Source organism: Pinus tabuliformis, chromosome 4_2, assembly GCF_031772625.1.
Source record: "Pinus tabuliformis cultivar Carrire ecotype Pingquan chromosome 4_2, CPIR1, whole genome shotgun sequence".
Lineage (NCBI taxonomy): Eukaryota > Viridiplantae > Streptophyta > Pinopsida > Pinales > Pinaceae > Pinus > Pinus tabuliformis.
This window is the reverse complement of record NC_142304.1, coordinates 668405156-668477244: the sequence shown is the minus strand read 5'-3', so window position 1 is coordinate 668477244 and position 72089 is coordinate 668405156. Positions and strand designations below refer to the sequence as shown.

At 41.5% G+C, this 72089-nt stretch overlaps 1 pseudogene; it reads right to left on the bottom strand.

Moving 5' to 3' along the window:
- Nucleotides 1-13354: 13354 nt before the first annotated feature.
- LOC149171192 (uncharacterized) lies at nucleotides 13355-55126 on the bottom strand (annotated as a pseudogene).
- Between the last annotated feature and the right edge of the window lie 16963 nt (nucleotides 55127-72089).

Here is a 72089-nt window from a genome sequence, read left to right as displayed (position 1 = left end):
GAGTGACCCTTGGTTTCATATTCCAAGTGGTCCCTTGGACTCCTTTTGGCTATTCAGCTTCCACACCAACCCTTAAAGGATTAGGTGTCCAACATTCCCCCCCTTAATCCGAAGGGCTATGTATGAGTCCAAGAAGAGAGTTGTAATACAAAATGTGCAAAAAATGCATGGCAGCACTAGGCTAATTGTGCTCTATGAAATGTTGGTATAAGGGAGGCGGTTTAAGGATGACCACCAACACTGGAACGCTTAGTGCAGTTCGCAGAACTCCTCCAAGTCTGGCATGAAGCTCAGGTCTTCTGCTAGAGGAAGTGCTCCTGATGTTTTGAAGAGGGAAATCTTCAACCAATAAAGGGAGGTCTCACCCCGCATAAAAGGTAGAACCTCAACCTAAAAAGGGAGGTCTCAACTTGTGATGGTTTAAGGATGACCAACAACTCTGGAATGCTTAATGCAATTCCTGGAACTCTTTCGAAACTGGCAAGAAGATGAAGTCTTCTGCTAGAGGAAGTGTCCCCGATTCTTTGAAGAGGTATCACCGACTAAAGGCATGCTCAGGGGCATCTTTGTCTCTGGCTACAACTCTGAATCTGGTATGGCAAGTTGTGGCTTAGGCTCGCTTGATGTGGCTTTGAAGCTTGTAGATGACCATCATTTCCCCCCCTGTCAGATACAAGGTGAGATGATGGAGAAAACTCAACTGCAAGACTATTCAATACTCTAGATCTAGTTTTGACATATGACTGGAATATCTTCTTGGCTGTTGATGCCCATTGCCAAGAAGCGATCCATCCAAGATGAATCTCTGTTCTTGCAGGAGGCTTGTTTTTGAAGCATCTGTTTGAAGAATAACTAGTTTTATGACAGTGCTTACATGTGTGAAGATCAAAACAGTGATCTTTCATATGGCCAACTCGATCACAATGTTGGCATTTCACAATCTATTGTTGTTGCTGTGGAAGAGGAGAAGAATCTAGAACAGCTAAAGGTGAACTATCATGAAGAAATCCAGCACTTTGAAATTGGATTGGCTTGGAGTAGTCTGGAATATGAAAGGACACCTCCTTGTCATATCCAAGACCTGTTCTATGCTTGTTATGGACAAGCTCTTCCCAAGGTCTAATGATGGGCTTGGAAAGTGCAAACTGAACTTCTCCATCCTCATGTGACTTTGCTGCTTCATTGGGCACTAGATCAACTTGCTACTAATGGGAGTTTGTTTCAATGTTTTGAACAGAGACAAGTTCAGAATGATGACTATACTTTTGTAACTCCTCTTGCTATAACTGTGATTCAAGCTGCAAAAATTCAATGGTTTCTCCTGCAAGTTGTAAAGATGTTTGAATATCTCTAAGAGTGGCTTTTCTGACTTTAACTATACTTCCATCGGTAGATAAGATTAGAGTGTTTAATAACTCTAATAGTCCATGAATTTTCTCCATTATTCAAACAATCAAATCAACAAATGACCAAAAATGCACTTGTAGAAACAATAATGGTTTTATAAAATTAATTTGCCAAATTTTCCACAGGAATCAAGGAATTTTTTTTTTTTAAGGAGTATTTGATTGCTTACAAGGATATTTTTACAACACCTTATCTCTTCCCTTTATCTCTTTCCTTAAGGACAAAACCTCTGAAGTCCTATTTTAGTCTGAGTTTTGAAATGACAAATCTGACCCACATTCAGCTTTCCTCAGACACAATTTTTTTTTTTGACCTCTGTTTGCTCCTTTTACACCAGAAATTAGTCCACTGGACAGTCACTTAACTGAATGTACACAGCCAAAAAACAAGTGTTTCATCCCTAAACAGTGAGATGGTAACTGAATGTACACACCCAAAATACAAGTGTTTCATCCCTAAACAGTGAGATGATACACGCTCAAGAACAAGGTTTTTCTTGCAGGTAGATTGCTCTTTTATGGGCTTACTCACCCAGAAACTTTTGCCTGCTCCTACTACAACCTCAACCTGTACCTAAGCGTCAAGAAACGTGCTAAAAAAGGCTCGAACTTCACACTGAAAAACCCAGAAATCTGAGCAGTGACAAACCTCGGCTCAGTCACCGAAAGTTTTCACTAAATCTGATATGAAAATTTACAAATGAACAGTGAAAGATATATGGAAAATGGTTCATATCATTCAGAACAAGAATTTAGCACTAAAGATATTTCTAGTTTGTGGTACAACATTACACGATATTTTCCAAGGCATCTATACTAATGTTAATCCAAATGTAATGGAGAAATATCTATATATAGGACTGTTAAAGAGCTCAACCAATACAACATAAGAGTATTTCTTCTCTTGGATGATCCGAGATTGAATTGTGTTTTGAGGAAGCTCTGTAGTACTTAACTTCGATCACTCACAAGGTGGGAGTTCCTCGGTATACATTCAAAAATGAAGGCCCGAATGGTTGTTGTTACACTTCTGCTCTTGCTTCTTGTTGACGCCTTTTCATGGATTGACGCAAGGTTTGTCCAGTCATACAATGTTGTAGTGAGAAATAACCACAGGCTCCTTGCGGGAGATCATGGTAGCGGTGGTTATGAAATTATTAAGAAGGTAAAGAACCATTCTCCTCATTATAACTACGAGAATAATATGATAACGAATAAGGATGGAACTGTGGTTTTTCCAGCAGTGGTCTTTGATGCCATTGTGTCAGATCTCCCAACTCACAAGGAAACATTTGTAAATGTTGACATCATATTTGCAACAGACGCATCGATAGATGCTTGGATTGAGAAAGAGGGTGCATACCAATGTTACCAGACTCGGAATCGGCAATAAATCGGCGAGGCAAAAGAGCGAAGAGTTTTAATCGGATCGGGAAAAAATCGGCAAAAAATCGAGAATACTTATGAAAAATAGTTCCAGCAATTTTTCTGAGATCTTATGAAAAATACTTATGATAGTATTGGCCTATAGTATTGTAACAAAATATATTTACACATTAAAAATCTCTATAATAAAGTAAAACTGAAACTCCATGATTAAAAATTTTGTTGTAATTTTTTAATTTTAACCCATATAGATATATAATAAAATAAGTTAGAGTTATCCTAGATTAATGGTTATCTTTACTAACTATTTCATTTGATTTGTATGATTGACGCTAGTGATTTGACCTTAAAAACAATAAATTAAATAAAGTAAAAGCTAGTATCCTCTATGTGGAGGCGAGCGAAATGGGATGTAAGTCGGAATCTGTGTGGTCGAGGTTCAAAGGGCGTTTAAAACAGAAAAACGAAAACCAGTCTTCCAAGCCAGTCGCTTTTTCAAATTACGCTGTCCAGATTTCTCCTGTTTGCCTTATCAGCGGGAAATCGAATGCTTTGGTGAATATTGTGTCGATTTCTCGAGACGGAGAATTCGTTCCTGTAATTCTGTCACCAGTTGGGAAAGCAATGTCCAATGAGAGGCAGCCCACCAAGCAGAAGACTCAATTGAGATTCGATGTAGCAGAGATTGAGGCCAAGTCACGGGATCCCAATATTTCAGTGAAGTCAAGCAATGGACCGAAGGTTTCACAAGACCCTCTCCAAAGAAGTCATACAAAAGATACCAAAATGCCAGTAATCGAGCAGACGAAAGCACAAGATCGGATCCTGCAGAAAAAGGAAGTAGCAGACTCGATTCCGGAATCTCGCGGCTTCTACGATGGGTTTCCAATTTCGTTACAGTTATACAGATGATGAGCAATGGTAAAGAGCAGCCGCTAACTCAATCTGCTCCTGCTGCTTTCCACGACCATTGCAACCTGGAGAAAAAAGAAAACGCGGAATCGGCAAAATCAAAATAATCGCCGTACTCGCGAGTACGCGGATTTGACTCGCCGAGATTCGACTCGGATCTTTTCACCGCCGACCCGAGTATGACTCGCGATTAATCGCCAAAATCGGCGATTCCTGTTTCACTGGTGCATACATATGGAGCTGCAAGGCACTAAGGATTAAAAAATGGAGTGTGAACAATTGCTTCTAGAACAAAGGTCATATTTGAAGCAAGGCAAATTGATATAGCACAATCTGAATCCAGAGATCGTTGATGCTCTTCGAGATCTCAAAAGAAAGTTGAAAGCATCTGAAGAAGGCTAAAGAAGGAATAAAACCATGGAAGGTTCTTATTTGGATTAGTTCCCTGTATCGCCACCACTGATATGGACCTCTTTCTACTGCATGTCCTTCATTCCATTCTATTTCAGAATGTACGAATGCGCAGATGATAACTTCAAGTTAGCACCAAATTCTCTGTCGATTGTTTGGAACTGTTTAGAGCACAAACAGTGAGTAACACCACTGAAACAAATTTTACAGGGAGACAAAGAGAAAACTGTGAAGCTTAATTAAAATGAATGCAATTAAAATTTCTGATGGTGAGTAATAGAACGTGCCAGCGATTTGACTGTTGGTGAGGAGTGCCTCCTTTTGGCATTTCGAAGAATCCCAAGTAGATTGAATGCAGGGAAAAAAATGTTGTTAAGAGATTGGGTGTACACCAGTGGAACGTTAGGTATTAGGATCAATGAGACTGTCGCGTCACGTCAGGAGAGAAATGTTAGTGTCAGAAGGAGGGCAGAGGGTGAGATTACTGAAATTGGAGACCTCGCTGATGGACAAAGATGGTAGGGAGTTTTTTTCATTTGATTTTCAGAACTGTATGCAACACCTGCCAACGTTATTCAAGAAGAAGCTTAAACTAGGGACCTGAAAACCTAACGCTATTCTTGGCGCTCCTGAGAGCAGCGTCAATAGGCACATAGGAGTTACTACTGAGCAGAAATATTTGATATGAGAAGACTGGCACAAAAACACTGGCAGATGGAGAATGTATGGAGTGCAGGTCTGTTAGAATGGTTTATTTTCTAAACAAAGGGATGACCAAATTAAGCAAAGAAAACGCTTCTATTGTGGGATAACAACACTAGCTGAAGAAGGATTAGAAATCTCTAGTTATTTCATTCAACAAAGCAATAGAAGGAGGAGCGTTTTGTATGCCAGTTGAGAATGGCAGCAAAATAATAGATGGCAGAACTGCCTTCCACACCAACCCTTAGAGGATTAGTTGTCCAACACTCCAATTTTTCTCCAAGATTCTAGAACTCACATTATTATTATTTTATTGATGAACCAATTTCTCCTCTAAGTGATTATATTTTTCCCCTTATAATAATAATTTGACCCTTGTTATTAATAATATCTAAGATATTTGGGAAAAACTCCTTAATAATTTCTCCTCTTGCTAGCCTAAGGGAGATAGTTAGGCAAGAAGGAAGGATATCTCCGCACTCACAAAATCGGGGACATTACAGTCCTCCCCACCTAAGATTGCTTGTCCCAAGAAATCTATCATTGTGTTCCTCAGTACCAAACATGCCTAAAGAATCTCCGCTGTAAATGATTCAAAATCCACAGATCAATGCTAGGTTCCATGTACGCATATAGAATGTTGTAGCAATATTGTTACACTTTACCATTCTATGAGACAACCCACCATACCATACTATATCATTTCTCAAAGAATGGTGTATCTTTGTATCTTTGTACAACATTTCATGAATCAAAGACATGCAATATAAGTTTTTTTTGTATCTTGTACAATATTTCGTGAATCAAAGACATGCAACATAAGCTTTTTCCGCAATTCCATTAGTGGGTGTGCATTCAAATTAAGTTGCAATGTGCATAATAACATATTTTCTATCCCAAGTAACCCCTTATCAAGTTGTATATGTCCTATCAATGTAGCCGTGAGGAGAAGTCCCTGGCCTTTGTCTTGGTATTCATCAACATGTAGGAGAGAAAAATATTTCGAAGGAGTCTTTTTCAGAGTTTCAGATGAGCACTGTTGCAATAGTTACTTCAGAATATGAGGGTAAAATGGATTTTCAAGAGACCCATTCTTAGTCTCCAATTTCCTAAAGTATTCATTTTGGGGAAGCTAATAATTGTCATTATTAAGTATTTGAAAAGTCTTTTCATGATAATGCTGATATGTGGACTCTTTTACCTCTAAATCTCTATAAATTGATTTCCTTTGTTCACAGGCATCCAATAATCCATATCCTAGACCTGTCATATATTGTTGGTATACACTTGGCTTGGATTTCTTATGAGAGCTCATCTTCTCTACATTGATAGGGATATCTTCTCTTGTGAAAGCTAGAAGACAAGTATTTGTATAGGCTCATTTTCTTTTGCTCATCTCATTGATGACCAACGTTTCCATCGGGATATTTATCTGTCTTCTCTTGATATACTCACTAACCATAGTTTGCATGGAAGTGACCTTTAGATCATAAGCAACATTTACAAACCCAACTATGGAATATTTTCACAACTCTGTCCACTTAGGTAAAGTGATCCTTCTATGAGGATTATATTCATTGACTATAGATTCCAAATTCTTGTTTTGGATGAGAAAATCATTCCATCTTGCCAAACCATACAATATGCCTTATGCTTCTCCCTTACTATATGTACTCAAGTTGAGGCTTGAAAAATGTGTATTTTGTTGGTTCTTCTTGGAAAATATAACTATGTTCAGTCTTCAATAATGTACTTGAGTCATCTTGTAATGTACTTGTCAAAAGAATAAAGAAAATCATTTTTATTATTAATATTGTGACTTGTTAAAGCATGGGTTTCATGCTTGGGTCACCATGTTTTAGGTCAAAGTCCCCATTGAGGAATTCTAGGATTTATTTTGAGTCTATAGAGTCATTATACATTTAAAGAGACCCTTATTGGGCTTTTGAATCATGTAAAAATGTTAAGTACTGAGTCAAACATGAATTAAGTAACCTCCACACCATGTCGGCCTAGAAGAAGATCAAGTCGGCCTAAGGACCCTATTCGACTTCAGAAGAAGCCTATAAAAGGAATCTCATCAAATTCATTTGGAGCATCAATCTCACACGAGGGAGTCCGGATAAAGAGATGCTTTCTGGTTGAGAGGGAGGGCATAGTTTGATGTTAAGTGAAGAACGAATTTCGGAGGACATATGGGAAGTAGGAAGGAAAACATATGATTGAGGAATCTTCTGTCAAAGATTCGGTTGATAGTCCTTCTATGGAAAGTTGAGAAGCAACATCAAGTTGTCTAAAAGACCCTGGAGGTTTGTATTTGATTTTGTACACATGAAAGTATATTATTGATTGGGGTTGTATTTGAAAAGGTGAATCTCTCGAAGGTTCTAATAGCATGTTGGTTACCAATCAGTTTGAGGGGGAGAGATTGGTCATTCTTTATTTGCTGGATCAAGGGGTGTTGCGGCTTTGTGAGTGAAGCATTGCCTGGGAATACATCTATATGGCATTTTGTGCTGATGTCTGGGTCCCGAAGTTGGAAAGGTCACTGAGCTTTGTTTTGGATACACACCCGAATTTTTCGGTTGATGGTTAGCAAGTAAGCCTGAGGGTACCTAAAGGGGCTGAAAGATTGAGTCCATCTTAGTCCCACCTAGATAGATTGCCTTGGTCAAGAATCTAGTCCATGGCATTGCGGTGCCTAAACTGTTGACTGATTGTTTGGATAGATTGCCCTGGTCAAGAATCTAGTCCATGGCATTGCGTGCCTAAAGTTCTTGATGGTTCATATAGTTTGAGATCTTCCATTGTATTTGTACATTATGAATACCTCCCTAGTTAAGAGGGAGTGTTGGAAAATGTAACTATGTTCGGTATTCAATAATGTACTTGAGTCATCATGTAATGTACTTGTCAAAAGAATAAAGAAAAGAATTATTATTATTATTATTGTGACTTATTAAAGCGTGGGTTTCATGCTTGGGTCACCATGTTTTAGGTCAAAGTCACCATTGAGGAGTTCTAGGATTTACTCTGTCTATAGATTCATTGTACATTTAAAGAGACCCTTATTGGGCTTTTGAATCATGTAAAAAGGTTAAGTATTGAGTCAAACATGAATTATGTAACCTCCACACCATGTCAGCCTAGAAGAATATCAAGTCGGCCTAAGGACCCTCTTCGACCTCACAAGAAGCCTATAAAAGGAATCTCATCGGATTCATTTGGAGCATCAATCTCACACACAAGTTTGAATTCTATGTAGTTGGGAAGAAGTGCGAAAATATCTTGTAGCTGGGAAGAAGTGCAAAGTTGTCTTGTAGCTGGGAAAAAGGTGTGAAGGCTTCTGCCGGAGAGCCAAACTGAATGCAAGTTTGGGGAAGTCTAAGGAGAGAAAGAAAATCGAAATTTTTGTGTTTCTCTTTCTCTGTTTCGTGTCTTCGATTGGGAGATCAAAGTCTTCCAAGTTTTATTGTTGCCAGAAGCTGCCAATTTCTGTAAGTTGCTACCTAGTCGGAGTTACTGGAAAGAGGTCGAAATTTTGGGAGGCTGACTTGGTGTGGAGGGAAGGTCTGGTCTTGGTCTAGGTTGAAGAGTCTCAAAGAATACTATTGAAAGGAAGAATTATCTTGACTGGCTTTTCCCCTCGAGGGTGGTTTTGACCTAGCATGTGCCTACATCTGGTGTCTATTATTTTCTGTGATGTTGCTTTTGGTAATTTCTCGATGAACTAAAGAAAGAATATATAAATAATCATAATAATAAGAAACATCACAAGTAATTATCCAGAACAAGAAAATCTTTTTCCCTTTCTGATTTTCCAACATGGTATCAGAGCTTTGGTGAAGAAGGAAGTAAAAGGGCAGTCTCAAGCACTTGATCAAGGAACCATTCAAAGGGAATATTCAAGAAATATGTATAACTCAATCAAGGGAGAGAAAAAACTTGAAGGAGCCTCTAACTTCAAGTTCTGGAAGAAGAGGTTTGACCTAATCCTTGAAAAGAACAAGGTACTAGACTTGGTAAGAGGAAATGTAAAGAAACCTACAGAGGAATCTAGTGATGCCAACAAAGTGAAATACAGGGAATGAGAATTGGTGGCCATGACTCTGATGGTAGAAGGGATAAAGTACAATCTTGTCCCATTCATAGCTAACATCGATCATGCTCAAAAAATGTATGAAGCCTTGTCGAAGCTATTTACTATTAAGAACATTGGACAAGTAGCAAGTTTGAAGAATGAGCTAAGAACTACCAAGGTGACTAAAGAATATATTGTGGAAACCTTCTTTGTGAAGATAGCTAGACTCAGGTTTGATATCTTGGCCATCGATAAGATTGTTTTGGACAAAGAACTTGTGATCACTTCTCTATTTGGATTGCCACCCACTTGGGGTGCATTTGTTGCAGGTCTCAATAGTTGGAAGGTAGCTCCCACCTTTGAAGAATTATGGACCGCTTGCAATCAAGAAGAACTAAGGATCTCTATGGTTACCAATCTTGAAGGAGTATCAAATGCATACATTGCTCATCATAAAGGAAAGAGATCAAAGGGACCAAGGAAGAAATTTGACATGCCTAAGATAGAGTGCTATCAATGTCATAAGAAGGGTCACTACAAGAGTGACTATCCCGAGAATCCAAAGAATAAGAAGAGAGGAAGGGATCAAGCCAACTTTGCTAAAGAAGGAGACTCAAAGAAAGTCAAGCCCAAAGAACCCGACATTAGGGACTTACACTACTAAGTCCTTTGCTTGTAGCTTTAGATATTTTGTTTTATATGTTTTAGAATTTATAGGTTTTTAACTTATTTTGGAAAAGACATTTTTGTATTGTTTTTATAAGTTTGTAGGTATCCCTCAAGCTTTGGAGGGAGCCCCCAACAACTACCTAAGATAAGTATCTCATGTCTTTTTAGTTTTTGTTTTCATGTACTCATTTAGTTTTGATTATATTAAATACTAATCACCATTCTCCCTCTATTGTCTTGATTAGGAAAAACATCTGCAAGAAGCATAAAAGAGGATCTCTCAAGACAAGGTTGGTCAAGGAACAAAGGTATGCTTTAAATACAGTGATTGAAAGGATTATTCATTTGATGATCTATTACTAACATTGTTATGTCTAAGCTATATTGAATCATAGTGATTCTTGCTTTGGGTGATTCATCACTTGATAAATCTACCCACCCCACTCATAATCTTAACTGATTGTGCAGAACCCTAGTCAAGTTCTAGAAGACCCTAATTGAAGAGTATGCTTATGTGAATGTTTGAAACCCTAAGTTGAGTAGGGATATTTTGAAATGATGTTTGAAGTTTTTATTGATGATGTCATGTTTAGGATTTTGGTATGATTAGGAAATCCTAACTTGTTAGGGTTGAATGATAAGGTATAAAATCCCAAACCTTTGAAATCTTGGTGATTGTTGACGTTTCTACATTGAAACCCTAGTTCATTAGGGTTTGAACTAGGGTTTGGTGGAATGTGTAAGCAAGATCCTTATATTGTCTTAGAAATGAATTCCTTGGTATGTGTGTGTTTTTCTGACCAAACCCTAGTGTAATCAAGATGGTTATGTGTCTAACTCTTATTGATCATTGTGAAGTTGGGTTTGACTAATACATGATATGAAAAGTCTTTGCACGATGATGAAATATAGGCATGTATGGATATGTCTTTTTGGTCGAAACCCTAGCTTGGTCTAGGTCAGATGTATTAATGTTGTTGGACATATGATATGCTTATGAATGGTTATGAATTCCTAGATATATGTGTTGAGCTAGTATGAGATTCTAGGATGATGATATTTGGAAATCTAGGGTTTTTATAGTTAAACCATAGTGAAGTTAAATTGTCTAGTATATGTAATATAACAATCTAAAATCTATTAAATGATTGTTGAAAATGAAAATCTAGGGTTTTGCAGTTAAATCCTAATAGTAACATTGTCCAGTGTGAAATTTAACAATCTGAGATCTATGTATTTAATGATTGTTGAAATTGAAAATGGAATTCTAGGGTTTTGAAGTTGAGCCTTAGTCAAAGTAAAATCTCTAAAACATGATGATTTGAGATTTGTGTAAGATTGTTGAAATTGTGAAAATGGAATTCTAGGGTTTTGGAGTTGAACCTTAGTCGAAGTAAAAATATCTGATGAATGTTGATAATATGATAATTTGAGATTTGTGAAAGATTGTTGAAATTTGAGTTTTGGATGGATTTGATGATTGATTGGAAATCTAGGGTTTGCAACTAACCCTAGTGGAAGCTGGTCAGGTTAATGACTAAGTTGTGATTGACTTTGATTGATTCTTTTGTATGAAATCTAGGATTTGTATGAATCCCTAGTGAGAAGTCTAACATATGAATTTTGAAAGGTTGTTAGATGCCTTGTAGATCTATATTTGTGTGAACTATTTCTAGGGTTTTCTATATGTTGAAGTAAGGTATGTCATACCTTTGGAAGAAACATTGAAACCCTAGATGGAATGAAAAGTGTTATGAAGTAGTCTAGGGTTTATGATAAAGTCCCTAGCAAGATGTTGAAGAGTATATGTCTCTTGTTTGTAATTAAGTTTGGGTATCTGATATGTATAAAGATGAAATGCTTCTGTAATTCTGATATGGCTAACATCATGCTTTTGTAGATTTGGTTGTACTTGCTATTTAAGTTGTGCAGGTACACAATCTTCAATATGGTGAAGATGCTCATTGATGTGATAAGCATGATGGGGATGATGATAACTCTGATATGGTTGGAAGCCACGAAAGATTCTCCGATGACAAAAAGAAGAAGCTGATCTCCCTAAGAAAGCATGAATAGAAGAGAACTTCCTAAGATTAAGAGGGAGTCCGGATAAAGAGATGCTTTCTGGTTGAGAGGGAGGGCATAGCTTGATGTTAAATGAAGAACGAATTTCGGAGGATATATGGGAAGTAGGAAGGAAAACATATGATTGAGGAATCTTCTGTCAAAGATTCGGTTGATAGTCCTTCTATGGAAAGTTGAGAAGCAACATCAAGTTGTCTAAAAGACCCTAGAGATTTGTATCTGATTTCTTACATATGAAAGTATATTATTGATTGGGGTTGTATTTGAAAAGGTGAATCTCTCGAAGGTTCTGATATCATGTTGGTTACCAATCAGTTTGATGGGGAGAGATTGGTCATTCTTGATTTGCTGGATCAAGGGGTGTTGAGGCTTTGTGAGTGAAGCATTGCCTGGGAATACATCTAGATGGCATTTTGTGCTGATGTATGGGTCCTGAAGTTGGAAAAGTCACTGAGCTCTGTTTTGGATACACACCCGGATTTTTGGGTTGATGGTTAGCAAGTAAGCCTGAGGGTACCTAAAGGGGCTGAAAGATTGAGTCCATCTTAGTCCCACCTAGATAGATTGCCTTGGTCAATAATCTAATCCATGGCATTGTGGTGCCTAAATTGTTGACTGATTGTTTGGATAGATTGCCTTGGTCAAGAATCTAGTCCATGGCATTGCGTGCCTAAAGTTCTTGATGGTTCATATAGTTTGATATCTTCCAATACCTCCCTAGTTAAGAGGGAGTGTTGGAAAATGTAACTATGTTCGGTCTTCAATAATGTACTTGAGTCATCATGTAATGTACTTGTCAAAAGAATAAAGAAAATAATTTTTATTATTATTATTGTGACTTATTAAAGTGTGGGTTTCATGCTTGGGTCACCATGTTTTAGGTCAAAGTCACCATTGAGGAGTTCTAGGATTTATTCTGTCTATATATTCATTGTACATTTAAAGAGACCCTTATTGGGCTTTTGAATCATGTAAAAAGGTTAAGTATTGGGTCAAAAATGAATCATGTAACCTCCACACCATGTCGGCGTAGAAGAAGATCAAGTCGGCCTAAGGACCCTATTCGATCTAACAAGAAACCTATAAAAGGAAGTTCATCGAATTCATTTTGAGCATCAATCTCACACACAAGTTCGAATTCCCATGTAGCTGGAAAGAAGTGCGAAAATCTCTTATAGTTGGGAAGAAGTGCGAAGTTGTCTTATAGCTAGGAAAAAGGTGCAAAGTCTACTGCTAGAGAGCCAAAGTGAATGCAAGTTTGGGGAAGTCTAAGAAGAGAAAGAAAATCGAAATTTTGGTGTTTCTCTTTCTCTGTTTCGTGTCCTGGATTGGGAGATCGAAGTCTTCCAAGTTTTACTGTTGCCAGAAGCTGTCAGTTGTCGTAAGTTGTTGCCTAGTCAAAATTGCTGGAAAGAGGTCAAAATTTTGGGAGGCTGATTTAGTGTGGAGATAAGGTCTAGTTGGTCTAGGGCGAAGAGTCTCAAAGAATACCATTTAAAGGAAGAATTATCTTGACTGGGTTTTCCCCTTGAGGGGGGTTTTTCCCTAGCATGTGCCTACATCTGGTGTCTATTATTTTATGTGCTACTACTTTTGGTAATTGGTTGATGAACTAAAGAAAGAAGATATAAGTAATCGTAATAATAAGAAACATCACAAGTAATTATCAAGAACAAGAAAATCTTTCTGCCTTTCTGATTTTCTAACAGTTCTCACCATCTTGCGTAAAACAAAGTTCAGGATCTAGTTGTTGTAGTTCAAGGAATGGATATTGCCCAAAGTTAGTCTCATGTAGATCGAGCGCACCACAACTGGCTTGATTTTCCACTAGTAGGTATGTAAATTCTTTTCGAGTCTCTTCTATCTCTTCATATTTAGTATTTTGATGATAATTTTCAAACAAACCTTCCAAATATTTTAGAAATGGCTGGAACTGGAGAATCATCCTTTGATGAAACTTAAGTTCCCATGTGATCACACCGAGTAGAATGAAAGCAAACACATATCTGAATGGTAATATTATCAACACTATCGCCATTCCTAAAATTTAAAATACAACTTCATTAGTAACCTGGGTTTCACCAAATGTAAAAATTGTCTGAAGCTTCAAAAGTGCAACATTTAACTTTTGAAGGTGATCTTCCATATCATTCATTGTCTCCTTTAATGCAATAATATTTTGAATTTTGTTTGCAGGTGTTTTTTATCGTATTTTTACTTTACCAAAGTTCCTTCCTAATCATCCCTGTGCTTTAAGTGTTTCCAATACAAGCATTCTCATTGCCACAACAATCAAAAGGAAAGGAAATATATATTGAAGCCAATTCTTGTAAATGAGTGTATATGGAACTCCAAGGAATTAAATTGTTAACAACAGGTTCTTCCAACATATAAGCTTTCTGAAATTGATATAAATGATTGAAAATGGTAGAATAAGCTACTTGAAAAGGTAAGTATTGCTTTGAATTCCCTTTAACAATGCAACATTGATTGTGGATTGTGTCTTTTCAAACATCTGGCTTTTCTGTTTGCAATTCAGTGTAACCCTTTCCATTAGATTCACATCTCCCACAACAAGGTTTCTTGTAATGACTAGTGCTTGTCTCCCTAAATTTTGCTTCAAAAATGCAATAGATTCTCTGATGCCCCATGATGTAGAAATCATCCACGGGAGGTATATGCTTCAATCTGAACCAACTGCATGAGGACCAACTCTAAAGTCATTTTGTGTTGAAAATCCATTTCTCTCAAAATCCTCAATAATATTTTTAGATTTGTTATCTAGAAATCCATCCCAAAATTCAACTGCAAGGGCTGGTATACTAGATCCCCACTTGGAGCATTATTCAAATAAGAAAATTGTGCATTCTTAATTGGATCTTCAAGGGCTATTCCTTGCATGGAGTGGAGAGGCTGGAGTCTCACAATGCTATGCACAACACCAGTTCCTGCTTTACTACCACTATTTTCTCCATTCACATAAGTCATTGAAGGGTCATTGGTCGTAGGGCCATACTCTCTAATGAATGCATAAACAAAAATTATTTCTTTAATAGAAGCATGTCAAACATCACGCTGCATTTCTCCATGAAACTCAAAAAATTCCAAAGTCCATACTTCAATCTTAGAATTAGATGACACTGATATAGCAAAATCAAAAAGTGAGACTCCAAAAGGGCCAACTTTTGTCTTTCCCCACATGCATCGCAATTTGTAAGGTTAAGTATTATAGCCTTCTAATGTTTGGTTAAGTCATTTGCCTCGAAATATAGTGCACGATCTGTTAAAGTCAACCTCCCTGGCTAAGCAATGTTTCTATTCCATTCCAAAATTGGTCGCTTACTACTAACACTAATGCAACAAGGGTTGTTTCAGAGGCAAAGGAAAAGATACTGAATGGTTTGGTATAACCAGGGCTGGCCAAGGTTGGAGCTTTAGAGATAGCCTTCTTGATTTGGTCAAATGCATACCTGGAAGAGATAGTCCATTTAACTTCATGATCCTTTCGGAGCATATCAGTTATGTTTTTCACAATTTTAGCATAATTTGTGATGAACCTCCTTAAAAAATTAATCTTGCCTAGAAAAGCTTGGATCTCCTTCTTTTTTATAGGTAATGACAATGTTTTTATTGCAGAAACACGTTTTGGATCAATCACCACTCCTTCTTTTGAGATGATATGGCCTAGCAGTTTTCCTTCTTTGATAGCAAAAAAAGACTTTTTAGGATTGAGGGATATTCCAAATTTCCTACACCTATCAAAGACCTTCATCAAGTGCTTTAGATGTTTCTGATTAGAATTAGAAAAAACAGTTATGTCATCAAGATAAATGACTACAAATTTGTTTCCCTGACCCACAAAAGCTATACCCATAGCCCTTTGAAACGTTGCTCCAGCATTGGATAAGCCAAAAGGCATTCTAGAATACATAAATGTACCCCAAGGTGTAGTAAAAGTTGTCTTCTCTCTGTCCACTGGATCAACATTTATCTGATTGTAACCTGAAAAACCATCAAGCATACAAAGTCTTTGTGCTCCTGAAACCATTTGAAGTAACTGATCCATTTTGGGTAAAGGGTAATTATCCTTTAATGATGCTTTGTTCAAATTTCTAAAGTCCACACAAAGTCTAATTTCTCCATTCTTCTTTCTAACAGGAACTAAATTAGCAACCCAATTAGAATATCTAAGAGGGAGGATAATTTGGGCATCTAGCATTTTCTTAATTTCCTTTTCTACAGTTGGTAGAAGTGCTGGATTAATCCTCCTAAGTTTCTGTTGACAAGGTTTTGCTTCTGGTTTTAAAGGAATCTTATGTTGTATTAATGATGTATCATAAGTTTTTAGATCAGCATAGTTCCATGCAAAAACATCCTTGTATTTTTCAAATAACTTAAGGTATTGAGCTTTAATTTCGGGATCTAAGGATGCACATATTTTAATGCTCCTAATGTCATCATTTGTTCCAATATTTACTTCCTCTATGTCATCTTGTGGAGAAATTGACTGTGGGTTTCTGTGGACATCATTTTGATCAAACAATTTTTCTAAAGGAATAAGTCCTTTGGGAATGAAATTGTTAGACAACTGAATGATATCATGATTGGAAATTTTTGAGTTGAAATCTGAATTATCATTTTCATTTGAATTCTCAATTGTTTCTGTTGTATTTTCATCAATTTGTAGAACTGAAAATTCATCTATAACCTGCAGAAAAGATTTTAATTGTTCATCATCTTCAAAAATCTACCAGTATTTTAGGTTATATGGGATGCGTTGACCACTACGTGTCAACTTCCCATAGCAGTACACCCCCTTTTCTTCGCAAAAGGGATAGCGCTTGATTGATGTGTCTGTGCCATTCGACAATCATCGTCGACTTGATCAATTTATGCTGTAAACCCAGTCTGCATGTGTGAATTGTAAATAATCTTAGCAGAGTTGAGTCATGTATGTAAATTGCCTAGGTGGACCTAATTTTCTAGTGATAATCTACGTTCCGGAAGGTTTTTTGTCTCACTGATCCATGATCGGCAGAGTTTTCCTTCAGCCTAACCCCAAATCCAGAATGGATTTTGTCATTAGAATCTTAGGAGAATCCTAGTATGTTAATCTGCTAGATTATAGTTGTGTCGCAGAACTGTGTGGTTTATGAGGGTCTATGTCAAATGGGTTCTCCCCCTTGAGATGTAAAGTTGTAAAAGTCATGATGTAAAGTGTCTTGAGGGTTAGAAAATGTTTTAATCCCCTCATAAGTCCTAAGTCCTAGGTCCTAGGTGATTTTTCCAAAGGCTAAGTTCGAAGATCCATTTATAAAATAAATTAAAAATTAAAAAATTGAAAAATTAAAAAATAATAATAATAATAAATAAAAATAAAAAAATAAAGTAAAAACCTAAAAATAATAAAATAATAATATTTTTGAGTAAATAAATGCAGAATTTCAATTTTTTAATGCATTAAAAATTCGACGGATGAGATTAAGAGATATCTTGATCCTCATCAATGGTCAAGATCATTTTAACATGGATCACTCGAACTAGCTATTGGGAATTTTTCCTTTAAATAGGGTGCTAGGGGTCATTTGAGATGAGATTTTGATCTGAGAGTCTGGTGCTAAAGAAAGCTCTCTTGTAGTCATTTTTTGTGCAATAAAGAAAGACTTTGGGGTTAAAAATCTTGCTGGTGTTATTCTTCTGGGAATGTTGTAAGATCTTTTATTCTTTCTACATAATTTTATTTTCAGCTATTGATTTTAGCTTGATGAAGATTGATTTAGGCACAGGTATCTTGTCTGATCTCTAGGGTTTGAATGATAGTTTAGATTCTGAAATATAATGGCAGGTACCTCCATTTGATCTGGATTTCACTAGCATTTTTTCCCGCTATGTTAATGGTTGATTGTAAGCTGTGCAGGAAATCTTAGTTTTGAGTTTACCGAGCATTAGGGGAAGTTCTCGGCTGAACCAGCCAACTCCTGGGTTATGTTTCTGAAAGAGCCCAGCCAGTTCTTGATCCCAGACTTATCATTCGAAATATTTTTCATGAATGCATGCAGGGTTTTCTGAAGTGCCTCATATTAAAATTAAATTCTGATAATATTACTGTGATTATTGACAAATCTGGGTGCTTAAGACCCTTCAATTTCTAAAAATTGTAATTATTTAGCTGGTTCTTAGGGTTTTTTTTTAGGGTTGCATCTATTTTTTGCAGTTTCAGGTTCTGGTTGTTTGCTTTCATTGTCTTCAGGTTGCAGGTACAAATTTTGAAAAGTCTGCAGGGACAATCTTCAGCAGGTTTTCAATTTTTCTGAAGAAGGGGTTTTCTAGGGCAGTTTGTTTGCTGCTGCCTGGGGTTTGATTTTTTTTTTTTTTTTTTTAATTCTAGGCAAACCGTGGAAAAAACCCTTGATACTTTGCTCCAGATCTGTTACCGTCTGCATCAATCCATTTGTTGGCTGGCTCCAAGCTTATTACACTGCCCAGCTGCTCGTTTCCCCTCAACCATCATTTCATCAAAGCTGCCAGCAGATACACACAGCTCTACGTTGTCTTCTTCCTCATCCATCAGCTCTCCCTCCATCGATTTGCTGCTCTCCCATTCCTCGCCATCTAACCTGCAAGCAGATCCTCATTCTCAGGCAGCCCCTTCACCCTTCACGCTGCCACTTCCAGCCCTGCGCTACCCACGCCTTCACCCACAAATCTGCAAACGCAGCACCTCAGCCTGTCTCTCTGCATTCATTTCTTTCTTGCAAATTTACCATTTCTTACCTGCGTGCTGCCATCTCGCACCATACCTTTGCCCCACGAATTCATTGCCTCCACGCTGAAAACCTGCTCCTCTTACCCATCAAAACTCTCTCACACGGTCATCTGCAGCTGTCAAACATCATCATACTTGCAAACAACAGGCAAAGCAAACGTCGATTTTATTTTTTTTGAAGGTGTCCATTCGCTGCTCCAGACTCCTGTGTGTTTAACATTCTCACTCTAAGCCATGCATCACCTGCACCAAAACTCCGTGGGCCTGCACCTGATCAATGCATAGATCGTTGAAGCTTCACGACAGGATGAGGATCAGGCGTTTCTCGTGGGCGTCAGGTAAATTTTTTTTTAGGTTTCGATACAGACGTGTGCATTAGAGTTTAAAAACAAAAGTTTAGAATAGATCAAATTTTTTCTTTTTATGTTTTGTCTAAATCTTTTAATCTGGAATATTGTCATGCACTAAAAAAAAAAGGAAAAGGATTCACGTCATTTTATTTTAGTTAGGGTAGCATTTAATTTTTTTATGTATTTCATTTTTCCATTTAGTTTTTGGGTTTAATTTTAGTTCAGCGTAAAAAAAAAAAAAAAAAAAAAAAAAAAAAAAATCTTTTTCTTTTAAGACTTTAGATTTGATTTTTTATAGTTTTAGTGTTAGATTAGATTAGATTTTATTTTTCCTTTTTTTCTAGGTTTTAAGTTTAAAGTTTTTAAAAAAACATAAAAATTTTAATTAAAATCATAAATATTATAAAAAATATAAAATATAAAAAGTCCCTTTAGTTAGGGTTTTAGTTTTATATTTTTAGACTTCAGTTTTAGTTTGAATTTTAATTTTAAGTTTTATTTTAAAATATAATCATAAAAATTCATAAAAATTATAAAGCCTTTAAAATCATAAAAAGGGTTCTAGATTTTAATTTTATAGTTAGTTCATTTTTTTTGGATTTAAAGTTTCATTTTCATTTGAAAAGCATAAAAAATTATTTTGGAAATATTTTGCCAGATTCAGTCTTGGCTCAGGGATTTATCACGTTTTATCTTTTCTGCTGAGGCTAAAATTTTGACGTGGAATTAATGTTTATCATTTTTATGTGATTTAGCATTCTTGAATGATCATGAATGTGATATCTGGTTAGCGTTTAAAATTACGTGGTTGTGTATCGAACTTTATCTTTTGAATTTTTAACTGCTGGAGTATCATTAAGCCATTAAGCATTTTAATTAATCTTGTTTGAGTTATTTGATGATAAATGATTGCTCTACATGGTTTACATTTCTGCAACATTTAGTAAGTAATCATTTAAACATTAACTCCATAAGGCACTGGTATATTAACTTGATAATATCAATTTAGTGCTTGTTCTTTCGTGTCTCCCAACCCAACTGGTTCACAGTTGGTCATCCATTTTCCTATGGGGTCTACCCCCCTTAGCCGCAAGAGACAGGCTTAAACGGAGAGATCGGGGATCAGGGTGATAGCCCCCGGTCTGAGCGTTGTCGCGACAATCTGTGCGACAACAGGATGGATGGCCTGTATTTGACTTATATTTGATAGAGCACATTAGTTTGATCAGGGATTTTAAATGAACTAGCAGAAACAACTAGGGAATCTGCATGAATATTCTGATCACTTAGGATGTAAGTCAAATTAAAATCGTTGAAGAAAATTTTCAACTGAATCCCAAACCTCATTTCGGTAAGATCTAAGCCTAGGATGTTTTGTCTGGCAAAGATTTCTTATTTTTTAACAATGAGCTTTGAGTCAGTGAAAACACTCAAATTTTGAACCTTTAAGCTCTTGGCTAATTACAGTCCTAAAAGGAAAGCTTCATATTCATCCACGTTATTTGTAACTTCAAAATCAAGTTTGCATGATTGTGTAATATTTTCTTTTTTTCCGGTGAGATTAATACTACCCCAGCTTCTACTCCATATTTTGTACAAGAACATTCAAAGAATAGCTTCCAGACATCGGTCTGATTTGTACAGGTCTTTCAATTACATCAAGTTTTTCTCGAGTTTCATGGGTTTGGTTTGAAGAAAGTTGGAAACAACCAAAATCTTGGTCAATTGCATATATGGGATGGTTTCTTGGTTGATCTCTTTTACAAACAGTGTGCACAAATCTGACCTCTCTATACAGCTTTAGTTGCTCTCCCCCATAAACTAGAATAGCGGCATAAGATATGTCCATCTAAAGAGTTCCCCCTAATTTGGCATAACAAGACCTTGAAAGGAGCATTCCAAATTTGGGAGGGATATCTGTGACAACTATATCTAAGAATACACTCTTTACTAGGATTTGGGCGAGAGTGGCTACTAAATCCTTAATCAATCCTAGACAAGGAACCCTTTTGGAATCAAAGGTGTACAAATCATGATAGGATCTAGTTATGTCAAGATTTAAATTATCCATGATAGTTTTTGGCATAAGATTATGTGATGCTCTAGAATCAAGCATACAATTGTATAACATAGAATCATTTGTTTTAAGAGTCACATAGAAAGGGGGTACTATTTCATCTACCATACCTGAGCTAGGACCAAAAAGAACTGCTGGTTTTTCATCTTGAAGACTAATGATATCACTTTAAGCATCAACTGAGGTGTTTTGTATCCATTTGGATACTTGATTTTTATATCCAGGGTTTTTGGAAAGTTCTGGAAGTGGTATTGGTATTTTAACTCTTTCTAACTCCTTTTCAACATTAAATGCAATTAAAACAATTTTTTCAATTTGAGTGGTATCAGTTGACTGATTTAATGGTCGAATAATAGTTGTTTGAGTTTCAGCAGCTTTGGTACGAGGTTCAATTGTTGGAGGTTCCTTAGGGGGTCTTCCAGGACCAGGTCTGGGCCTAAGATCATATCTTTTGTTTAGTTTTGCAATTAGGAATTCAGAAAAGGCATGGTATTTGGAAGCCTATGAGGAGTCTTGATCTTGTTGAACCTGATTTTTTTGTGAGAGAAGAATTATAGCAGTCTAACCAAAAGAGGTATCCATATTATTAATATCTTCAGTTATAGTCATAGTGTTGTCATCAGGCTGTTGATCATCTATCAATAAAGGAGTTGGAACCTGTTGATCATTACTAGGCCTTTGAAGAATTTGTAATGGTGGATTTCTTTTGTATTGACCTTGATTTTGATTTTGGGGTTGAGTGACCGTTTGTTGAACTGTTCTAGGTTGAGTTTCAATCATGGAAATTCTATTGGACAAATTTCTTAGAAGCGAAGTTATTTCTTCTATTTTAGAGTCTTCAGTTTTAGTCTTAGAGGAAGTTGAGGCCTCTTGACTTGATTTAAGTTTTCTTTGGGATTTTTCCTCTTTAGATTTTAAAGTGGCTGAGGCAGACCTATTTGCTTCCACCTCTATAGCATTAGTTTGCATGTCTTCAAGAGTCCTTGAAGTCCTTTCTCTTAACATCACAACAAAATCATCATCAAAAGCTTTTGGAAACCTAGATTTAGCTGCTGCTACAGGTGGTTTGCAATCAAGGGGAATCTTATGATAAATTTTGTTGAACCTTTTGATAAAATCAGAGATAGGTTCACCAAATTTTCTTTTAAGTTCTTCAAACTCAGTTAAAAAGTAAAGAGCATCTTTCTTCACTCCCCATTGATTTTTGAATATATTTGTTAATTCTTCCCAATTTCTAATGGAATTTGCAGGTAACTGCCTAAACCAAGTCCTCACATTTCCCTCAAGAGACTGAACAAACAACCTCATGTAAACATTTTCTTGTTCTATGTTCATGTTATCTGCAAAGTCTAGAAAGGCTTGAAGGTGATCCTCAGCTGAGGGACCTGTTTCTCCATTATATCTAGGAAGGTGCTTTAAATATCCATTTGGGAAAGCATCAAGGACTGGAGGTAAAACTAAAGTTTCATATCTTGCCTGTACAATGGGTTGGAATGCCATAGTAGAGGATGATGAGTGAGATGTTTGTGAAGATGATGATAAGGAAGAGGGAGACAGTGAAAGAGGGGGAGACTTAGTATGTGGGGGTGAAGAAGGAGGAGATAAAGAAGGTGGAGACTTCTGGAATGATTTTAAAGGAGTTTTAATCACCAACTTGTCGACCTGAGAATGAATATCCTCTTCATTTTCAAAGAGTGGATTTGAATATATAGCAAAGGACTCTTTAGGCTGTTTAGAAGTAGAAGATTCTGGTGGTTCAGAAGTGGAATGAAATGAATAAGTGGTGGGGGATATAAAGTCTGTAGGTTTGTATTCAGGTAGATGAACACCTAGGTCAGACTCAAATTTAGGTGATCCCAATGGAAGTGGGGGTTTTGGATGAGATTCAAGTGAATGAATAAGGAAAGTTGATTTGAAATCAACTCCCCTGTCTAGGAGTTCAGCAACCCTAGGTGATAGGTGAGTGTACTCTGGATTGGATGGAATATTACTATAGGGATCAAATTGTAATATATCTTCAGACTGCAAGGCTGAAGTAGAAGAAGATGGTTTGTGTCTTCTTCTAGAACTGGCCTTTCTCACAAGTTTTTCTGGATCTGACAGAGGACTAACTATGTCAGATTCAGAATGGGATCTAGTGTGCTTAGAAGGTGCCAGTTTGATATAGTGGAGTTTCCAGGTGAAATATTTTGACCTATCTAGACCTTTAATCACCTTAAAGGAATAGGAATAATATCATTGAACTAGGAAAACTTAATGAAATTCGAATCCCCGGCAACGGCGCCAGATTGATGTAGTATCTCTGAGATGATAATCGTCAGCTATTATGCCAGAGTATCTAAGATAATTGTTTTGGGGGTTTTGTTTTTATTTGGAGGACCAATGTAGGAAACAGATTTAAAACAGTGAGGCCTAACCCTTTGAATAATATTAATATCAAAACAGAGGGCTGCTATCGAAATTCACACAATGGTATAGCTTGCATAGTGGTGAGAAGAAACACAGAGGTGGTATGACTATCACGGTCTTCAAATTGAAGATTAAATAATCATAAGTAAGAAAACCTTTAAACTATGTTTAGAAGGTTTAACAAAATATGCTTAAGCTTACAACAGATGCTGATGATATTATGATTTAGAGGGAATTAATAAAACAAATAGTTTATGTAATTCATTCTCTTTATAAATGATCACTTTAGAAGCTTATAAGAATAATTGAAACACAATTACTCCTACCTGGTTATCTTTGTAAAACATAAGAACATGAAGAAAACACTATGAAATAAAACTGGAAAAACTTATAGAAAAATGAAACTGTATGAATCAGAATTCAGAATCCATTTGCTTTTGTATTAATGATTCAGAAAATTCAAGTACATTCAATGCTTAGAAATGCTTCTTCAAGGGTGCAACCCCTTAATAACTCGTGAAAGAGAGTTATTTATACAATCTGAGAACTGAGAAAATATCTTAAACTATTTTACAAAAATAGATAATTACAAAATCAGGAATATAAACTGCTAGCTGATCTGGCACTATTTTGGTGCTGAGTTGTTTGATGATTGTTGCTGAGAAATTCGAAAACTGTTGAACTTGTGATGACTGTTCCTGTAAAGGCTGAATGTTGTTTGATCACCCTCTAGTCTAGTAAATCAGTTAATACTTCACAACGCTTCTTATCTAGGATAGATATTTTGGTTACCCTTCTGTAAATTTCATCCATCTCTGTATACTTCGTGAAAGTGGGTTTTACTGGAAATATATGCCTAATCTCATCTAAAATGAGGGAGGTGTCCCTGAGTGCATTTAGCACAACTCTTGGTGTTGTTGCATCTCTTATGTTTGAAACTGAAGCTACGTTGGTGCCTACCTCTGTAAGCTTTCTAACATAATCCTTAATAGGCATTAATTTGTCATTAAATACAAGCATAGAGGGCAAACCCTTGCTGGTCAAGGGTTCAATCCTACTGAAAAAACGCTGAATTATTGTATTCACACTGTTGCACTTTTCTTCCAACTAAAGGATGAGGTTCTTCTTGGTGATGATCTTCTTTACTTCCAGAATAGTTGATGTTCTGTCATTTATCCCTAATTCTTCAAGCTCATAGCTATCTTTAGAGTTGAGGAACTTGATTATATCAGAATCAATTTCTCACATATCCTCAAGTTGTTTAGAAATAGTTTCAACAGCTTCTTGAGCTTTCTCTAAGAGGTCTTTTTGATCAAACACTATCTTGATATAGGGCCAGATATCCTTAATTGCTTCAGTAATTTCTTCCCACAAAATTTCTCTTGCCAAACCCAATTTGTTTCCAATGTAAGATTCTTAAGTTCCCTCTGAAATGTTTCAATCTGAGATTTTGTTTTAATTAAGGAGGCAAACTGTGAGTGATCAATTTGGTCACAGGAATGTACTTTGTTACCGTTTTCATGGAGGAATGGGGCTTTTAATGGAAAAATTGGAGCGGAGCTACTGAATGAACGATTAAAACTACATTAATTATCAAACTTGATTAATTAACGAGTCTTTGGGACATAAATTCGTGGGAGATGGTGAATTGAATGAACAACGGATAAGTGACAGTTGATTGGATGGAGAAATGACGTGGAGTGGATGTGGATGGCAACATGGAGCGGCGGTAAACGGTTGCATGTAAACCGCGTTCAGGAGTAGCTTGAGGTGGTAAGTTGTTTCGGGATTTTTAGTCCCGAAAGACTAAAATGAGGCTAAGGTGGTTTAAGGTGGCGGTTTCGGAAATTGCTCACTTCGGACCCCCCGGTCGATAAAGTTTGGACGACAAATGAGGGCCGAGGATGGATGTGGGCCATCGGATGTCGGGGGAGCATGTGGGATGAAAGGTAGGGTGAAAGGGATTTAACATGTGAGACGGAAGTGATGGTGGGATCATGATTTCGACGAATGTGACTGTTTGATGTTATGGAAAATGAATGTTTGAAGTTAGGATATTGCAAAATACATTGGTACTAAGAATCCATAATTAAATCAAAATGCAACATCGCATGTAAGAATTATCCAATGTTACAACTTAGGATAAAATCCTTGCATGCTCCAATAATTTCTCATATGTCTACCTACCCTTTATACTCCTAATATTTTCATTTATTCATCCGAGTGAATTTAGGCTAGAAACTCAATATTTCCTTTTAATGACTAATCTACCTCTATCCCTTATTTCCTCCATTGGTTCAGATTAAGCTGTTGAGCCAATTTTATTTGCTACCTATTGACAAAAATTTAAATCAAATCCAATCATGCTTAAACTGTACAATTGGATTAGATGAACTAGGTGTGGCATTTAAACAATCTGCACACAACCTTTATTTGCAAAAATAAAATTGACTAAGAGTAGTGGCATTTGGATTTGCAACACTTTCAGAGTTTATTGTTTTTTGCTTTTCTTTCTAACCTAACATTTTATTTTTTCCTTCATTTTTTAGGGCATCTATTCTAACATTTTATTTGATATGGACTTATTCATAAAATATCCCTAACATTTTTTATCTAATATTCTTCTTGTCCATATCCTAACTTAGCATTTTTTTGAAATATATTCTCATTTTTTGACTAATTGATACTAACTTACCAAAACCAAAAAATGCTACAACAGAGGTATCTCAAATGTCATGTCAAACTCCTCCTCTTCGATCTTCGTGGGCGTAGCCTTCAGATCATGTTTCTTATCCTTGTCCTTCTTCTTGAGAAGACTCTGTGTAGTGTAGTGACCCATTTCCCCACCCCTGAAACACTTTATCTTCGAGACGCCCTTCTTACGTCTCCGCTGCTCCTATTGTCCCTTCGATGCAAGGGCTACATTATCTTCCTCCTCCTTGGGCTTCGACCCACTGCTGCTACTGCTTTCATCAAGTTTGACCTTGACTAAGTCTCTCCTAAGCTCCTCTTGTTTTAGAGCTGCCCACATCTCATCCCAATTTGGAAATGCTGCTCTTCCCAAGATACTCTAGACAAAGACTTGCCACTCATCTGAGATAGAATTGAGGGCCAGTCTAACCAACTCTGAATCCTGAGGTGTATGCCCCGCAGCAGACAACTCATCACAGGTTTCCTTCAGCTTTGTGAGGAATGGATCCACACACTCCCCCTTCTGCATTTGAGTAGATCTCAGCTTCTGCTCCAAGTACATCTTCCATTGGAGGGAATATCCCTGAAGTAATGTGGCCAAGGCATCCCACATCTCCTTAGCAGTCCCTTTGATAGCAACGTGACACACCACGTGATCCTTGACTCCATCCAGGATCATCCTCTTGGCCTTCGCCATCTCAGCTCAGTATTTCTACAGCGGATCTGGATCTGCAGGGACAACCACCACGCTGTCGACATATGTCTTGAGGGCATGCTCATCTAGAAGGAATGACATACTTGCCTTCCAGATGGCATAGTTGGATGCTCCGTCCAACCTATCCTGATGCCTCAAGCCACTGGTTGCCATTTCTGCCAAAAAATAGAAAGTCGAATAACCTCCTCTGTCCTCTGTGCTGTCGCTGGGATAGCGTATGCACTCCTTGTTGGAGCTAGTAAAATTGTTGCCCTTTGCTGCTGCCTATCTCTAGAGAATTCAAATTCAAATTCTCCTCTTTCTTCTAACAATCTTTTTCCCAACAAACTGCTTGCAGAAAAATCTACATCCGACCAGCTCTCCTCATGTTGAGGCTTCATTGCTGCTCCCTCTGCCCCGACAAAAATTCAATTTGGAAGCCCTTCTCTCCGTCGACTCTCAAGGAGAGACTGCCTCAAAATTTTAGCCCTCCAGCTAAGAACTGTGCAAACCCTCTGGGGTTTCGAATTGTTGTCTCCTGCAGCTTTTTCGAACTCCCTCTTCTGCTCAGCGCTAGATCTACCGGCTCTACTCGTCTTGTTCCACCTATAGCTCTGATACCATGTGAAAATTCGAGAATCCTCACCCGAATCTACTTACTGCAGCAATTGATTAAACTTGTCCTGTTTGTTAATCATTGAAACAAATTATCTACTGCTTCCTATAGCAAATATCAAAGATAATACAACTGCAACCTTCACTTAATTAATTTATTTGCCTAAAACAAGAGCATAACAATAGAGAAAAATCCACACAAGTGACAATATTTTTTGGACAAATGTCCCTGGAAAAACCCAATGCGGGAAAACCGGTGCAGCAGCTCTAAGGCTTTTATATTATTAAGCAATAGTTTCTGAATACAACTCTGGATGCCCTTCTGGCAATCCAGTTACAGAGAAAATAAATTGGCAGAAAAAATTAGTGAGATTACCTCACTCTACTTGGAAATTCCTGACTGTTCCAACAGTTGAATCAACTATCCCCAACTATCTCTATGATGGCCCTGTGTTAGCTCAACTAGGAAACGTCTTGCCTTCTAGAGCAGTTTCTAGCTCTCCCGGCTCAGAAATGTCATCTCCTCTGCAAAACTCAAACTTCTACTCTGGATGACTGTGTTGTCTCTGCATGAGCCATTTTGGCTCAGTGTCAATCTCTGCGTGGGCCCTTCTGGCCCAACGTCAACCCTTATGGTGTCTCTCTACCTCTCTCTGCTATGTATTCTGGGTCCTGGAGAAGATACTCTGACCCAACTATCCCCGCCCCTCACTGCAATAGCTCACTATCGAAATTCTCCCGGCAGCTCCTCTGCTCTACTTTAGAAAATCAATTCTCTTAACTCTCTGTGTGTCTTTCCAAGTGACTCTCAAGCCTCCTTAAATAATCTCCCCGTTGACATTCAACGGCCCAGATTAGAAGCTACGATAGATCTCCTCCTTCTGACACTGATCTTTAAATGAATTCAGCCTCCTTCAAATCAAGGATTCAACCCAAAGAAAATATTATTTCTCCTTGGCTTCTCATAGAGGGAAACTCAACTCTCAAACACAACAATTTTCCGGCAACTAATCCTTTGCCTCCTTGAGAGTTCAGCCTCCATTTTTATGTGATTCAGCCCTCTCCAAAATGAATGAACTCAACCTAGCTATTATGAGCAGATTTGACTTCCTTTATGATGGGATTCAACCCTCTCCAATTCAAGGTACTTGGCTTGGGTATTGTGAGCATGTTTTGGCCTTGAGGGAGTATGTTTAATTGCTACAGGATTACCCTTTATTCCTCTGCCAATAAAAATGCAAACACAACTATTATGGAAAGCTGTGCGATCTGCAAAGGAAGATATTTTGGTCTCTCCTTATATCCTGCCAATTCGTCCTCAAACCTTGATGATTCGATCTGCCAATGAAGTGACTTGTCCCCTTGATGACAAGGTAGGGAAATCTCAATTTAATGCCTCTGCAATTCGACCCTTTGCTATCACTTGGAATTAGCCTTAGATTTAGAAGGAACTCGATCCTCCTATAGGGAAAATTCAGCCTCTTGAACTTATTCTCCTACAAATAATGAATATGTTCCTTGATACTGAAGTTTTCCTGCAACAAAAATTGATTAGATATTTAAATAATTTCTTGAGACAACCCACCTAGGGTGGCAATATTGTCCACCGAAACTGGATGGCACTAGCTAGGGAGGCGATGAAATCCACCAAAACTAGTGTGAGGATCTCACTTGAAACCCTTGATTTAGGAACTCACCTGAGCTCAAACCAAAACACAATGAGAAATCACCCATAATAAAATGCTTGAGGAATGGCCATCCTCCTCTATTTATAAGTTTCCCTTGAGTTTTTTGTTGAAGTTTCTAAGTCTACTTAGTTAGAAACCCACCATGCACTTTATCTGATTTATTCCTACCTACTTGTTATGTTACTTAACAAGTTATTTACAATGTAAATACTGAAAATAAACACTAGTGCTTGCTCAACATATTATAGATCAACAATTGAAGGAAACATAAACAATCACACCATATGACACCATTATTTTTGGACCATTGTCCATGTGAAAACCCAAAGTGGGAAAACCGGTGGCTATCTACAGGTTTTCTTATTATGAAATATCAGAGTACAATCTGGGTGGTGAAACTGGCCTACCCAACAGAGAATTTCCTTGGCAGTAATACCTCTCAGTTTGAGACAAATCTCCTAGCTGAAACCCTGGCTAATCCTTTCAGCAGCTCCTCAGCACCAATTTTCCCTAGAAACCCCAGCATCAACCTTTTCTGGATTGCGTCAGCCCCTCTTTGCCCAGCGCTAGCCCTGCATCACCCAGATGGGTCTGCGTCAACAGCGCTGGCCTCTCGCCGGCTCTGTGCAGCTCCCAGCTGCCTCTGCGTGCCCCTGCGTGAGCCTTGGCTAGCTCTGCGTCACTCTCCCTAGCTACTGCGCTGCTCTCCCAGCACTATCTCTACCTCTCTGTCCCTCTGTACTCAATGCCCCTCAGCTGCAACTCCCGATCACTAATTCTATCTCTCTTAGCAAACCCCACTCTAGAGAATAGAATGACTAATCATTCTGGTGTTTTCTCCAAGTGACCCTCAAGCCTCTTCTTATACTTTTCCTGTTGACATATCAACGACTGAGATTAAGTCCCTAATCAATGGCTAAAATTAGATCTGGCTTGATCCATGTCTTTTGGACCATTCTAGCATAGTTTCATATTAATCCACATTAATATTTTATTTTCCCTAAGTTTAGACTTAGGGACTCCATTAAAAATATTAATTATTTTAATATCTCCTGAATTGTTTAGAATTTGCCCAAACCCTTTCTGGGTATTGGAGATCTCATGTGCCTCAGCCTCTCCATCGAATTTCATAGCTAGAGCACATTCGATGCTACCCCAAATCAACACTCCCTCTTAGCGAGGATTGTGCTCTAGCAATACGCCTCACTGAGTATTACTCTGATCATTTGGCATCAGTCCCTGTGTTGATGTTAGGCCTGCTGCCCACCATCCTCTGCATTGTTGTATCCTGTACTACTACCCATGGTTCTACTGCATCTGTATGACAACTCCCTCTGCATCCCTACTGTTGTTGGTCCTTTCTCCCAACACTGCATCCGCACTGCACCTCTTCTCATCATGTTGCATCGTGCTACCCACTACTGCACTGCAACTCAGTTACTGAGAAGTAAGTAACTGATCTCCCAACCTGACCTCCCTGTTGGGCTAGAGACCCTCCTGATGCCGAAGCTCCCTTTGCTGCTGAAAAGTGCTCCCTCTCTGACCTCAGCGCTGCTGCAACAACTCCCTGCATCTCGCACTGTTGCGTACCTCTCTATGCCATCCTGCACTGATGCAACACTCCCGTGCCTCTCGCACTATTGTAGCCTGCTAGCCTCGCGCTGTCTTGGGACTCCTACACTGTAGCTCTCTCTACTGCTTCATTCGCATCCATCTCTACTCGACTCAACTAGTCCTGCTACTCCTCTTTGGGGCTCCCATGGCAAGGTATAATCCAAGAGGCTGGGTACCTCGAGGATCCAGCCCCTCATCACCTGTAGTCCGCCTAACTACAGCTCGATGTCTCCCCACTTCCGCTCAAGTGGTGCATGTGCACTCATGGCACAACCATCGTCTATCAAAACTTTCTTCTCTGCCCTTGCTAGCGCTGCCTTAGTCTCGGAAGACTCTCCCTTACTCTTCTTCCTTGGACATTGGGTCGCATAATGACCCAACTCCCCACAGTGGAAGCACTTGATCTTGGAGAGGTCCTTTTTCTTCCTCTTTTCCTACTTTCCCTCAGATGCTAGGGTAGCATCTTCCTCCTCCTGCTTGACTTTGATTCCTTTGCTGCTGCTACCCATCTTCGACTGTCGTCTGATCTCTTCCTGGCGAAGAGCCGCCCACATCTCATCCCAAGGTGGGAGTGTCCCTTTGCCCAGTATACTCTGGACAAATACCTCCCAGTCTTCTAAGACAGCATTCAGGGCTGTCCTCACCATCAACTCCTGATCCGGCATGGCTTCTATAGCAGTCAATTGATCTCAGATCTCATTCAGTCCTCCGAGGAAGGTGTCAATCGGTTCTCCCTTCTTCATCTAATACGACCTCAACTGATTCTCAAGTAACATTCTTCTCTGCACAAAAGTATGCTGGTACAATTTCTTGAGGGCCTCCCACATCTCATATGTCATTTCCTTCTTGGCAATGTGTGGTACTACATGGTCCTTGACCCCGTTAAGGATGATGCTCTTGGCCCTCACCATTGCCTCCTCGTACTTGTCGTTATCATTGGGGTCGACTGGGATAGCTATAACCTTCAAGGCGAAGTTCTTGACACGATTTTTGTCAAGTACGGATAAGATTTTGGCCTTCCAGACTGCAAAGTTCAACGCTCCATCCAGCCTGTCCTGGTCTCTTACTCTGTGTAGTGCCATGATGCTCTTCTACTTCCCTCTTGGAAGTTCTCTGTTCGACTCCTCCGAGTCTCTACTTCCTGTCTGGAAGTTCTCTTCTAGACTTTCTCTGAGTCCCGATTTCGCTCCTGGAAATCCTTCTACCGCTGTCGAGATGCCCCCTACTCTAATCATCTTGTGCAACCGCACCACTGATCTGGGTTCCTCGGCTAGAAACCCTCGGTAGAAACTCCCTCCTCTTGGCCTTGCTCTATCAGGTACTGTTCTGACTACAGTACCTCACCAACTCACTATGCAATATTCCCACAGCCTTCTAAACCCTAGCAACCTGACGGTGAGAGCTCCTAGGCTCTGTGCAATCTCGGCACCAGCAACCCGGCTTCCTCAAACAACTGCGTCAGCCCTCCCAGCTTCTGCGTGGCTCTGCATGAGGCTCCCTTTACCTTCCTTGGCCTCTACACTGCCTCTTACCGGCTCACCCTTGATGACGCAGGCACTGCGTCACCCTTTCCTTGTTGCTCTTTGCTAGAAACAACTTTTGTCACCTCGGGACAACTATTTTCTGTTGCTATTGCTCCGCTCGACTGATGTCCTCAGTCCTCCTATGATCTACAATCACCCTCTGATACCATGTTGAAGTTTCTAAGTCATGTTAGAAACCCTCCATGCACTTTATCTGAGTTATTCCTACCTACTTGTTATGTTACTTATGTTACTTAACAAGTTATTTACAATGTAAATACTGAAAATAAACACTAGTGCATGCTCAACATATTATAGATCAACAACTGAAGGAACAAAAATAATCACACCATATGACACCATTATTTTTGGATTAATGTTCCCGGAAAAACCCAATGTGGGAAAACCGGTGCATCTATCTGAGGGTTTTCTTATTAAGAAATATCAGAGTACAATCTGGGTGCCAAACCTAGTCTACCCAACAGAGAATTTCCTTGGCAGTGATACCTCTCTGTTTGAGACAAATCTCCTTGCTGAAACCCTGGATAATCCTTCCGACAGCTCCTCAGCACCAATCTGCCCTAGAAACTCCAACGTCAGCCTTTTCTGGACTATGTCAACCCCTCTCTGCCCAACGCTGGCCCTGCATCACCCAAATCGGTCTCGTCAGCCTTAGGAGGCCCTTCGTCAGCCTTCTGGCCCTTTGCATTAACAACGTTGGCCTCTTTGAGGCTCTGCGCAGCTCCCGACTGCCTCTCTGTGGCCTTACATGAGCCCTGGCTGGCTCTGCGCAGCTCCCGACTGCCTCTCTGTGGCCTTGCATGAGCCCTGGCTGGCTCTGCGCAGCTCCCGACTGCCTCTCTGTGGCCTTGCATGAGCCCTGGCTGGCTCTGCGTCACTCTCCCCGGCTATTGCGCTGCTCTCCTGGCACTATCTCTGGCTATCTGTCTCTCTGTATTCAATGCCCCTCAGCTGCAACTCCTGATCACTAATTCTATCTCTCTTAGCAAACCTTGCTTTAGAGAATAGAATGACTGATCACTCTGGTGCGTTCTCCAAGTGACCCTCAAGCCTCTTCTTATACTTTTCATGTTGACATATGAACGGCCGAGATTATGTCCCTAATCAACGACTAAGATTAGATCTGGCTTGATCCATGTCTTTTGGACCATTCTGACACAGTTTCACATTAATCCACATTAATATTTTTTTCCCTAAGTTTAGACTTAGGGACTCCATTAAAAATTATTAATTATTTTAATATCTCCTGAATTGTTTAGAATCTGCCCAAATCCTTTCTGGGTATTGGAGATCTCATGTGTCCCAACCTCTCCACGAAATTTCGTGGCTAGAGCACATCTGATGCTACCCCAAAGCAACATTTTCTCCAAGCTTCTAGAACTCACTTTATTATTATTTTATTGATGAAGCCATTTCTTCTCTGACTTTTTTCCCCTTATAATAATAATTATAATTTGCCACTTATTAATAATAATAATATCTAAAATAATTGGGCAAAACTACTTAGTAATTTCCCCTCTTTCTAGCCTAAGGAAGATAGTTAGGCAAGCAGGAAGGATAATTCAGCACGCACAAAATCGGGGACATTACAATCTATTTGATATTTCACATTTTGGTTATGGCTTTATAATACCACCCAAAATCTTCCATTTAAATGGCAATGCGTTAGACACAAGTGAGACCCTAAGCGTAAAGGGAGATTGATACATAGTCTAACCTTAATATATCCTTCAGTTGTTGTAGGCCAATTGTCCTCTAACACAAAGGGGAATACATAAAGCATCTAAGTCTAATGAATGGTAATAATTGAAAGGATTTTAGACTTCAGATAAATCTAATTTATGACATTTCTTGATGTATATTTCAAATTTATGCAAATATAAAATAAAAATATGGAACTCGGTATTTTAGGATTGGTTGAAAGGAAACAATCATGTCTAAACTAGAATTAGGAATACAGGTTCCAAAAGACATAACTGGAGCACTCTTTATTTAAGGATTATTGGGCCCTATTACCGCTCAAACTAGAAGGGGGCCTAGGAGGGGATCCTATAGAGAAACTACTAGGTCAAGTGGCAACAATGAAGAAATAGCCCAATGTCACCTCAGCTAAAGCTCCTTTCTCTTTACGAACTTTCACTGATGGGAGGAGTCCTGATATGAGAGGAATCACTAGGAAAGATAGGTCAATGATAGGACATAAAGTGATTACAAAGCATATTCAGAAGAGAGGCTAAGATGAAAAGCTTACTTGCTTTAGAAGCAAGATGTATGGCTCTCTAAGAAGGGCTAAGAGGATACTTGGGTCTAGGGTTGAGAGGTATGTATTGATAAGAGGTGCCCTAAACAAAAAAAAAATCCTAGAAGGATATGTTTTCTAAGCAATCCTTGTGGAATTTTAATGTCAAGGATGCTATAATATTCCTAATTAGCCATGGCTAATTGGAATATTTGATTTTGTTCAATTTTTGCCTTCTATAGTTATTTGTAAATAAAAAAAGTGAGAACGGGGGACATAACTCATTTTTAGAATAAAAATTTACTTCCTAGTAGCACAACATTGTGACTTAAAGGGGAGCCAAGGAAGCCAAAGGGGCGCAGAAATGGAGCCCACGCAGACACATGGAGGGACTGCGCAGGAGGGAATAAACACTTGGCAAGAGGGGAATCACGCAGGAGGATGTGAGCCTTGGGATGCAGAGAGGCAAAGGCTATAAAAGAGAGGGGAGCCCCCTCATTTTGATCATTCCGTTATGAACATTTGTGATAGTCATTTCAACTTAGAGCACGCTGGCTGTTTAGTTAGTCTGCAACACTGTTTAGTGCATTGAGTGTCTTTGTTCGGAGATCTCACCCTTAGCCCCGAGGGACTTCGAGTGCCTACTCGGGCAAGGTATTTCCATTGGCATTCCAATAGTAGTTTCATCAGCATTTCAGCAGCAGTTTCGTCAGCGTTTTGGAGGACTGTGCAGCACTGATAGGAGGACACAGTTCTTTCTGGCAGGAGTCTGGGTTGAGGGTTTGCAAGAGGATTGGTGCTGAGAGGTAGAGCAGGGGATCAGCCCTTGCATATTGGAGAGTTTTGATAGGGGTTTCAGGCAGGTTTTTGGAGTGTTTCATCCAATGGCAGCGCAGATCATTGAGGCACTGCGCAGAACCCCAAGGGGATGATTTTTGGGGCTCGGCCATTTCAGAAAAGCTTTCTGGGCTTTTTTGGGTTTCTTGAGTAGAGTCCGATTCCAGAGTTTCAGCCTTTTCTAAGGAGGGGAGCAACCCCAAATCCTCATTTGATTTCTAGCAGCAGCAGTAGCACAATAGTTCTCCAGCAGCTTGCATGCAGTTCAGAGGGGTCATTCCTTTGCTATTCTGAGTGTATTTCTTCACTTTCCTTGTGCAAGTCGAGGTGCCATCTTCCTGATCACCTCCTGTACTCATTCTATTACTCAGTATAATAAAATGGCTTAGCATTCTCTCTGCATTTCTTGAGTATCTGCTTATGGTTTTATTGTTATATGTTGCATCATTGTTATTTGTATCTCTTTGAGCATTCTCGGCTATTATACCACTTGTGTGTTTCTCTTATACTCTTAGACAGAGTCTGGAAAGGGCCAGGTAGCCTCCGGATCTTGTCCTCTTTTCAGAGGCGACATATCTGGTAAATGCCCTCCCAGTCCATCTCTGGTTGGAGTTTGCTTGTGTTTGAGGTATATTCCTGATAAGGGATATTAGAGTGGTATCAGAGCATAGATCTAGCTTAGCCTGTGGAGCTAGCAATCTATGACACCGGCGGAGAAACCCTATATCTGTTACAGAGGTCGAAGATACAGAGACACTGGGCATAGGTTGGAGAACTCTTATGGAGAGGGAGACTATGTTTCGGTGGTGGACGCAGAACAGGAGGAGCTTGTGGTGGACACAGAACAGAGGGAGCCTGTGGTGGACACAGAGCGGGAGGTTCCGATGGCAGATGATGACAGGAAGAGATTTGCGGATATGCTCCTCAAATAAGTGCAGGATTTGTCGAGGCAGATTGAGGTGATGGGGCAAAGATTCACAGCAGTAGAGGCTAGACAGCGTGAGAGCCAATGGGTTTTCCAGGTTGGTGAGGGATCAGGCGCATCCCACCATTTTCCAAAGCAGCGTGATACTGCGCAGCAAGTGGCCTCACATGCCCCTACATGTTCTACCATGCCCACTTTCTTAGGAGCAGACGCGGGTGCCGTAGCCCAGCAGGAGGCAGAGCCCGGACATATGGGCGATTTTTTTGCAGAGTACCAGGCCTATGGGCAGGAATTCAGGGAAGCCCTCTCATTCAGAGATTTTGTTCAGCTCCAGAGAGATAGTAGACCCTGCGACCATCATAGAGGGTACCAGAATTAGCATGATGGTGACACCCACCGTGTAGCGAGTAGATTCCACTTGCCTACGTTTGATGGTTCATCAAACAGCTCGACAAAGTCTTGGGTGGAGAAGCTGGACATTTATTTCCAGCTTAACCAGATGTCGGAGACAGAGGCCATCAAGGTGGCAACATTGCATTTGGATGGTGAGACCCAGGATTGGTGGTTTCATGGGATGGTTACACTCGGGCACTCTACAGTGATGACATATGTGGAGTTTACCAGGGGATTGATGGTGCGATTTGATCGGAGGGATTGAGAGCAGCATTTTGTTGAGTTGACGAGGCTCAAACAGACAGGGAGCCCAGAGACCTACATTGCAGATTTCTTGAGGGTCTCCTGATGGTGCCAGACCTATCCACGACGCGGAGGGTCTATATGTATGTCGAGGGGTTAGCAGAGCTACTTCGAGGTCTAGTCTGATCCACTAGACCAGCCACACTCCAGGACGCTATCAGCAGGACCTGGGACTTACAGGATGTCTTACCCAGGACCCGGACACCTTACCCCCAAAGATAGACTTTTCAGTCTAAGGGGAAGGATGTGAGGATTCCACCTCCAAAGGAGATAGCCATGCCATACAGGGACCTTTTCCACCTCCACCTCCAGTAGCAGGTGGTGCATCTTTTGCATCCACCGGAGGGGCCCTTGCAGCATTGCAAGGAGTTCCCAAGTATCTGACTCTACGCGTACGAGGGATAGTACATGGCCAGCGAGTATCAGTTTCGGTTGACAGTGGGGCAACCCACAACTTCATCAATGCACAGATGGTTGAGCGGAGAGGTATACAGACAGAGAGCTTCGATGGGTTTTCAGTTTTCGTCCCAGGAGATCAGACCATGACGTGTGCTCGTTATGTTCCAGAGCTTTCAGTGACGATGGGCACCTACACATTGACTGACCACTTTTTCATGGTCGATATTCCGGACACCAACATGATACTGGGTGTTCAGTGGCTTATCACTCTAGGGAAGGTCACAACGGATTGGAAGACCCTAGAGATGGAGTGGGATGATGAGAAGACAGGGAGACATGAGAAGATACGGGGACAACACACATATCCGCCTTAGACTGTTTCGGCTCATCGGATGGAGGCAGTCTTCCAGAAGGGAGACATAGAGTGGGAAGTGGAGCTGCGTGCATCAGAGGCAGGGACTAGAGGGCAGACGATGCATCCAGAGATACAGTCCATCCTTGATCAGTATGCCATAGTGTTTGGGGAGATTCCACCAGGACAGCGATCGGATCGGGGGTTTGAGCACACCATCGAGCTTGAGCAGGGCATACAGGCAATGATCACCACCCCCTATAGGCACCCCAAGGCCTATCGGGATGAGATTGAGTGGGCTATCCAGGAGTTGTTGGCTCTTGGGCACATTCGACCGAGCACGAGTCCTTTTGCTTCTTCTGTGGTGTTGGTGAAGAACAAGGATGGTACATTGAGGATGTGCATTGACTACAGGGCCCTGAACAAGAAGACTCTGAAGAATAGGTAACCCATACCCAGGATCGATGAGTTGATGGATGAGTTGAGAGGAGCACAGTTCTTCTCGAAAATTGATTTGAGATCTCGGTACCATGAGATTCGCGTGAGGGAGCAGGACATTCCCAAGACCACCTTCAGGTGTCACTATGGGCACTTTGAGTTCTTGGTGATGCCTTTTGGGCTAACCAACGCCCCCGCTACATTTCAGTCCTGCATGAATCACATCTTCCATAGTCACTTGAGGAAGTTTGTGTTGGTATTCTTTGATGATATTCTCATTTACAACAGGACTTGGGAGGAGCATCTCCAGCACATTGAGACAGTATTGCCTATCTTACAGGAGCAACAGTTCTATGCCAAACTCTCCAATTGTGAGTTTGGGTTGACGGAGATGTTGTATCTGGGACACATCATAGGAGTGGACGGAGTGAGGGTCCACGAGGAGAAGATCAGGGCCATCAAAGAATGGTCGGAGCCGAGAAACGTGACAGAACTTCGAGGATTCATTGGCATTTGTACTTACTACAGGAAGTTCGTCAAAGGTTTCTCACAACTTGCTGCACCCCTGACAGATTTGACGAGGAAGGGGGCATTCAGTTGGTCGGATGCAGTGTAGCGAGCCTTTGACAGGCTCAAGGAGGTTATGAGCAGCTGCCCAGTGCTTGCGTTGTTATATTTTACGCAGCCATTTGTTTTGGAGTGTGATGCGTCGGGAGAGGGGATCGGCGCAGTGTTGATGCAGAGAGGTCACCCTATAGCCTTTGAGAGCCGGAAGCTCCTTTCGCACGAGAGGTTGTATTCTATATACGACAAGGAGATGCTGGCCATCATGCATGCATTGGCTAAGTACCAGCAGTATTTGGTGGGTAACAAGTTCAGGGTGAGGACTGATCACAACAGCCTCAAGTTCTTTTTGGAGCAAAAGCAGCTACAGGAGAGGCAGCAGAAGTGGATCAGTAAGATCCAAGCATATGACTTTGACATTGAGTATGTCAAGGGTAAGAACAACGTGGTAGCAGATGCCCTTTCACGTAGACCAGCTACGTTGTCTCTTATGAGCTTGGATACAGACTGAAGGGCTCGACTCTTAGTAGAGTACTCCAAGGATAGGTTTGCATGTGAGGTTCTGGATGGGCAGGTGGCAGATGACAGGTACAGGGTGGTCGATGAGATCATCTATTACAGGGACCAGATTTTCTTGACTGAGGGGTCTTAGCTCAAGAAGAAGATACTCCAGGCATCACATGATTCACCATTGGCAGGACATCAGGGGTTTACCAAAACCTTCAGGGCCATTAGAGAGAGGTTCTCATGGAAGGGCCTCAAGGACGACGTACTTCAGCACATCTGGGAGTGTGATGTTTGCCAGAGGAACAAGGGAAAGATGAGCCATCCCGCGGGTTTATTGTAGCCTCTTCCCATTCTGGAGGGGAAATGGGAGAGTATTTCGATGGACTTCATCACAGGGTTGCCCATGGTACAGAGCAAGGATTGTATCTTTGTCGTCGTTGATCGACTAACGAAGTACACACATTTTTTTGCCATATCCACACACTATACAGCAGCACAGGTGGCCGAGCTGTTCTTCAGAGAGATCTTCAGGCCACATGGTCTTCCTAAGACCATCGTCAGTGACAGGGACAGCCGTTTCATGGGCGGGTTTCGGCAGGAGCTTTTCTGGTTGGTGGGGATAGAGTTGACACCGAGTACCAGTTATCACCCACAGAGGGATGGGTAGACAGAGATAGTTAACATGTGGCTGGAGGGCTACTTGCGTAACTATGTCAGTGGGCAGCAACGAGCATGGTTGAAGTGGCTGCATCTGGGGGAGTACTGCTACAATACTTCACATCACATGTCCATTGGTATGTCACCATTCTATGCCTTATATGGGTATCATCCTTTATCTTTTGTTGACGTGATGTTTGGTGATAGCAAGGATATTAGAGCCAAGATTTGGATCCAAGAGAGTCAGGATATTCTCCGAACTCTCAAAGATAACATAGCTACAGTGCAGAACCAGCAGAAGTTGTATGCCGACAAGGGTCGGGTGGAGAGACTGTTCGAGGTAGGGGACATGGTCTACCTACGATTATAGCCATACCGACAGTCGTCACTAAAGCAGAAGGGGGCAGAGAAGCTCAAGCCCCGCTTTTATGTGCCGTATAGGGTGATGCGTAGGATTGGACAGGTTGCATATGAGTTAGAGCTGCCCCAAGGCAGCAAGATTCATAACGTTTTTCATGTATCATGCCTGAAAAAGGAATTGGAGTAGCAGGTGACAGTGATAGATGAGCTACCACCCATGGATGATGAGGGGCATTTGTTATTGCAGCTGAAGGCTATCACTGATACCAAGGAGAGGCAGTTGCGGAGCAGGACGGTCCGGGAATTCTTGGTGAGGTGGAAGAATTTGCCAGATGAGGATGCCACTTGGGAGAGTGAGAAGATCTTGCAGCATCCATTACTTTAGTTGCTTGAGGACAAGCAACATTTTGCCGGGGGAGACTGTAATATTCCTAATTATCCATGACTAATTGGAGCGAAGGGGGCCAAAGGGGGACGTAGAATTGGAGCCCACGCAAACACATGGAGGGACTGTGCAGGAGGGAAGAAACACGTGGCAAGAGGGGAATCACGCGGGAGGAGGCGAGCCTTGGTATGGAGAGAGGCAAAGGCTATAAAAGAGAGGGGAGCCCCCTCATTTTGATCATTCTGTTATGAGCATTTGTGATAGTCATTTCGACTTAGAGCACACTGGCTGTTTAGCTAGTCTGCAGCACTGTTTAGTGCATTGAGTGTCTCCGTTCGGAGATCTCACCCTTAGCCCCGGGGGACTTCGAGTGCCTACTCGGGCAAGGTATTTCCATTGGCATTCCAGCAGTAGTTTCATCAGCATTTCAGCAACAGTTTCATTAGTGTTTTGGAGGACTGCGCAACACTGAGAGGAGGACGCAGTTCTTTCTCGTAGGACTCTGGGTTGAGGGTTTGCAGGAGGATTTGTGTTGAGAGGTAGAGCAGGGGATCAACCCTTGCATATTGGAGAGTTTTGGCAGGGGTTTCAGGCAGGTTTCTAGAGTGTTTCATCCAGTGGCAGTGCAGAGCATTGAGGGACTACGCAGAACCCCAAGGGGATGATTTTCGGGGGTCAGCCATTTCAGAAAAGCTTTTTGGGCTTTTCTGGGTTTCTTGAGTAGAGTCCAATCCCAAAGTTTCAGCCTTTTCTGAGGAGGGGAGTAGCCCCAAATCCTCATTTGATTTCTAGCAGCAGCAGCAGCAGCACAACAGTTCTCCAGCAGCTTGGATGCAGTTCAGAGAGGGGCCATTCCTTTTCTATTCTGAGTGTATTTCTTCACTTGTCTTGTGCAAGTCGAGGTGCCATCTTTCTGATCACCTCCTGTACTCATTCTATTACTCAGTATAATAAAATGTCTTAACATTCTCTCTGTATTTCTTGAGTATCTGCTTACGGTTTTATTGTTATATGTTGCATCATTGTTATTTGTATCTCTTTGAGCATTCTCGGCTATTATACCACTTGTGTGTTTCTCTTATAATCTTAGACAGAGTCTGGAAAAGGCCAGGTAGCCTCCGGATCTCGTCCTCTTTTCAGAGGCGACGTATCTGGTAAATGCCCTCCCAGTCCATCTCTAGGTGGAGTTTGCTTGTGTTTGAGGTATATTCCCGATAAGGGATATTACAGATGCAGGACCTCAAAGAAGCCCTAGTGGACCCAAACAAGGTCAAGCGTGTTGAGTAAGACTTCAAATAGATGGACTTGACCAAGTAAGGGAGGAGAAAAGGATAAAAAAGGTAAGATTTGACTTGAAATTTGGATGTAATGATCCTTGATGAAACCACTAACCAAAGGACAGTTAGGGAAGAAATGGTCCCCGAGCTAGGGCTTGAGATATCTCGAGATTCCACCATCAGAATAGCCTTAAATTTGGAGGGCCTAAAGAGGACTCACCAACGCATCTCTACACCAATTTTCACATATTTTTGATGGCTACAATAGAATGCGTGTGATGCCCTAAATGACCTTCTAGGTTAGGGCTTAGAAAAGAGAAGAGGGAGGTGAAAGAAATCTTTGTTTTGATGATCACCTAGGACTAGACCAATGCCTAGCCTATTGGGAGAATGGAGTCTAATGAAATCAATGTTTAGAGATGCTTATTCTGACCAAGGAGTTCCCCAACAACTTCGTATGGCCTTAGCAACAACTAGGTTACTTAGGGAAATTTATACTTCTTTATGCTACAAATTGATGACTTTTCAAGGAAAATCATGAACAATCATGTACCCCTAGGACAATAATTCACCATACTTCACAATAATCATATGAAAAATCCCTCACAAAGACAAGATTAGCAACTTCACATTAGCATTAGGGCAGTTACACTAGCTTCATGAACAAAAATATTTCATAGATTATTACATGAGACGATGTAGAAGATAAAACATGAAAAGATTATTCACAAGTATGTTGTTTTTGGGTAGCATTGGATGTGCTCTAGCTCTGAAATTTTGTGGAGGGGCTAGAACACATGGGATCTCCAAGACCCATAATCGTTAGGAGAAATTCCACCCGGATGAGGAGTTATTAAAATAATTAATATGTTTAATAGGTTCCTAAGTCTAAACTTGGGAAAATAAAAATATTAGTGAGTATTAATAAAGATATGGGTGAGAAGCTTCTAAGAGATGAGGATCAAGTCTATTTTAATCTTAACCGTTGATTAGAGAAGACTTGAGAGTCATTTGGAGACACACCGGGAAAATACTCAGTACCCCGAGGGAAATCAATTCTCAAGGAGAAGGAGTTTGATTTCAGAGGGAGAGTTGCCGGGTGGAATAAGAGGAGGGCATCAGTAGCAGTCAGTGACAGAGGAGGAGGTGACGCAGGGCATTTGAGAGACAGCGCAGAGGGAAGAGAAGACAAACAACACCATTGGAGATGCAGTCCTCAAGCAGGCTGACGCAAACTGACGCAGAGGGATGCAAAAGTGACACAGAGGTGGGTGAAGGGTCTCCAGGGTGTTAGAACTTCTCCAGGAAGAGGAGAAACTTTGTTTCAGGTGTTTTCTCTTAGTAGTGTCTCAGGTTTTTTGTAAAATCATTCCTTGTAAAGCGATTGTTGCTGAAGATTAATAAAACCCTCATCTGCTACACCGATTTTCCCACATTGGGTTTTTCCGGGGATAATTGTCCAAAAACAACTGTTTTGATGTGACTGATTCTTGTGCTTGTATATCAGTGTTATTTTCTCTATGAAATTATGTGATAACTATAGTAGAATTTATTTTAATATTTACTGAAGGGTTTTACATAAATAAATTATTGTGAGAAATAAGTAGGTGAAATAAATCAGTTGCTGCAGTAGAATTTCGTATTATAAATTTTCACATGGTATCAGAGTAGAGATCGGGCAATAGGATAGAAGAATCTACTACATTGGGAGTATGATGACGAGACATCAAATCAAAGGGACTCATGCAGGTCTCCAGAGAAGGAAGAGAGCACGAAGAACATGCAACATGGATATTCTATGTTAGCTTCCAGACTGGAAGAAGGAGTCACTTTCCTAGCAAGTTCTGCCTCCTCTGAGGTTTGGTATATAGATAGTGGAGCTTCCTGGCATATGACAGGAATACGAGAATGTTTTTTGAATTATCAGGAAGAAAGGATGAATTTTCAGATCACCATGGGAAATAAGGCAAAGTGTACCCCCATAGGAAGAGGTATTGTAGTCTTTCAAACAGAAGTAGGGGATCAGCTTCAAGCAACCAATGTGCTACATGTGCCAGGATTGGGGATGAACTTACTCTCTGTATCTCAGCTTCAAAACAAGGGCTATGACGTTTTCTTCATTAAGGAGAAAGTATATGTCAAACACCCGAGTTGGAAAAAGAAGGCCCAGATTGGAATCAAAAGTAACAGGCTGTATAGATTACAACTAGAATCTCCAATGGCACTGATAGGCAACAATGGGGATAAAGATTTGAATGAACTATGGCACAGGAGGATGGGACACTTACACCATGGGGCTCTAAGAATTCTCGGGAAAACAGTATCAGGAGTTCCAAAATTAAGTACTGAATGAGATGATGTATGCAGAGGATGCGCACTAGGCAAGTATGCCAAGGCAACATTTTCCAGAAGAAACAATAGGGCTAAGAGTGTTCTGGGATTGATACACTCAGATATCTGCGGAACCTTGTCCACAAAATCTCTTAGTGGTGCCGAATATTTCGTCACCTTCATTGATGGCCATTCCAGAAAAACTTGGATCTACTTTTCGAAAACCAAGGATGAGGTTTTTGGTCGATTCAAAGAGTTCAAGGCTCTAGTTGAGAATCTGAAAAGAAAGAAGATAAAGATATTGCGCTTAGACAATGGTGGAGAATACATTAACAAGGACTTCATTGATTTTTGTGCAAGGGAAGGCATCAGAAGGAAGTGGACAACCCCCTATAATCCGGAGCATAATGGAGTAGCAGAAAGGAAGAACCAAGCTATTATTGAAGCAACCAGGGCAATGTTATATGATCAAGATATTCCCAAGTTTCTATGGGCAGAAGCATGAAACACGATAGTGTATATCCAAAACAAGACTCCTCAAAGGGCATTAGGTAAGATTACTCTGGAGAGTGTCTTCACCGGTAAGAAGCCTGAAATGAGTCATTTCAGGATATTTGGGAGTTTGGCATACTGCCATGTACCCAAAGAGAAGAGGAAGAAATTGGATTAGACTACAGAGAAAGGATATCTTGTAGGATATAGAATCTATCTTCTAGGGAATAGGAAGATCCTAATCCGATGGGACGTGAAGTTCATGGAGGACAGAGCCTTTAGAAAATCCCAAGAAATGCCTTCCGAAGAGCAGTCAAAGAATGATTCGTTGGTACAACCACTTTGACCAGCAGAAACCAGCGCTAGTATTTCTCCTAAAGACAAAACTCTAGATAGATATACCCACTACCAGTGGTAGAGCGAGCAGGGAACTTCGACAGATACTATGAGATGCAGAGGATTTTGTCAAGGTGCCGAAGAATGAGAAAAGGGAGTGTAGACAACCAGACAAATACCAAGCCTTGGTGGCTCAGGTTGGAGAACCCTCCATTTTTTAGGAGGTCGTTCAACATCAAGTATGGGTAGATGCTATGGTGGAGGAATATAGTTCCATAATGGTCAATGATGTCTGGGAAGTGGTACCTAGGCCTCAGGATAGGTCAGTTGTAGGGTCAAGATGGCTCTACAAAGTCAAATACGCTGCAGATGGCAGTGTGGAAAAATACAAAGCCAGGTTTGTGGCTAAGGGGTTTGCTCAGAAGGAAGGGATAGACTACGAAGAAACCTTCACCCCAGTAGCCATGTATACTTATATTAGATCCGTTATATCCCTTGCAGCTCATATGGGGTGGGAGATTCACTAGATGGATGTCAAGACGACGTTCTTGAACGGGGTGATAGAAGAAGAAGTATACATTGAACAACCAGAAGGTTTTGAGACTCATGAGAAGGAATCTCATGTATGCAAATTGAAGAAAGATCTGTATGGGCTTAATGAGGCACCTAGAGCATGGTACGGTCGAATTGATGGTTACTTGCAGAAGATGGGATTCGCCAAGAGTGACGCAGATCCTAATCTCTACTATCTAGTTGTAGAGAATGAGCCTCTAATCCTGGTTTTATATGTGGATGATCTCTTTTTGACAGGATCATCCAGGCTCATCAAAGATTTCAAGGAGAACCTAGCCACAGAATTTGACATGAAGGATTTGGGACGGATGCATTATTTCCCGGGGTTGGAATTTTGGCAGCAGAAGGGTGAAATTTTCCTTGGGCAAGGGAGATACGCTACAAAGATTTTGAAAATGTTCAGAATGTAGGACTGTAGACCTATGGCTACTCCAATGATCACCAATTGGAAGAAGATTGATGCATCTGAAGATAAAGAAGTTGATCCCACCTTGTACAGGAAACTCATAGGGTCCCTGATGTATCTGGTCAATACCAGGGTAGACATTTGTTATGCTGTCAACACCCTTAGTCAGTTCATGGTAGAACCAAAGAGGGCACACTAGGCAATAGCCAAGCATGTTCTCAGATATATACAAGGAACAATCGAGCATGGATTGGTGTACACCCAAGGCAATAACATCAGGTTGAGTGGGTTCACTGATGCAGATTGGGTTGGAAGTTCAGTAGATCGGAAAAGTACCACTCGGCACTGTTTCAACATTGGACCAAGAATGACCTCTTGGTGTAGTATGAAACATAAATCCATGGCTCTGAGCTCAGCTGTAGATGAATATATGGCAGCTAGCACAGCTTTGTGTGAAGCCATATGGCTTAGGAAATTGCTTGTGAATCTATTCAGGAGAAAGATGGAAGCGACCAGTGTTTTGTGTGATAATCAGAGTTGCATCAAGCTCTCTAAGAATCCAGTCTTTCATGATCGATCGAAACACATTGATATCAGGTGTCACCTTATCAGAGACTGTGTCCAACGAGGGGCAGTACAGTTGAGGTACACCCCAATAGGAGAACAGGCGGTAGACATTCTCACCAAGACCCTATGTAATATTCCTAATTAGCCATGGCAAATTTATTCAATTTTGTTCAATTTTTTCCTTCTATAGTTATTTGTAAATAAAAAAGTGAGGATGGGGGACACAACTCACTTTTAGAATAAAAAGTCACTTCCTAGTAGCACAACGTTGTGACTTAGAGGGGAGTCAAGGGGGCCAAAAGGGGATGCAAAAATGGAGCCCACTAATCCAGATTTAAACAAGAACGCAATAAAATACAGAGATAACAATAAAGACAAATATGCAGCGGAAATAATACTTCATTTCATTACTGTAAAATACTGAAATATGCTTACAAATAGAAATGGAAATAACCCAGCTAGGGTGATGGTAGCTTATCTCTGAGAAGAGATGTGTCGGCTACATGCCTTTGAACTGTTCTCCAAAAACTGTGTTACAATGAGGCTCGAGGGCCTATTTATTGTTGAGAAACAATGGAAAACCCTTCACATTCCAAAACCTAACCCTAGAAGATGAAACGCCAAATTGTGGGCCCCGTTTTTGGGTAAGTTGGTACATCAACTTCCCGGGGTCGCAAATTGGTCGTACTATCTCTGTTTGATGCGCATGATAGCTCGTTGGAAAGATCTCTCCGAGGACTGCGACGGAAAAGACGATTTTTAGACAGAAAAAACGTCGTTTAGGGCCTCAAAATGGCTCCGGAAGTTTAGGACCCGAAAAACTACTAAAAATAGTAAACTGTGCTATAATTAAGGAAACAGAAAAACTGAAAGAGACAGTTGTGGGGGTCCAAAATGGGATAGGTGGGTGGCCAACAACATCCACCTGGATCACCCACGCAGACACATGGAGGGACTGCGCAGGAGGGAAGAAACACATGGAAAGAGAGGAATCACGCAGGAGGAGGTGAGCCTTGGGATTGAGAGAGGCAAAGGCTATAAAGGAGAGAGGATCCCCCTCATTTTGGATCATTTAGTTATGAGCATTTGTGATAGTCATTTCGACTTAGAGCACGCTAGCTATTTAGCTAGTTTGCAGCACTGTTTAGTGCATTGAGTGTCTCTGTTCGGAGATCTCACCCTTAGCCCTAGGGGACTTCAAATGCCTGCTCGGGCAAGGCATTTCTGTTGGCATTTCAGTAGTAGTTTTATCAACATTTCAGTAGAAGTTTCATCAGTGTTTTGGAGGACTGCGCAGCACTGAGAGAGGGATGCAGTTCTTTCTGGCAGGAGTCTGGGTTGAGGGTTTACAGGAGGATTTGTGCTGAGAGATAGAGCAGGGGATTAGCCCTTGCATATTGGAGAGTTTTGGCAAGGGTTTCAGGCAGATTTCTGGAGGATTTCATTTAGTGGCAGCGCAGAGCATTGAGGGACTGCATAGAACCCCAAGGGGGTGATTTTCAGGGGTTGGCCATTTTAGAAAATCTTTCTGGGCTTTTCTAAGTTTCTTGAGTAGAGTCCGATTCCAGAGTTTCAGCCTTTTCTGAGGAGGGGAGCAACCCCAAATCCTCATTTGATTTCTAGCAGCAGCAGCAGTACGACAGTTTTCCAGCAGCTTGGATGCAGTTCAGAGAGGGGTCATTCCTTTGCTATTCTGAGTGTATTTCTTCACTTGCCTAGTGCAAGTCGAGGTGCCATCTTTCTGATCACCTCCTGTACTCATTCTATTACTCAGTATAATAAAATAGCTTAGCAATTCTCTCTACATTTCTTGAGTATCTGCTTATGGTTATATTTTTATATGTTGCACCATTGTTATTTGTATCTCTTTGAGCATTCTCGGCTATTATACCACTTGCGTATTTCTCCTATACTCTTAGACAGAGTCTGGAAAGGGCTAGGTAGCCTCCGGATCTCGTCCTCTTTTCAGAGGCGACATATTTGGTAAATGCCCTCCCAGTCCATCTCTGGTTGGAGTTTGCTGGTGTTTGAGGAATATTCCTGATAAGGGATATTATAGTGGTATCAGAGCATAGATCTGGCTCAGCCTGTGGAGCTAGCAATCTATGACACCGGGGAAAAAACCCTATATCTGTTAGAGGTCGGAGATATAGAGACACTGGGCATAGGTTGGAGAACACTTACGGAGAGGGAGACTATGTTCCGGTGGTGACGCAAAACAGAGGGAGCCTGTGGTGGACGCCGAGCGAGAGGTTCTGATGGTAGATGATGACGGGAAGAGATTTGCGGACATGCTCCTCAAATCAGTGCAGGATCTGTCGAGGCAGATTGAGGTGATGGGGCAAAGATTCACGGCAGTAGAGGCCAGACATCGTGAGAGCCCACGAATTTTCCAAGTTGGTGAGAGATCGGGCTCATCCCACCATTTGCCAAAGCAGCGTGATACTACGCAATAGGTGGCCTCACATGCCCCTACACGTTCTACCATGCCCACTTTCTTATGAGCAGACACGGGTGTCGTAGCCCAGCAGGAGGCAGAGCCCAGACATATGGGCGATTATTTTGCAGAGTACCAGGCCTATGGGCAGGAGTTTAGGGAAACCCTCTCATTCAGAGATTTTGTTCAGCTCCAACGGGATAGTAGACCCCACGACCATCACAGAGGGTACCGGCATTACCATGATGGTGACACCCACTGTGTAGCGAGTAGATTCCACTTGCCTACGTTTAATGGTTCATCAAACAGTTCAGCGAAGTCTTGGGTGGAGAAGCTAGACATTTATTTCCAGCTTAACCAGATGTCAGAGACAGAGGCCATGAAGGTGGAAACATTGCATTTGGATGGTGAGGCCCAGGATTGGTGGTTTCATGGGATGGTTACACTCGGGCACTCTACAGTGATGACATATGCGGAGTTTACCAGGAGATTGATGGAGCGATTTGATCGGAGGGCTCCAGAGCAGCATTTTATTGAGTTGACGAGGCTCAAATAGACAGGGAGCCCAGAGACCTATATTGTAGATTTCTTGAGGGTCTCTGTGATGGTGCCAGACCTATCCACGGCGCGGAGGGTCTATATGTATGTTGAGGGGTTAGGAGAGCCACTTCGGGGTCTAGTCCGATCCACTAGACCAGCCACACTCCAGGACGCTATCAGCAAGACCTCGGACTTACAGGATGTCTTGCCCAGGACTCGGACACCTTACCCCCAGAGACAGAATTTTCAGTCTAAGGGGAAGGATGTGAGGATTCCACCTCCAAAGGGGAATCCAGGACAAGTACAGATCGATGACGATGTCAGGAGGGAGCTGAAGAAGAAGCGGTTGTGCTTCACATGTTAGGAGCCGTGGGCACCAAGAAATTGATGTGCTGCTGGCAAAGCACATTTTATTGAGGTCTTCTCCGAGAGCAGTGGAGAAGAGGATGACTAGGATGATGTGGAGGCAGGAGATAGCCATGCCATATAGGGACCTTTGCCACCTCCACCACCAGCAACAGGTGGTGCATCTTTTGCACCCACCGGAGGGGCCCTTGCAGCATTGCGAGGAGTTCCCAAGTATTTGATGTTATGTGTACAAGGGACAGTACGTGGCTAGCGAGTATCAGTTTTGGTTGATAGTGGGGCGACCCACAACTTCATCGATGCACAGATGGTTGAGCGGAGAGGTATAGAAACAAAGAGCTTCGATGGGTTTTCAGTCTTAGTCCCAGAAGATCAGACCATGACGTGTGCTCGTTATGTTCCAGAGCTTTCATTGACGATGGGCACCTACACATTGACTGACCACTTTTTTGTGGTCGATATTCCGGACACCAACATGATACTGGGTGTTCAGTGGCTTATCACTCTAGGGAAGGTCACGACGGATTGGAATACCCTAGAGATGGAGTGGATGATGACAAGACAGGGAAGCATGAGAAGATACGGGGACAACACACATATCCGCCTTAGACTGTTTCGGCTCATCAGATGGAGGCAGTCTTCTGGAAGGGAGACATAGAGTGGGTAGTGGAGCTTCATGCATCAGAGGCAGGGACTACAGGGCAGATAGTGCATCCAGAGATACAGTCCATCCTTGATCGGTATGCCAGTGTTTGGGGAGATTCCACCAGGACAACTACTGGATCAGGGGTTTGAGCACACCATCGAGCTTGAGCAGGGCATACAGGCAGTGATCACCATCCCCTATAGGCACCCCAAGGCCTATCGAGATGAGATTGAGCGGGCTATCCAAGAGTTGCTGGCTCTTGGGCACATTCGACCGAGCACAAGTCCTTTTGCTTCTTCTGTAGTGTCGGTGAAGAAGTAGGACGATACATTGAGGATGTGCATTGACTACAGGGCCCTGAACAAGAAGACCCTGAAGAACAGGTACCCCATACCCAGGATCGATGAGTTGATGGACGAATTGAGAGGAGCACGGTTCTTCTCAAAGATTGATTTGAGATCTGGGTACCATCAGATTCGCGTGAGGGAGCAGGACATTCCCAAGACCGCCTTCAGGTGTCACTATGGGCACTTTGAGTTCTTGGTGATGCCTTTTGGGCTAACCAACGCCCCTGCCACATTTCAGTCCTGAATGAATCACATCTTCCATAGTCACTTGAGGAAGTTTGTGTTGGTATTTTTCAATGACATTCTCATTTACAACAGCACTTGGGAGGAGCATCTCCAACACATTGAGACGGTATTGCGTATCTTACAGGAACAGCAGTTCTATGTCAAACTCTCCAAGTGTGAGTTTGGGTTGACGGAGATGTTGTATCTGGGACACATCATAGGAGTGGACGGAGTGAGGGTCCACGAGGAGAAGATCAGGGCCATCAGAGAATGGCCGGAGCCGAGAAACGTGACGGAACTTTGAGGATTCATTGGCATTTGTACTTACTACCGGAAGTTCGTCAAAGGTTTCTCACAGCTTGCTGCACCCCTGACAGATTTGACGAGGAAGGGGGCATTTAGTTGGTCGGATACAGTGCAGCGAGCCTTTGACAGGCTCAAGGAGGTTATGAGCAGCCTAGTGCCTAGTGCTTGCGTTGCCAAATTGTACGCAGCGATTTGTTTTGGAGTGTGATGCGTCGGGAGAGGGGATCGGTGCAGTGTTGATGCAGGGAGGTCACCCTATAGCCTTTGAGAGCCGGAAGCTCCTTCCACACAAGAGGTTGTATTCTATATATGAAAAGGAGATGCTGGCCATCATGCATGCATTGGTTAAGTACCGACAGTATTTGGTGGGAAACAGGTTCAGGGTGAGGACTGATCACAATAGCCTCAAGTTCTTTTTGGAGCAGAAGCAGCTATAGGAGAGGCAGCAGAAGTGGATCAGTAAGATCCAAGCCTATGACTTTGACAGTGAGTATGTCAAGGGTAAGAACAACGTGGTAGCAGATGCCCTTTCATGTAGGCCAGCCACATTGTCTCTTATGATCTTGGATACAGACTAGAGGGCTCAACTCTTAGTAGAGTACTCCAATGACAGGTTTGCATGTGAGGTTCTGGATGGGCAGGTGGCAGATGACAAGTACAGGGTGGTCGATGAGATCATCTATTACAGGGACCAGATCTTCTTGACTGAGGGGTCTCAGCTCAAGAAGAAGGCACTCCAGGAATCACATGATTCACCATTGGTAGGACATCAGGGGTTTACCAAAACCTACAGGGCCATTAGAGAGAGGTTTTCATGGAAGGGCCTCAAGGAGGACGTACTCCAGCACATCCGGGAGTGCGATGTTTGCCAAAGGAACAAAAGAGAGATGAGCCATCCCGCGGGTTTATTGCAGCCTCTTCCCATTCCGGAGGGGAAATGGGAGAGTATTTCGATGGACTTCATCACAGGGTTGCCCATGGTACAGGGCAAGGATTGTAACTTCGTCGTCGTTGATCGATTGACGAAGTACGCACATTTTTTTGCCATATCCACACACTATACAGCAGCACAGGTGGCCGAGCTGTTCTTTAGAGAGATCTTCAGGCTACATGGTCTTCCTAAGGCCATCGTCAGTGATAGGGACAGCCGTTTCGTGGGCAGGTTTTGGCAGGAGCTTTTCCGGTTGGTGGGGACAGAGTTAACACCGAGTACCAGTTATCACCGACAGAAGGATGGGCAGACAGAGATAGTTAACAAGTGGCTGGAGGGCTACTTGCGTAACTATGTCAGTGGGCAGCAGCGAGCATGGCTGAAGTGGCTGCATCTGGGGGAGTACTGCTATAATACTTCACATCACATGTCCATTGGTATGTCACCATTCTATGCCTTATATGGGTATCATCCTTTATCTTTTGCTGACATGATGTTTGGTGATAGCAAGGCTCCTAGAGCCAAGATTTGGATCCAAGAGAGTCAGGATATCCTCCGAGCTCTCAAGGATAACATGGCTACAGCGCAGAACCAGCAGAAGCTGTATGCTGACAGGGGTCAGGTGGAGAGACAGTTCGAGGTAGGGGACATGGTCTACCTACGATTACAGCCATACCGACAGTCATCACTAAAGCAGAAGGGGGCTGAGAAGCTCAAGCCCCGCTTTTATGGGCCATACAGGGTGATACGCAAGATTGGATAGGTTGCATATGAGTTGGAGCTGCCCCAAGTGTAACGACCCATCTAAATTGATCCATTATATAAAATTTTAAACTTTATATATATATATATATATATATTAAATTTTATAAAATATATAATTGGACTTTATAATATAAATTTATAAAATATATCATGGAACTTTATAATATATATAAATGAAATGTTATAAAACATATAATCGAACTTTATAACATATATAAATGAAATGTTATAAAACATATAATTGAACTTTATAACATATATAAATGAAATGTTATAAAACATATAATTGAACTTTATAAACGTATCTAAACTAAAGCGTAAAACTAAACTGTGCTAAAAAATATATATATACCAAAGATCATTAAAGGGGTGCGTCCAACCTACTGGAAATTTATAACAGAGCACACCTTGCCGGGAAATATCTGAGAGTTAAATTGCATGGAGGGCGTGTCAAGTAGGGGGAAGGCGGTGGCTGCAGGTAGGAGGGCGGCCACCGCCAGGCCCATGGATAAAAACCGGCAGCCTGGATCGAGAGAGGGGGAAAAACCAGAGAGGGGCAGAGAGAACCGGAAGCAGAATTTCACCAGGAGAAAACCAGGAGAAGATAATTATCTATTGGAAGAGCTTTAAGCCGTCTGAGGTTCTGGGCACGGAGGGACAGAGAGCTTCTGTTGAGCAGCTAGGTTTGCTCAGTCTGGTTGGGCGGTATTGGTCTCCCGGAGATTGGATCAAAATAGCCACGGCATCACCAGCAGCAGAATCACCAGTTCAGTAGCAGAATCAACAGCAGTTAAGGTAAGTACAAATTAATTCTTCAGGCTTCTGTATTTCAGATTTTAGTTACTGTGTGTGCATGGTTATTACAGATGGTATCAGAGCTAGTTTTTAACTCTGCGGTACCTTATTGGCCCTACACCTGTAAACACTCTTAAGGTTTATGATTCTGTTCTGTTTTAGAAAGAAAACATTTTCGTAGAAACAAATTCCAGACTCAGATGCAACAGTCTCTGGGTTTGTATCGAACTGAGTTACAGAGGGAACTTGAAATCTCAATTTCCTACAATTTCTCATCACGGCCCTTACAAATCCGTATCTGGCATCAATTCCGTACAAACTAACGTCTGGGCGACAGGAAATTGAGTGTACATTTCCACTCTAAATCGACCAGGGTAGCGAAGGGAGAACATCCCGAAGCAGAATCCAAAACCAGGCAACAAATGGGTAGACATAGCTGCTAAAATTCCCCTTCTTTAATCGTATCGGATGCTACATTTTCGTTCATTCTACAACTGCTGCAACTGATCAGTAGTATACTTGATCATTTGGAATTTTAGTTTTGATTAAAGTTAACGGGGTTTAGCATGGCGGCGGGCAACAGCGCCATGGACGATGCCATCGAGTATTTGGATAATTTAATAGAACGCATGACTACCATAAAACCCCCCTTCTCCTACGTCTGTATCTACTGGTGGTGCCCCTTGCAGGCTTCAAGTTCTCCCCATCTTCATCTTTAGGGAACGCCAACAGTATCAAACTCATCAGAAAGTAGCGGTATCCGAAAGGACGCAAGAAATGGGACGACGGCCGCACAGGTTTTCCAGCAAATAAGGCCGGAACTGATTCAACCAGCACTCTTTCCGTCGAATGTTTATATTCGTCGTTACCCTGGGAAATTCTCATAATCTTTCCTTCAGATTAGAGCCTATTCACCAAAGTTGTTACGTTAAAACCTAATGTGGTCGCGTAAACCGTTGTCAGATCAAGCCCGACGCGGATATAAGGCGGTGATTCCATCCGTATGCAGGAATTATTTAAATCAGTTGCATATATATTATGACCTTAGGATAGGATAGATAGCGCATAAATGAAAGAAACTATAGAAATAAAATGAATAATTTAGTTCAAACGAGGGAGGAGGCCACGCACTTCTCAAGAAATCACAGTTAAAAATCGCGTCCAACACTACAAGACAACAGTCAGCATCCTTCACCAGACCCTCGGCGACTGTCGGGGGAATCGAGTTGGGCACATTCCGAAGACGGAAATTCGCCTTCTGTGGAGCAAAGGTTGGGAAGCGCAACGTCATCGGTCTGGGGTTTGAACCCGTGCCGGTACTTGCCATGGTCGTTTTGTGAGACGATGACGTCTACAAGCAGGATGAAGAATCTCGGCTTGTCAGGATTTGTTTGTTGATAAGTTGCTAGACACGATGCTGTTTGACTGGGCTTGTTGAAGTGACTGGTGATATTAAACTTTCCCCTGCTCCTTTCGATTCACATCTTTGATAGATGATTGAAGCGAACTGTTGTTACAAAATCTTGAGTGCTTATTTAATTTTGGCTGCCTGATAATTTTTCAAACATGCATTCTTTGATATCTATTGTTGGAGTTGTTCTGAGTGGAGAGGAAAACTAATGTGAGTGGTTTCGAAAGATTAAAAACAAACTCATTTTTAATGATTTATGGCAAGGCATCCGTGAAGGAAAGAAAGACAGACGGAAAAGAGGTCGAACCTGAGCCCCCTGATATGAAAAACAACTTGAAATTTGGGACACAGGGAAAAAAGTCATATGCTTTGATTTCTGCTTCAGTAACAGAAGAGGTAGGCAGACACATTCTTTCTGGTTTTACAACATTTGCAGCATTAAAGAAGTGAAAAGAACTTTATGGCACCCACTCAGAACTGGAGATCATTCAATTGTTGATAAGATTATTTAATTTGGAATTGAAAGATAATGATCTCATCAGGTTAGCATCAGAAATTAGAGTAATTTTTCATGATATTCATTCCACTAGTGTATAATGATCTCATCAGGTTAGCATCAGAAATTAGAGTAATTTTTCATGATATTGATTCCACTAGTGTTAAAATTGATCAGCAACTCAGTGCATTTAATAAAGCCTTGTATAGCTGTGCGCGAATGGTTAAAAATCGATTAGTATATATATTGGAATCAACTATTGAAAAAAAAACATTTTCAAGTATGCCATTTGTTTTTGAAATACTGTTCTTTATATTCAACGAAAAGTTGTTTGTGAGTTTCTTTATCATCTTATCATGTCAATTCAACTTGGGTTGTCATCATCACATCCTTTTCTGGCCTGTTTCAGGTGAATTTTAGTTGTATTTCTTGTGATTGAACACATTCACAAAAAATTCCCTTTATCTCTATCTTCTGCATGCAGCTCTCTTCATTTTGCTTCTATCAGCACTGTTTTTCAAGTCAATTTATGAGATGTGATCAATGTTATCCTCTCACTTGAAATGCTGGAAGTACCCTGTTTAACTGACTACTCACATAGGAAAGGAAGAAAACCAATCATGTAAAAATTATATAGTTTATGTTATCTAATTAATTTTGTGACTATATATAAACAGTTTTAAATCATTAACCTTTTATTTCCATACAAATTATTTAGAATATTTCAGCGAGAAGTCGGATTTGTTCCACAGGTTTGGAGTCTAGTATATATATATACTTTCCAAAACCTCAATTAGAGAACGAAATTGTACTAAATACATCCTTGGACGGGACCATTTTCACAGAACTGGTTCTCGAAATCATAAATCATTGTTGTCCTCCGCTTAAAATCCAATCTACTTTTATGATTCACTGATGAACTTTGCCTCTTCTAGATTTTAATCAGGACATGTCTATGGTAAATTTTACGGCTAAAGGTCAAACGAATATGGAAACAACACAACCCTTCTTTTGGATTAAATCCATATCCAAGTAATATATTCGGGAGATAGATATATATGACCGCCTTAAATGTAATAGTCAGATTGGGGGGTATGACAAGTATGTTACCAATGAACATTATAAACGAGACATCTAACATTTTCATTTTTGTGAATGTTATTAGGTAAATAAACTTTAGATGTCTTACCTTAGGAGCTAATAAACATACACTTCTGCATTATTCATATTAGGATAGAATACCCTGCATTAGGACAAGGAGGTCGCGAGACCACCCTCCTTGACCTCGGTACCAGTAAGATCCGCCTAGCGGGTAAAAATAGCAAAACTATACCCGTTTATAAATGTGATGTTGCAAAGAAAATTGTGTGTTAAAATTCGGTTATCCACCTCAATTTTTTTTTATTTATATAAATTTTATTGTGTGTTCAGGGACCATTACCATGGTAAGGACGTATGAGCGACGACGACGTGACCAGGCAACATCATCACCATTAATGCCGCCACCGTCGCCATCACCATCCCCATCACCTTCGTCACCACCAAGACCACCGTCAACATCAAACGCTCCAACGCCAGAGTTGACTGTGATAATGAACTCTTTGGAAGCCTTATTGGAGACATTAAAGGAATCAGCTAAGGCTAAAAACAAAGAGGAATTTCAGCATGTAGCCACCAGTTCAGCGGAACCAAATAATTTGGAGCCCAGAGGATCGAGAGAAGACATCTCTAGAGAGCTTCAGAAAATTAGACTCCCAGAATTTTCGGGAGGTCGAGCTGGTGAACGCGCTCAGGCATGGTTGGAAGGGATGAACCGGTGCTTTAGGTTAAGAGAATATTCGCCTTTAGCAAAAACAAAGATTGCCGTGTTTCAACTAAAGGAAAGTGCCTTGATTTGGTGGGGAAATCTGGAAAAGCAGCTGCACCTTACATCGGATAATGTTCCTTGGGAACTATTTGAGGAAAGGTTCCGTGCAAAGTATTTACCTCCATACTTTCAACAACAGCAAGCCAGAGCCTTTCATACACTAATTCAGGGAAGTAAAACGGTGGAAGAGTACGAAATAAGGTTTATGGAGCTGGTAAAATACATTCACTACTTAGACTCTGATGAACGTCAAGCTGAACGCTTCATATTTGGGTTAAATCCTCGCATCAGAGCCTTGGTAAGTATGTGGAAACCATCATCTGTATCCGAGGCAGTCGAATGTGGCCGTTATACAGAAGAGCACCTTGGAATCAAAAAGGATATGGGGCCAGCAGGGCCTTTACAATCAGGATTTCCAGGGAAGGCTCCCCGGAACTTTTTCAGAGGAGGTAGCTCGAGGCCACCTTACGGTAATAGGTTTACCCCAAGTATGGGGACAAGAGCTCCCATGGTTGTAAACACTATAGCCGCGGAATCGTCCAACACCAGACCATGGGCATCGCGAGGGACTACCGGTAGAGGAAGGAGTGCGAGAGGAATCAACATGGGAGGACGCGGCTCGTTCTCTAGGAATTCACACCTTGATTCAAGAGGATCAGCGCAGCTCAATTGTTGGGGATGTGGGGGGCCGCATTTCCAGCGTAACTGCCCAGAAGCTTCATCGAACATATTGCATAGGACTAGGAAGGAGCCGATATCAGCCAATCGAAGTAATCATAGAATTCATGCAGTAGTCAACCACGACCAAGCAGCCCATCAATCCACTGTAGTAGAATCTTCAGGTATTATCAATGGCATAAAACTCAAAATATTATTTGATACTGGTTCCACAGATAGTTTCATTTCGTCATATGCATTAAACAAATGTGGGTTGGTAGCTCGTAGACAAAATGATTTCCACCAAGTGGAAATGGCCTCAGGAGAACTCCAAACCGTGGGCTTGAGTGTGGATCAATGCAAAATTGACCTAGGGGTCTGTTCAACTAAACTAAAAGTCTATGTCATAGCCTTAGGAACGTATGATCTTATCATAGGTATGGATTGGTTGGAAGCTCACCAAGCTTGGGTGGACTGTTATGGAAAAAGGATTTTGGGCATAAACGATGAGGGAGAAGTAATCCAAATTCAAGGAATCAAGAGGGAAGTTTCTTTACGCTACATTTCGGCAATGCGGGTGAAACGTTGTTTAAGAAAGGGTTGTCAGGCTTATGCAATTCACGAAGTAAGCCAGGAAAAAGGGCCATCCTTGGAACAATATCCGGTGTTAGCCGAGTTCCCGGATGTATTTCCAAAGGAACTACCTGGATTACCCCCGGTAAGAGAATTGGATCTCACTATTGAGTTAAAGCCAGGTACCCAACCAATCTCTAAAACGCCTTATAGAATGACAGCTCCAGAACTTCAGGAATTGCAAATCCAGTTGAAGGAACTACTCGCTATAGGGCTTATTCGGCCCAGTACCTCACCTTGGGGCGCTCCTGTAATTTTTGTGAAGAAAAAAGATGGATCCTTAAGATTATGCATAGACTATCGAGACTTGAATCGAGCTACAGTAAAGAATCAATACCCTATGCTGCGAATCGATGATCTTTTCGATCAAATGAAAGGAGCTGTTGTCTTTTCAAAAATTGACTTTTGATCAGGGTATCATCAGCTAAGGATTTCTGAAAGTGATATCTCTAAGACTGCATTCCGGACACGTTTTGGGCACTATGAATTTACTGTGGTACCATTTGGGTTAACAAATGCGCCAGCCGTATTCATGAATCTTATGAACAGTGTTTTCCGTCAGTATCTTGATAAATTTGTACAAGTCTTTTTAGATGATATTCTCATCTATTCCAAGAATGAAGAAGAGCATGAAGAGCATTTGCGGATAGTATTGTCCTGCCTTAGAGAACGTCAGTTATATGGAAAACTGTCCAAGTGTTCTTTCTTTCAGGAAAAGATTCATTATTTGGGTCACATCATATCAGGTGAAGGGATTTCAGTAGATCCTGAGAAGGTAAAAGCGATCATGGAATGGCCAATACCGAAAAATGCACATGAGATACGAAGCTTTATGGGTTTAGCAGGTTATTACCGGAGATTTGTGGAGGGATTCTCCAAAATCGCAAAGCCAATCACAACCCTTCAGCGTAAAGGTGTTAAGTATGAGTGGACCGAGGAATGTAATAAAGCATTCTCTGAACTCAAAAGACTACTCACCAGTGCACCAATCCTAAGAGTCCCTGATATGGGCAAAGACTTCACGGTATGTACTGATGCATCCAAGCAAGGGCTGGGTGCAGTGTTGATGCAGGATAAGGGAGTGATAGCTTATGCTTCCAGAAAGCTAAAACCTCATGAAGAACTCTATGCTACTCACGATTTAGAATTGGCCGCTGTAATGCTAGCTTTAAAGATCTGGAGACACTATCTGGTGGGACGAAATTTTACACTTAAAAGCGACCATCAAAGTCTACAATATTTGTTCACCCAAAGAGACTTAAATGCCAGGCAAAGACGATGGAGTGAATTCCTAAGTGAATATGACTTCGGAATATCATATATTAAGGGAAAAGAAAATGTAGTAGCCGATGCCTTAAGCAGGAGACCCCGGATATTTTCTCTCATACCCATTAAAGTGGACTTAAGACAACGAGTATTGGATCGTCTTATAAAAGACAGCTGGTATTTAAAGGTGAGGGCAAGTCTTGAGGGAATTAAGGCAAAAGAATCTAAATTTGAGGGTTATGAATTAGAAAGCGATGGGATCCTACGATTCCATGGAAGGATGTACATTCCTGATGATAAAGATCTTCGAGATACCATCCTTGGGGAAGCTCACAAAGCAGTATATTGTGCTCATCCTGGAGTAGGGAAAATGTATGCGGATACCAAGAAACTCTTCTTTTGGGCAGGCATGAAGCGTGATATCGCTCAATTTGTGGCAAAATGTTTGGCATGTCAGCAAGTAAAGGCAGATCATCGTCACCCTGCGGGCCTCTTACAACCCCACGACATTCCTATGTCTAAATGGGAGACCATTTCTATGGATTTTATCACTGGACTACCTCTTACTTCTCAAAGACACAATGCCATTCTGGTAGTGGTGGATAAATTAACAAAAAGCGCCCATTTCATTCCGGTAAGAGATACTTATGATGTTGCTGACGTAGCTCGAGTATTCATAAATGAAATCATCAGATTTCATGGAGTACCTAAGAAGATTATATCCGATAGAGATTCGTGATTCACTTCCAGATTCTGGACGTGCATGCAGACAACCTTAGGTACTCAGCTAAATTTAAGCACTGCTTACCATCCTGAAACTGATGGGCAAACTGAAAGAGTAAATCAAGTACTGGAAGACATGTTGCGAATGTATGTAATGGATCAGCAATCACACTGGGAAAAGTATTTACCCTTAGTCGAATTCGCATACAACAACAGTTACCACAGTTCGATTGGGATGCCTCCATTTGAAGCTTTATATGGCAGACCTTGCAGAACACCGTTAAGTTGGGACAGGTTAGAAGATCGGGTGATTATAGGACCAGAATTAATCCATGAAATGGAAGCGCAGGTCAGACAGATTAGACAACAATTAAAGGAAGCCCATGATAGACAAAAGAGTTATGCTGATGCTCACCAAACTGATAGGAGGTATGAAGTAGGGGACCAAGTCTTCGTCAGCATCAAACCAAATAAAAGTACTATTCGATTCGGAAAAGGGACAAAGTTGTCACCCCGATTTATAGGACCGTTTAAAGTCGTGGAAAGAGTTGGACCTGTTGCCTACCGTCTTGCCCTGCCACCTCACCTGCATAGAATTCATAATGTATTTCATGTTTCTGTATTAAGACATTATATAGCTGATCTATCTCATAACATCCAGTGGAAAGAATTGCAGGTATTGGACGAGGGAGTCATAACGGTCGAACCGTTACGTATACTGGAACGTAGAGTTCGACAGCTGAGGAACCGTCTGGTGGACCAAGTTAAGGTCCAATGGGACAAGTATAGTCCTGGATCAGCAACTTGGGAAAGTACAGAGGACATATGTCAGAGATACCCTAATTTATGTCCATTTTGAAGAACTTTACAATATGTTTAGTATATATTTACTTCACTACAATCAGAGACTCAGAAACATTTTGAATGATTATGGATAGACATGAAACTTTATGGCATAATATATGTTTAAATTCCTGCTGGTACATGGATACCAAAACAATCTATGTGGTTCATTTTACTAAGTTATAGTTGTTTAAGGAAAGACCTTTATTTATAGATCGGATTTATTTATTTTGTCAAATATGATCAATGGGATAGAAATCAGGAAGTGAATACAATCTAGGTGAACGTCAAAAGACATGCATGGAATATGGCAAAATATGTTATGCTGTAGTGTCATATGTGAATAATACATGAGTTATTTTGAATACGCTGATGCACATTTTACAAATGCATGGGTAAGTGTATGATTGCAGGTAAATGATCCAATTTCCGAGATGACCACGTGATGACAGAACCTCAGACCAATTAAAGCTCAAAGTGATTCTATGATAGGGTAGTAGCCCTAATTTTACTGGGAGGGGTGGAGGTGTTACCCACCGTTTATCCTCCGAACCCTGGAGTCATGGGAGGACTGTGCGAGTCACGCTCCCCTAGACGTGTGATGATGACTGCCGGATGCCTACTGGGAATCAGGTCGGTATAGCCGACGTTGTCACCTTAGTGTTTATGAATGGTTGGGTCAATAAAATTGACGCCATGGCATACTCCAGATAGGATGGGAGCAGAAGAGATTAGGGAGGATAGGATGATTTTGAATAGCTTGGGGACCTGGATAGAAAAGGTCATGTCCATTAAAACCTTGAACTTAAAACTCTAAACTTCGGGACGAAGTTCTCAGAAGGGGGGGTGTATGTAACGACCCATCTAAATTGATCCATTATATAAAATTTTAAACTTTATAATATATATATATATTAAATTTTATAAAATATATAATTGGACTTTATAATATAAATTTATAAAATATATCATGGAACTTTATAATATATATAAATGAAATGTTATAAAACATATAATTGAACTTTATAACATATATAAATGAAATGTTATAAAACATATAATTGAACTTTATAACATATATAAATGAAATGTTATAAAACATATAATTGAACTTTATAAACGTATCTAAACTAAAGCGTAAAACTAAACTGTGCTAAAAAAATATATATATACCAAAGATCATTAAAGGGGCGCGTCCAACCTGCTGAAAATTTATAACAGAGCACACCTTGCCGGGAAATATCTGAGAGTTAAATTGCATGGAGGGCGTGTCAAGTAGGGGGAAGGCGGTGGCTGCAGGTAGGAGGGCGGCCACCGCCAGGCCCATGGATAAAAACCGGCAGCCTGGATCGAGAGAGGGGGAAAAACCAGAGAGGGGCAGAGAGAACCGGAAGCAGAATTTCACCAGGAGAAAACCAGGAGAAGATAATTATCTATTGGAAGAGCTTTAAGCCGTCTGAGGTTCTGGGCACGGAGGGACAGAGAGCTTCTGTTGAGCAGCTTTCTGGATTGAGCAGCTAGGTTTGCTCAGTCTGGTTGGGCGGTATTGGTCTCCCGGAGATTGGATCAAAATAGCCACGGCATCACCAGCAGCAGAATCAGCAGCAGTTAAGGTAAGTACAAATTAATTCTTCAGGCTTCTGTATTTCAGATTTTAGTTACTGTGTGTGCATGGTTATTACACCAAGGCAGCAAGATTCATAATGTTTTTCATGTATCATGCCTGAAAAAGGCATTGGGGCAGCAGGTGACAGTGACAGATGAGCTACCACCCATGGATGATGAGGGGCATTTGGTATTGCAGCCGGAGGCTATCATTGATACTAGGGAGAGGCAGTTGTGGAGCAGGACGGTCCGGGAATTCTTGGTGAGGTGGAAGAATTTGCCGGATGAGGATGCCACTTGGGAGAGTGAGAAGGTCTTACAGCATCCATCACTTCAGTTTCTTGAGGACAAGCAACATTTTGCCGGGGGAGATTGTAATATTCCTAATTAGCCATGGCTAATTGGAATATTTGATTTTGTTCAATTTTTTCCTACTACAGTTATTTGTAAATCAAAAAGTGAGGACGGGGGACACAACTCACTTTTAGAATAAAAAGTCACTTCCTAGTGGCACAACGTTGTGACCTAGAGGGGAGTCAAGGGGGCCAAAGGGGGATGCAGAAATGAAGCCCACACAGACACATGAAGGGACTGCGCAGGAGGGAAGAAACACATGGCAAGAGAGGAATCACGCAGGAGGAGGTGAGCCTTGGGATTGAGAGAGGCAAAGGCTATAAAGGAGAGAGGAGCCCCCTCAATTTGGATCATTCAGTTATGAGCATTTGTGATAGTCATTTCGACATAGAGCACGCTGGCTGTTTAGCTGGTCTGCAACACTATTTAGTGCATTGAGTGCCTTCGTTTGGAGATCTCACCCTTAGCCCCGGGGGATTTCGAGTCCCTGCTCGGGCAAGGTATTTTCATTGGCATTTCAGCAGTAGTTTTATCAACATTTCATCAGCAGTTTCATCAGCGTTTTGGAGGACTGCGCAACACTGAAAGAGGGACGCAGTTCTTTCTGGCAGGAGTCTAGGTTGAGGGTTTGCAGGAGGATTTGTGCTGAGAGATAGAGCAGGGGATCACACCTTGCATATTGGAGAGTTTTGGTAGGGGTTTCAAGAATATTTCTAGAGGGTTTCATTCAGTGGCAGCGCAGAGCATTGAGGTACTGTGCAGAAACCCAAGGGGGTGATTTTCGAGGTTCGGCCATTTCAGAAAATCTTTCTGGGCTTTTCTGGGTTTCTTGAGTAGAGTCTGATTCTAGAGTTTTAGCCTTTTCTGAGGAGGTGAGTAGCCCCAATTCCTAATTTGATTTCTAGCAGCAGCAGCATGGTAGTTCTTCAGCAGCTTGGACGCAGTCCATAGAGGGGCCATTCCTTTGCTATTCTGAGTGTATTTCTTCACTTGCCTAGTGCAAGTCGAGGTGCCATCTTTCTGATCACCTCCTGTACTCATTCTATTACTCAGTATAATAAAATGGCTTAGCAATTCTCTCTGCATTTCTTGAGTATCTGCTTATGGTTATATTGTTATATGTTGCACCATTGTTATTTGTATCTCTTTGAGCATTCTCGGCTATTATACCACTTGTGTATTTCTCCTATACTCTTAGACAGAGTCTGGAAAGGGCCAAGTAGCCTTCGGATCTCGTCCTCTTTTCCAAGGCGACATATCTCGTAAATGCCCTCCCAGTCCATCGTTGGTTGGAGTTTGCTGGTGTTTGAGGAATATCCCTGATAAGGGATATTACACCCTAGGAAGAGCAAAGTTTGGTTACTTCAGGGAGAAGATGGGGATTGTGAAGAATCCGTTTTAGTAGGGGCTCTAGGAAAGTATGCCAAGGCGACATTTCCTAGGAGCAACCACAGGGCCAAGAGTGTACTAGGATTGATACACTCAGATATCTGCGGACCTATGTCCATCAAAGCTCTCAGCGGTGCCGAGTATTTCCTTACTTTCATTGATGACCACTCGAGGAAAACTTGGATCTATTTTTTGAAAACCAAGGATGAGGTTTTCAGTCGATTCAAGGAGTTCAAGGCTCTAGTGGAGAATCTGACAGGTAAGAAAATAAAAGTCTTGCGCTCAGATAATGGTGGAGAATATGTCGATAAGGACTTCACTGATTTTTGTGCTAAGGAGGGCATCAGAAGAGAGTGGATAACTCCCTACAATCTGGAGCAGAATGGGGTGGTAGAAAGGAAAAACAGGACTATTGTAGAAGCAGTTAGGGCCATGTTGTATGATCAGGATATGCCAAAATTCCTGTGGGCAGAAGCATGCAACACAGCTGTCTACGTTCAAAACAAAACTCCTCATCGGGCATTGAGCAAGATTACACCAGAGAAAGTCTTCACTGGGAAGACACCTGAAGTCAGTCATTTCAGGATATTTGGGAGTTTGGCATATTGTCGCATACTCGAAGAAAAGAGGAAGAAGCTGGATCAGACTGCAGAAAAGGGGTATCTGGCAGGATATAGCGAGAACGCTAAGGCATACAGGATCTATCTTCCAGGGAGCAAGAAGGTAGTAGTATGACGAGATGTAAAGTTCGTGGAGGACAGAGCTTTCAGAAGATCTCGCAAAATGCGTTCCAAGGAGTAGTCGAAAGAGGATCTGTTGGTCATGCCTCTTCAACCAACGGAAGTGAAGAATCCTTCCTCAGATCAGGAAGATTCTCAAGATGAGGAAGAGGAGCAAACAGAAGCACTTGCTGGCAAAGGAAGAACCAACAGGGAACTTCGTCAGATTCTGCGTGATGCAGAGAACTTCATCGGAGAGCCAGGGAACAGTAAAAGGGAGCGAAAATAGCCAGACAAGTATCAGGAGTTAGTAGCTTAGGATGGAGAACCTGCCAGCTTCAAGGAAGCAGCTCAGCATCACGTCTGGCTAGATGTGATGGTGGAGGAGTATAACTCCATAATGGTAAACGATGTCTGGGAGGTGGTGTCAAGGCCTCAAGACAGATCTGTGGTAGGTTCCAGATGGATCTACAAGATTAAATATGCTGCGGATGACAGTATTGAAGAATACAAGGCCAGGTTTGTGGCTAAGGGGTATGCTCAAAAGGAAGGGATTGACTATGAGGAAACCTTCGCCTCAGTAGCCAAGTATACATCTATTAGGACCGTGATATCTCTTGCAGCCTAGATGGGATGAGAGATCCATCAGATGGATGTCAAGACGACATTTCTGAATGGGGTAATACAAGAAGAAGTATACATTGAACAACTAGAGGGCTTTGAAACTCATGAGAAGAAGTCTCATGTATGCAGACTGAAGAAAGCCTTGCATGGGCTGAAGCAGGCACCGAGAGCATGGTATGGTCGAATAGATGGCTACTTGTAGAGGATGGGGTTTGTCAAGAGTGACGCAGATCTGAATCTCTACTATTTGGTCGTAGAGAGCGAGCCACTTATCTTAGAATTATATGTGGATGATCTCTTCCTGACAGGATCATCCAGACTCATTTAAGATTGCAAGAAGAATCTAGCCACAGAGTTTGATATGAAGGATCTGAGACGAATGCACTATTTTCTAGGGTTGGAAGTTTGGCAGCAGAAAGGAGAAATCTTCCTTGGGCAAGGAAGGTATGTTACAGAAATTCTGAAAAGGTTCGGGATGGGAGACTATAGACCTATGGCTACGCCAATGACCACCAACTAGAAGAAGATTGATGCATCAGAAGACAAGGATGTCGATCCCTCCCTATACCGACACCTCATAGGGTCCCTGATGTATCTTGTCATTACCAGGCCAGATATTTGCTACGCTGTCAACACCCTCAGTTAGTACATGGTGGAACCAAAGAGGGCTCATTGGGCAGCAACCAAGCACATTCTCAGGTATTTATAGGGAACAGTTGATTATGGGCTCTTGTACAAAAAGGGGAAGGATATCAGGTTGAGTGGATTTACTGATGCAGATTGGGCAGGAAGTTCAGTGGATAGGAAAAGTACCTCTGGGTACTATTTCAACATTGGATCAGGAATAACCTTCTGGTGCAGTAGGGAACAGAAGTCCTTTGCTCTGAGCTCGTCTGAGGCAGAATATATGGCAGCAAGCACAACTTTGTGTGAGGACATATGGATTAAAAAATTGCTAGTAAACCTATTCAAAAGAAATATGGAGGTGACCAGGATCATGTGTGATAATCAGAGTTGCATCAAACTCTCTGAGAATCCAGTATTTCATGATAGGTCAAAGCATATTGATATCCGGTGTCACTTTGTCAGAGATTGTGTCCAACGTGGAGCTGTACAGTTGAGCTACACTCCTACAGGGGAACAAGTGGCAGATATCCTCACCAAGGCCCTTGGAAAGTCAAAATTTGACTACTTCAGGGAAAAGATGGGGATGGTAAAGAACCCCTTTCAGAAGTAGTGTGTTAGCAACACAAATGAAGAGGGAGTTGCAGTGCAGATGCAGTGTTGGGAGAAAGGACCAACAGCAGCACAGATGCAGAGGGAGTTGCAGTGCAGATGCAGTGTTGGGAGAAAGGACCAACAACAGCACAGATGCAGAGGAAGGTGCAGTGCGGATGCAGTGCTGGGAGAAAGGACCAACAACAACACGGATGCAGAGGGAGCTGTCGTATAGATGCAACAGTGGCAGTGGCAGAACCATGGGCAAAAATACAAGATGCAACAATGCAAAGGATGTTGGTCAGGGAGGCCTAGCATCAGCACAGGTACCACTGCCGGATGATCAGAGTAATACTCAGTGAGGGGTATTGCTAGAGCATAGTCCTCGCTAAGAGGGAGTGTTGATTTGGGGTAGCATCAGATGTGCTCTAGCCACGAAATTTGGTGGAGAGGTTGGGGCACATGAGATCTCCAATACCCAGAAAGGGTTTCGGCAGATTCTAAACAGATCAGGAGATATTAAAATAATTAATATTTTTAATGGACTCCTTAAGTCTAAAGTTAGGGAAAATAAAATATCAATGTGTATTAATACGAATCTGTGTTAGAATGGTCCAAAAAAACATGGATCAAGCCAGATCTAATCTTAGCCGTTGATTAGGGACTTAATCTTTGCCGTTGAGATGTCAACAGAAAAAGTATAAGAGGAGGCTTGAGGGGCACTTGGAGAACACACTGAGGGAGACCAGTCAGTTCAATTTCTGGGGCGGGGTTTGCTGAGAAATTAAACCAGTGGTCTATAGAGTAGCCAGGAGGCAGCAAGTACAGAACAAAGAGATGGGAGATTAGCATAGAAGAGGCAGACGCGGAGCTAGAGGAAGCCACGCAGAGGCAACAGAGAATGCGCAGAGCTAGAAGGGCCTATGTCATCCACGCAGAGGCTGTAGGAGTGATGCAGAAGCCCAGAGAGGCTACGCAGAGCCTTAGTAGGCTGACGCAAAGGGTTTCAAGCTAATGTAGAGGGTTTTGGGCTGTAGCAAAGGTCAGCAGGGCCTACGCTAGGTTTAGGAAAGTGCTGGAAGTTTGTCTATCTGTGGGTAAGCTAGTTTGGCACCCTGTTGTACAAGAAAATTGCTGAATAATAAAATCCTCCCTTGCTGCATCAGTTTTCCCACATTGGGTTTTTTCCAGGGACATTAGTCCAAAATAACTATGTCAATGTGTGCATATTTTTGTTTCTATATTACGATGTGATATCTGCAGCAGTATTTATTTTAATGTTTGTTGAAGTAATTTCATGAATAACTTATGATGAAATAAGTAGGAAAAGTAAATCAGTTGCTGTAGTGATAGAATTTTCACATTAGCTTTGTTTTGGAGCCTCCCTACCAACCATTCTCAGTAGCATGTCTTGCACTATCAAGTACATGAGCTTCATTGGTTTTCTAGCAGCTTGCCAGCCTGTGCATGATAGCTTGCTTCACTCCCTTCACAGGCTGCTACTTAGGACTTGGTCCAGCTGCTGGCTGAGCAGCTCCCTCAAGAAATTGCGCAATTCTGGAGGGGAACCAGCCTTCCTCCAGAAATTACACAAATCTAACTGGAAGCCTGCTGGGCTCAAAAATTGCGCAATCCTGTCATCCAACCTTCCTAGTGAAAACTACGCAATCTGGGCCAGCAGTGCTGCTCAACCCAGAAATTGCGCAATTCTAGGAAACAGGTAGTTGCTCCTCCCAAAAATTGCGTAATCACTTTGGACAGCCAGCCCAGCTTCCTCCCAAAAACTGCGCAAAAATCCCCCTCAGTCAAGCAAGCTGTTGCATGTGCCTTCAGGTTGACTGGTTCCACCCGAGAGCGAGAAAACTTGACTTGCAAGCATGGGATGATTTTTCCTGAAATAGCAAAAAGCAACATCCAAAAAGCATCCCTAGATTTTAGGGAGCTATTTTTAGCATCTAGAGGTTACATGGAAAGATCGTTTTAGAAACATTCCTCCAAGTGTCACTTTTTCCTAGATTTGTTGCATGCATGTCATAAGCCTCAAGCTTATTTATTCGACACTTCAAAGCTCATTCTTCACATCAATCTTGGAGCTCTTACATCCCATAGCACATCCAAGAGTCTTCGACACATCCAACTTAGCTATTTCCCGGGAAGTCCACTTAACTTGTCTTTTACAACATTTTGGTCGCTTTTTGTGTTTTGGCTTATGTGAGTGCTGTCTGCTTGATTTCTATGAACGCTTGTTGTCGTTTGCATGCATATTATCTTGTACAAGCACTGTTTTAGTTTTTATTAGCATCTCACTGTTGTCGCATGCATGACACTGTTTTGCACAAACGGTCACTGATTCAGCGACTCATCTCACACATGCATGTTGTTCCGTTTTCTAAATCTTGCATTCACAGTTTTCATGCATGATCATTCACTTCTTCTTACACTCAGTATCGCCATGCATTCACATCTTCATTTACTTTCAGTTGCCTATTGATGGGTCTAAGCAACCTTGGCCTGGACTTTGCCTCACCAAGACAACATTGTGCAATTCTGAGAGGGAAGGCTCTACCTTCCTCCCAGAAAATGTGCAATTCTGGCTAGTGGCTGCCCTCCAGTCTTGCCTTGCGCAATTATGAGAGGCAGTGACTGCTGGCCCAGAAAATTGCGCAATGAAATCCTTGGGCCGCAACACTTGCCAGCTGAAATTGCACATTGCACAATCCCAATAGCCAACAGGCCAGTCTGGATTGTGCATTTTGCAATCCCAGCAGTCAACCAACCTCCCGACAATCCCAACTTCCTTTTGCGCAGTTCCGACAGTCAGTCTGCCTACCTCCCAGTGAAAATTGCGCAATCCTTGCCAGTCAATCCCTAGGTATGTTGCATGTCATTCCTCAAGTTTTCTTTGGTTTTAGCTGACAGATTTCTTTCCATGCATGTCACCATGTATCCAGATATAGCAGGTGTTTGTTCATCTCTCAACAGTTTAGGATCAATGACCTCCAAGAGAGCAGGGTCAAAGGACACAAATGAAAGTGCAACTGGAGCAGCAATTGAGCGAGTGTCTACGAGTTTTGCAATCTATGAAGACACCAAACTAATTGTAGACAAAGACATCAAGCTGAAATGGCAAGATGTCAATGATGCATTCTTAGGCACATTCGGGGAAGATCTCGAAGATCGCCAAGTCTATGTGAGCATTCACAAGTCCGGCTTGTACCGGATTGCCTGCAGGTATCCCGCATTCCCTAGCATGGACATGATACATTGGATCGTCTCGCACACCGATCCCGAGACGATGACATTGAGAAGTGTCAGCGGGACGGAGATTTCTACCTTCAGGGAACAGAATTATCAGTAGATGTACCATTTGTCGAAGCCAGTGATCACCATGGAGACACCCTTCAGCATACCCAATAGCAATGCCAACTCCAGCGATATCTTGAAGAACTAGGTGAAGCCAGCCAAATTCAGGATGACACCCAACCAGATTTAGAAGATGAAGATGCTATAGAAGGCATATCAATACTTGGTCATATTTGCATGTCGCTTGCATGGCCAAGAGAGCACCAAGACCTTCCCGCAGAGTTGGGTAAAGCATGCAACTGGTCCCACATGTTGGCTCACAGGCTGAAGGAACAGGTATCAGGAGCTTGGCAGCTATCCAAAGGTCAACAAACAAAAATATGCATGTCCACTTACATCTTGGATGCAATCTGTGCCCATCAGGTGTTCCCGGGCATGAAGTGGGCATGGACATCAACGGAAACCTTTGTCAACACTTATTGTAAACTGTTTTCTGAATGCAGCTTCAGAGGAGTTATCACACAACTGCCATATCATTTTGTCACCCCGGTGTACAAGATGATATATGAGCAGGATCCACCTTGCATGTCGAAGGTAACAATGGAGGCACTGATCGATATTGCGAATTGGTATGCCTCACCGTCCGACACCTTCATACGGATGTATAGCACGGAGAAGCCACTGCATGTTTTGCCAAAGCTTTCCATGGACAAGCTCATCATGCAAGAAGTATCATACTACATCTCGACACAATTGTCAGCTAGGCTGCACCAGAAGAAGAAGGCACCTTGGCCCACTCTTCTGTTGTTGATCGAGTTGTATGAGATGCGAAACCTCAAGCATGTGGATGTCGAAAGAGAGGAGATCAAGAAATATCCTTTCGACATCCAAAGCTTCAATCCGTATGACCCGCATTGTATTGTGAAAGATAAATGCGCGAGAGTACAGTTTCAGTGGGTCCATGGGGCGTGTCATTGGGTGGAGGAAGACCCATGGAGATATTGTTACAACTTCTCCAGGCCCAATGAACCGATCGACATTGCTGTGGAATGGTTAGCAAAGCAACATCCAGGAGAGCACCAATAGCATCAGCAGCAGAGGAAAACATACCGGCGCGCGACAAAGGCAAGAGGAAGATTGTCGACAGCGTGGAGGCAGAACAAAGCTGCAAGTTTAGAGCAG